This window comes from Lathyrus oleraceus, chromosome 4, assembly GCF_024323335.1.
Source record: "Lathyrus oleraceus cultivar Zhongwan6 chromosome 4, CAAS_Psat_ZW6_1.0, whole genome shotgun sequence".
Taxonomy (NCBI): domain Eukaryota; kingdom Viridiplantae; phylum Streptophyta; class Magnoliopsida; order Fabales; family Fabaceae; genus Lathyrus; species Lathyrus oleraceus.
In genome coordinates, this window is record NC_066582.1 from 8,950,634 (window position 1) to 9,005,032 (window position 54,399).

Consider the following 54,399-nt stretch of genomic DNA (forward strand, 5'->3'; position numbering starts at 1 on the left):
GGGTTGATTATGCGTGCATAGAAAGGTTAGATCGGCAAGGCGGAGCATCCACTCGATACCTTGAAGTAATCCTAATTGTTGTAAACAAGTTGAATCGGGATACCTGGTAGAGGTGACACCTCGTTGTTGGAAACGCTCGAATTGCTCTCTTTGATAGTCACCATCTTCAGATCGGAAGATGATGTTTCCAAAATTTTGATTTCCCGCCATACTGATGAATGAGTTGGAAGAAGTAATTAGGAAAGAAAAGAAATATATTTGATTGTATAGAATAGTTGTGATGTAGGAAGAAAGGTATGGTGGGTATTTATAGGAAAAATTTGAAGTTGGAAAGGGAGTGGTTGAAAAGTAAATAAATGTGGGTAAATGTGAATAAATGGGGAAGGTAAAAAGTTGAAGAGGTGTAACGGTCGTCTCCAACGGCTTTGTAACGTTCACCTAGTCAGAAAGGTGTTACGCTCGTTACAGGGGCATGACGGGCGTCACAAGCACTTGGCGTGACGTCCGTGATAGGTTGTGTGACGCTCGTCACACAGTCTTATTGGCATGGTTTTTGCTTGCGTTCTTCATAATGATTTTGGTAATTTATTTTTATTATTTATTTTGTTTTGCTTCAGATTATTTTATTCTGCTATTTAATTTTCCCCTGCATGCTATTCTACTTTGTATAATAGTGCATAAATATATTATATTTTTAATAATTTATGTAGGCAGCAACAGTAGAGAGCATTTTTGATAGATATTGCATAATTTATAATAAAATAGGATAATTCAATAGCTTCATAGAATAATCATAATGTAACATTGGAAAACAAAAAAAACAAAAATGCGAAAGAGAAACAAATGCGAACATAATTTGAAATAACATTTAATAATAATCTAACTAAAACTAAATAACTAAGAAAAACAACTTCTATCCATCTGCACGATCTCTGGCCGGAGGAGCAAAGGAGTTAACACGGTATAGCAACTCGTGAAACTGATTTGTCATACTGTTCATGTATCCCAGAAATTCGTATCTCATGTTAGCGAACTCTTCTCTGAGGGTGTCTTGTTCTGACATCAAAGCTTCAATGGCGGTGTTATAATCAGTTCCGGGCATATGATGTCTAAGGTCGGGTATTGCCGATTCTTCGGTCTGAACAGGTTGAGGAGGAGGATCAATATCATAATAACCAGATGGTGTCTGAGGGTCTGATTCAGCATAAGGAATCTGGTCATCACAAATCTCATAGTCCTGGATGGATCCAGTGGATCTAGCAGGAGAGGGGGTTTCGTTCAGATTGTAGAGTCAGTTATTGCGGTTATGAACACTAGTCCTAGGATCGGGCATGGTAAATAGGCAAAGAACTTGGTTATTAATTATAAGCTCAAACTCGTCAGATCCTAAGTTTGCTATAAACATAGTGTTGAAGAGGAAGGGTATACTCATAGTAGTAATGCCACAAAAAGGGCTCAAGTCAAGCATAGGCTGACGTAATCCGATAGCATTACCAATCATGGTTATCAAACCGCCTATTCGAATTGGTGCTCGCTCATCTTGGATAAGGTGGTCTAAATTTGTCAACATAAAAGTGGCACCGTTTACTGGACGGTTCTGGGAAGCACAAAACATGATGAAGAGTTCATCACGTGAAACTGTGGTACTGTTTGGCTTCTTCCCAAATAAGGTGTGGGTCAGGATCTTATGGAAATAACGGAAAGTCGGGTTATGTATGTTTCCAGAGAGAAACTCATGTTCCTCGGGATCGCCATTTCCAGTCAAGTTACCCCAAAAGTGTTCAAGTTCTCTATATTCAAAAAGTTCTTCTTGGCTCACTGTGAATGTGTCAAAGGAGGTGGGGAAACCTAAAAGGTTGGTAAACTCTTGAATATTAAATTGGTACTCCATGTTAAACATTCTGAATTGAATAAAACCTCTGCTTATTCCTTTCCCATGGCTGGGTAGATAGATCAGAGAACTAAGGAATTCTAGAGTCAGTCTCCGGTAAGTGACAAATTGTCTACGGATAGGAGCGGTTTCCCACCCTATCTGACTCAACAAATACAGGACACTTTGTCTTAGTCCAAGGGCAGTCATTACCCAGTCATCAGCATACAGACTAGGTAGCATCTCTCTCGTGGCTAGTTCCTCAAACTTTTGTTTCTGAGCTGTTCCTCTGAATTTGATACCCATACGATCAATTTGTCCCATCAGGTTAGTGTTAGCTAGAGAAAAGAAAAACAAGAGTTTTAGTCAGGATTTGGCCAAATGCCGAAAGAAGAAGAGAAAAGTTTTTAATAAATAAAAATAAATTAAGAATGAATACTAAACAAAAATTAAAAGAATAATTAAGGAAGAAATAGAAAAATAATAATAGAAAAAATAAAATATTTGTGGGTTGTCTCCCACTAAGCGCTTTGTTTAATGTCGCAAGCTCGACATAAAAACTATCAATTATAATCTATAAGTTCTGGAGGCATTTCGTCTAAGTGCAAGACTTGCGAATCTTCATTGTTTTCTGCATAGTGATAATGTTTTAGACGTTGCCCGTTTACGGTAAATGGTTCCATAGATTTGCCTTTAATTTCTACTCTTCCACTGGGAAAAACGTTGGTGATTTGGAAAGGACCTGACCATCTAGATCGTAGTTTTCCCGGGAATAACTTTAGCCTAGAGTTAAATAAAAGGACTGTATCGCCTTGTTTGAAGATTTTCCTTGATATGCGCTTGTCATGCCATTGTTTTGTTCTTTCTTTGTAGATTCTGGCATTTTCGTAAGCGTCTCTTCTGAGTTCCTCTAATTCGCTTATATCAAAGATTCTCTTTTCGCCGGCGGCTTTATGCTTTAAATTTAGATTTTTAATAGCCCAATAGGCTTTATGTTCTAATTCTACCGGGAGGTGACAGGATTTTCCATAAATGAGCTTAAATGGGGTTGTCCCTATGGGAGTTTTGTAAGCAGTTCGGTAAGCCCATAAAGCTTCTGGTAATTTCAATGACCAGTCTTTCCTTGAAGTGGCGACTGTTTTCTCTAGTATCTGTTTGATTTCTCTGTTAGACACTTCTACTTGCCCACTGGTTTGAGGGTGGTAAGGTGTCGCTACTCTATGTCTTACGCCATACTTAAGCAGTAGTTTTTCGAGTACCTTGGATATGAAATGTGATCCACCATCACTGACTACTATTCTTGGGACACCAAACCTTGGAAATATTATATTCTTAAAGAGTCTAGTTACTACTCGTGTGTCGTTTGTTGGAGAAGCTATAGCTTCAATCCATTTTGATACGTAGTCAACTGCCACGAGTATGTATTTGTTACCGAAAGAGGATGGAAACGGTCCCATGAAGTCTATTCCCCACACGTCGAAAATCTCTACTTCCAAAACGCCCTTTTGTGGCATCTCGTCACGTCTAGATATGTTTCCTGTGCGTTGACATCTGTCACATTTCTTAATAGCTGCATGTACATCCTTCCATATATTTGGCCAATAGAAACCGACTTGTAGGATTTTAGAGCAGGTCTTGGATGTACTTGCATGTCCACCATAAGGAGCGGAGTGACAGTGTTGGATTATATTTTCTACCTCTTCTTCGGGTATACACCGACGGAAAATACCATCGGGGCCTCTTTTAAAAAGTAAGGGGTCATCCCAGTAATAGTGTTTTATGTCATAGAAGAATCGTTTCTTCTGCTGGTAGGATAAAGTAGGTGGAACTATTCCGGCAGCTAAATAATTGACGAGGTCAGCGTACCACGGTGTAACAGATATAGCTAAGGTGGTTTCTACCTGTTTATCAGCGTTATTTTCTTCCAAAGTAGCTATAAGCTTATCGTACGAGAAATCATCGTTAATTGATGTTCTTTCCGGTTCAAGGTTCTCAAGTCTAGAGAGGTGATCTGCTACTACGTTTTCAGTTCCTTTCTTGTCTTTGATTTCCAAATCGAACTCTTGTAGCAACAGGATCTACCTTAGGAGTCTAGGTTTAACATCCTTTTTTGTTAAGAGGTATTTGATAGCAGCGTGGCCAGTGTAGATGATTATTTTGGCTCCGACCAAGTAAGAACGAAATTTATCTAGCGCAAACACTACTGCTAGAAGTTCTTTCTCGGTTGTGGCGTAATTCATTTGTGCTTCATCCAGAGTTCTACTTGCGTAATATATAACGTGAAGCTTTTTATCTTTTCGTTGTCCTAAAACAGCACCTAAAGCGTAATCACTGGCATCACACATTATTTCGAATGGTTCGTTCCAATCTGGTGTCTGCATTATGGGCGCGGAGATCAGTGCTTGTTTAAGCGTTTAAAATGCTTCTAAACATCTATTGTCGAATATAAATTCAGCATCTTTCATTAATAGCCCGGTTAAAGGTTTAGTTATTTTAGAGAAGTCTTTAATGAATCGTCGGTAAAAACCGGCATGTCCTAAGAAGCTTCGTACTTCTCTCACAGTTTTCGGGGGTTGAAGATTTTCGATTACCTCTATTTTAGCTTTGTCTACTTCAATTCCTCTGTTCGAGATGATGTGTCCTAAAACAATTCCTTCTTGTACCATAAAGTGACATTTTTCCCAATTAAGTACTAGGTTTACTTTTACACATCGCTCTAGAACTCTTTCTAGGTTTTCAAGGCATTCTTCAAAGCTTTGTCCGCATACGGAAAAGTCATCCATAAATACTTCCATGATGTTTTCTAGAAAATCGGCGAATATTGCCATCATGCACCTTTGCAAGGTTGCAGGAGCATTACACAAGCCAAACGGCATTCGTCTATAAGCGAAGGTACCAAAAGGACACGTGAACGTTGTCTTTTCTTGGTCATCAGGGTGAATCGGTATTTGAAAGAAGCCTGAGTAATCGTCTAGATAGCAGAAATGAGAATGTTTTGCTAATCGTTCTAACATCTGGTCAATGAATGGTAAAGGGGAATGATCTTTTCGGGTTGCTTTGTTTAGTTTCCTATAGTCAATGCACATTCTCCATCCCGATTCGATTCGTTTGGTTATAGTTTCTCCTTTTTCATTTTCAATGACTGTTACACCTCCTTTCTTTGGTACTACGTGTACAGGACTAACCCATTCGCTATCAGATATAGGATATATGATACCTGCCTCTAATAACTTGGTTATTTCCTTCTTCACTACCTTACTCAGGATCGGGTTTAGTCTTCTCTGGTGTTCCCCAAAAGTTTTACAGATAGAGGGACTTATTCCTTTAAGATTGGTGATGTTGTATCCTAGTGCGGTTGGATATTTTCTTAAGATATGCAGGAGTTTTTCTGTTTCGAGTTTTCCTAGGTCAGCATTAACTATCACTGGTCGTTCAAGTTCTAAGTCTAGGAATTCATATCTCAGATTTTTGGGAAGTGTTTTCAGGTCTAGGGTTAGTTTCTTAAGGCATTGCGTAGGATCCGGTGTTATTGCTAAACATTGGTTAAGTTTGTCTTCTACAAGATAGTCAGATGATTTGTCTTTTTCTAACTCCGTTTCTTTTATGCATTCATCGATGATATCCATGAAGTAACATGTATCTTCTATTGCAGGTGCTTTCAAAAATTGGGAAAGAATGAACTCAATTTTCTCTTCTCCTACTTCGAAAGTGAGTCGTCCTCGTTTTACGTCTATGATCGCACCGGCAGTTGCTAAGAACGGTCTTCCCAGTATAATGGGTGTAACTTCATCTTCTCTAATATCCATAATTATAAAATCAGTTGGAATGTAGAATTGACCTATGCGCACTGGAACGTTTTCAAGAATTCCTACAGGATATTTAACGGAACGATCTGCTAGTTGCACAGACATTTTAGTTGGTCTTAATTCTCCCATTTCAAGTCTCTTGCATATGGATAAAGGCATAACACTAATATCGGCTCCTAAATCGCATAAGGCTTTGTCAATGACAAATTTTCCTATGTGACAGGGTATAGAGAAACTACCTGGGTCTTTAAGTTTAGGAGGCATATTCTGGATTATAGCGCTACATTCAGCGGTGAGTGTAACGGTTTCGCTATCTTCAAGTTTCCTTTTATTAGAAAGAATTTCTTTTAAGAACTTAGCATATGAGGGCATCTGCATAATAGCTTCTGTAAACGGAATTGTAACGTTTAATTGTTTTAGTAGGTCAACAAATTTTTTAAATTGGCCCGCATCTTTGGTTTTAATAAGCCTTTGGGGGTAAGGGATAGGTGGTTTAGAAGGTGGTGGAGGTACATAAGGTTCCTTCTTTTCTACGGTTTCCTTATTACTCTCTTCCTTTTCCTTAGGTTCACTTTCCTCCTCAGTTGACTTTTTAGAGTTTTGGTTTTCTATCCTTGGGTCAGACGGTCCTTCCACTTCCGTTCCACTTCTCAGTATAATTGCATGAGCGTGGCTTCTCGGGTAAGGTTGGGGTTGGCCAGGAAATGTACCAGTTGGGGCAGCAGTAGGCGCTTGTTGTTGAGCTACTTGTGATATTTGCGTTTCCAGCATTTTGTTATGAGTAGCCAGGGCATCTACTTTACTTGCTAGTTGTTTAATTTGTTCGCCAGTGTGTACATTCTGGTTTAAGAAATATTTATTGGTTTGCTGTTGAGAGGCTATAAAGTTTTCCATCATGATTTCCAAGTTGGATTTCCTAGGGGCGTTATTGTTAGGTGTAGATGGGATCGGCTTTTGATATCCCGGAGGTATAGCTGGGGCTTGATTTGGAGATTGTCCAGGTGCGTATAAAGCATTATTACTCTTATATGAAAAATTGGGATGATTCTTCCAATTTGAGTTATAGGTATGCGAGTAGGGGCTTCCTTGAGCATAGTTTACTTGCTCCGCTTGGATTCCTGTTAGGAGTTGACAGTCCGCAAGAGTGTGACCTTGGATTCCACAGACTTCGCAATTCTGAGTTATGGCAACCACGGTGGCTGGAGGTGATACATTTAAACTTTCAATTTTCTGGACCAGAGCATCCACTTTTGCATTAACATGATTAAGGTTACTTATCTCGTACATGCCAGTTTTCGTTTGAGGTTTTTCTACCATTGTTCGTTCGCTTCCCCACTGATAGTGGTTTTGAGCCATGCTTTCGATAAGTTGGTAAGCATCAGCATAAGGTTTGTTCATCAGTGCACCACCTGCGGCGGCGTCTATTGTTAACCTCGTGTTGTACAGGAGACCATTATATAAGGTATGAATTACTAACCAGTCCTCTAAACCATGGTGTGGACAAAGTCTCATCATGTCTTTGTATCTTTCCCATGCTTCGAAAAGAGACTCGTTATCTTTCTGTTTAAATCCATTTATCTGGGCTCTTAACATAGCTGTTTTGCTCGGCGGAAAATATTGAGCAAGAAAAACTTTCTTCAACTCGTTCCATGTGGTGACTGAGTTGGAAGGAAGAGATTGAAGCCATCTTCTAGCGCTATCTCTTAACGAGAAAGGAAAAAGACGAAGTCAAATTGCCTCTGAAGTGACACCATTAGCTTTAACAGTATCGGCGTATTGGACAAATACGGATAAATGAAGGTTTGGATCCTCGGTAGGATTTCCAGAGAATTGGTTCTGTTGCACTGCCTGCAACAGTGAAGGTTTAAGTTCAAAGTTGTTTGCTTCGATTGCGGGTGGAGCAATACTCGAATGCGGCTCATCTTGCGATGGAGCGGCGTAATCTCGAAGAGCACGAGCTGGTTCTGCCATCTCGGGTATCGAAGGGAAAATATTTTTGAAATCAGGGAGTTCAATAGGAGGGAGATTGTTTGCAGCATGATATTCCCGAATTCGTCGTAAGACTCGGAGATATAGTTCGATATCGTTGATTCGTAAGTAGAGCGGCTCGCCTTGTGAGCGAGTGTGTGGCATACAAATCAATGAAAGAAAGAAAAGAAAAAGAAAAGCCTTAGTCTCTACAGCGTAACAGAAGAGTTACGATATCGACTAAATAAAAGTCCCCGGCAACGGCGCCAAAAACTTGATCGCGACTTGCCCAGTCATCAGCATACAGACTAGGTAGCACCGTCACACGCCACGACGAAACACTCAGAAGAACAAACTTCTTCTCAAGAAGATCTTCTAGTTGCTTCTTCAATTCACCCAAATCTAAAGCAGACATCCTATAAGAAACCATTGACACCAGACTAGTATCAGGTACTCAGTCAATAGTAAACTCAATTTCTTACACTGGTGGTAAATCATTGATGTCTTCAGAAAACACTTCCGGAAATCATGGGCTCTCTCACTTGCTTAGTTGATACAAACATCAACTCTTCACCTCCATCGAACTTAGATTCACTCTCTGGAGACAAGTCACAAATATCTTCATAAAAACATCAGGAATCACACATCACTGGCATAACACTAGCTATCACATTTCTCTCTACTCTTCAAAAAGAAAACATCAACAATACCTGATTTTTTTCCCTAAAGGCATCCCAACTTTACCGACAGACATAAATCTTGAATCCACAACATCTTCAGTGTTGGGAACAACAACTTTGACATTGGCTAAGATCTTGCAATAAGCAGCACGCTGCACCAACTTATCAAAACAATTGGTAAACACTTATTTTAACTCCAACCAATTCATTCCAAGAATAAGGTCAACTTGTCCCAACAAAATACAAACCTTACATATCCTTATGGAACACGTCAGGATACTCAATGCACCATTGGCCCATCTTTAGCCAAAACATCGCATCCCCCTCGCAAGGAAGTGACCAATAAGAACACCTGGCCGTCTTCCTTCAAGGGTCGCGCCATTTTCTAACCGACATCATCCTCGAATATGACGCCTCTTCGGGTTCAGGAAAATCACAACATTCTCAAAACAATTGAACTAGCCAGCACTGTCCTTTTGCATGCAGGAACATGATGTCAAAGCTCTCTACAGTTGGAACGTCTAAAAGAATCATACATTTCCCTCACTTGTTTCATTCCCAACCTACAAATAGAAAACAAAACAAGCATCGATATTGTTTTCACACATATGTCGCATACTAGGGAACAAACATAATTAAACAACCTGGCCGGACAAACCGACCTGCTCTGGTACAACTATGTAACACCCTAAATCCCACATATAATTTTAACGCATAACTTAATAAAATCACAACCACATAGGGTGTCACTCACATCAAACATATCTTGCTCTGTAACACGGGTTACAAAATATCACATAAGACATGTCATCGCGTGCTCACCTTCACTTAGGGTATCCTCGTATCAGAATCATTTTTCAATCAATTTAAACATAATAAATGCAACACATGACGTTAAGTCTCATAACTCCAACTTCCACAACACAATGACCATAGTTATAAAGTTCAACTCATCACAATGTTGAAACCTCATCAAACATAAATAATAATTTCGACAAGATAAAAGAAATTAGAGAAAACTATCCCAACTTGATGTTACATTGACCAAAGCAAGATACTTCTAATTAAACAATAAACTAAGAAGCAACTCCATGAGCTGGCTTCCACTTATTGCAGCAAAGCTACTCCTGAGTATTTGCACAATGCCCATGTAAAGGCAACATTCAAATAGAAGGCGTGATAATTCGTTTCAATAACAAACAGTATAACATGAAGAATATAGTACAACATCAATATAATCATGCATAACAACATATCACATTCTCACACCCAATTCATCATTAACATCGTACACGATAACATCTCAATTATCATCAACATCATATGCAACCACATCTCAATTATCATTAACATCATAAGTAACAATGTCTCAATTATAATTAAAATCATATGCAACAATATCTCATCCAACAACAATCAATATAAATGCAACACTTATGCAATGTACTCGACACCAACTCTAAATGTATGTGGTACCAAATATGAGCACTCAGGTTCATTCCACTCCATGATCCCTACCATAGGATCGATTCCCTCTTGGAACCGGAGCACACCAAAATCACTACCATCACCATAGGTAACGCTTCACTAATTCCCCATAATAGTAATTAACTACTCGCACCCAATCCATCATAACGGGATTGAGGCTCACCAAAACTCGTTACCATCACCATATGTAACGCTTTATTAATCCCCCATAATAGTAATTATCTACTAGCACTCTATCCATCACCATAGGGTTGAGGCTCACCAAAACTATTCCTCAACTTGTACACCATGATACATGACTCTCAAATAACAGGCATTAACATAACAAGGTTTACCAAATGGATTCCCATACACATATCATCATTTATGCATCATATCATTCGTCATGCAACTATCAATTCATGTTACCACGTCAATAATATCAACAAACAACAACAACTCATCAATGCCTTAACATCATTATCATAACAACATCGACATAACAACATCATTATCATACCACGATATTACAACAATGAAACGATTCATTAACCAAACATGTAAACCAGTACATTTACCAACATAGTAGGCACGTGAATAATATCCAAACATCTCAACAATGACTACCATGTTATAGTTCCGATCATTAGCTTTATAATGCTTCAAATGGCATCAAAATCGTACTTACATAATGAAGTTTATGACCAAAATCGTCGGGATATGTCAACAATTCATTAACCGAACATATGAGCAAAAACTTCACCTACAAAGTAGGCATAGGAATAATACTCAAACAATTATCCTATCACCATCATGTTATATATCTTAGTGTTATCTTTCTAACACTTTAAACGACACGTCATTTGGGTATACGGATTAAAAGTTATGGTCAAAATTGTCGAACAATGCAAAACAACATTATGGCAGTTGTATGTCGGCATATGACATCTATAGATTGGCGCATAACATCTATAGGTATGCATATATACTACATTTTTAAATCATGTATGTCATGTCTTATATGCTGACTGCATGTGTCGACTTATGACCTGTATAGGTTGACACATGACCTTCATAGGTCGACACATACTGCGAAATTTCCCCAAAAATCAGTTTTTAAACCATCCAAACACTCCCTCATATGCCAGAAAATTATGCTACGAAAGTCCATCAAATAAAATCCAATTTCTCATGGTTATAGCTTCATAACTCACCCATTAATCCATAATTTTCATGAATCAATATCATATTACAACACATCATGATACTCATCATCTCTAATTCACCAAATAACACAAATCAAGGTTAAAACCTTCAAACATCAATCAATCGCATAACATCATCAACAACATCAAACAAACACATGCATACATAGGATACATGGACTTCACATCAAATTCATCATCCAATCAACAATTATAACATGGAAACTAGAATTTAGATCTATAACACCTAATCCTAAAAAGGTTAAGGGTTCCTCCATTCTACCATTCTACCATACCTTTTACTATTGGAATAAGTTCCCACCTTTACTTGAATTTCTTGCAAAAAAATTTGAAGTGGTTCCTTCACTCTCTTCCTCTATATCACCCTTAGCCTCTTTCCCTAGTCTTCCTTCTCTTTTCTCTAAATTTCTACGTACGATGCAATTCTGATTCCTTTTTCCAAACTCCTTTTTTTTCTTCTAGTAACCCTTTTTCTCCCTATAGACTTTTCCTATTCCACCCTCAACTTAAACTTGTAATTACCACATTGCCCTCAAAATCTCTACACATTCTCTTTTTCTTATTATTTAATTAAATAATCAATTACATCATTACTTTAATTATCTAAAATATTCTAAATTTTTATTCTAGATTAATCATATGGTCATAACCTCTTAAATATTCTCTCATCTCAAGGACATATACCCCACCAACACACAATAACAAAATAATCCTAAAAACACACAATTAAATTAAAATTACTTATATAAAATAAATTACTAAAATTGGGGTGTTACACGACCCGTTAGCTGCTACACCTCTCTGATGTTGGTCGGGATTTCTCATGTCAATGGCAACTTGTCACTTATCTAGATTTGCTTCAATGTACCTATTTGTGAACATGAAGCCTGATAACTTTCATGCCTGCACCCCGAAGGGCACTTGGAAAGATTCAGGCGTATGTTGTACTTCCTGGTCGATTACATGATGCCTTTCAAGACTGCTGCAAGACTATTTCCTACTTTAGTCTTCACTATTATGTCGTCAACTTAGACCTCAAATTTTCGTCATATCCGGTGGGAGAATATGGTGTACATGAGTAGTTGGTAGGTGGCGCCAACATTATTTAGGCCGAAGGGCATGGCATTATAATAGTAGTTACCATAGTTTGACAAGAACATCTTTGGAGAGTTTAGGGATCCATCTTAATATGGTTGTACCTTGAATGAGTGTCCATAAAGCTCAACGTACGGTAGCCAGAGGACCTATCAATCATGCGATCAATATCCAGTAGGGGATAATGGTCCTTGGGGTAGATCGTATTGTGGTAGGTGAAATTCAGGCACATGTGTCACTTGTTATAGGCTTTCTTCACCAAGAATACATTGGCTAACCATGTTAAATATTTTGTTTATGTGACGAAATCGGTGCTTGGTAGCTTGTTTACCTCCTCGTTGATGGAAATTCTCTTCTCCTTGACAACTTTTCGCTTTCTTTTTGACAACGGTCTTAAATGGGGGTTGACGACTAGACGATGGCACACCACTATGGTGTCTATCACTGACATGTAAGATGGGGCCCAGGAGAACAAGCTGACATTTCTAATGAGTTGTTCGACTAGTTTGTGCTTTTCTTCTTCGTAGAGAGAGGTGCTTATCTTTGTCACTTAGTGAGCCAAAGGACCTATCTAAACCTTCTTCAAATCCTCTATGGGTGTGAGTCTATAATTTTCCACGCTCAGTCTGGGGTCTTAACTAGCAGTGTCTATGTCATGTGCTTCAAGAAATGGGCAGTCTTGTGGGCGAGATCCTCTCTCCCCATTGTCAGGCTACTCTAGTAACATTCTTGAACGCTTTGTTGGTCTCCTCGGACCATTCTAACTCGCCTGTTGGGTAACGAGTATTTTAAGACTATGTACTAGGTGGATATAATCGCGCCTAATGAGTTAATGGCTGACCTACCAATGATGACGTTATAGGACGATAAAAGTGTCCACTATGAGGTAGTTTACTTGAATCATCTTGGATTTTGATCCCACGCCATAAGTTGTCTCTAAAATTATGTGACCTGTTACTTGTGTATATTCGCTTGGCAAACCTACAAGCGAACCCTGGAACACCTCAATGTTTTCGGGATCAAGCTAAAGTTTTTGGAAGGTTAACGACAGTTCATCATTGCATATATTTAGTCAAAGAATCAGAGCAAAACAAGTGAAAGTCGAGCAAAAATGGAGAAGAATAACCAAAGAATGAGGGGAAAATAACTAAGTGTGCAAATTGTTGACCTAGTACAAATTTGAGTGAAAAGGGAGCAAAAAAGGATACAACTTCAAAAATAATCACATGCACCATCATGCAGCATCGCGCGCGCGATAAAGTCATTAAAGTTGCATCATGTACAATGCAATATATCACGCGCACGATTGTCACTTTTTTGGGCTTTTTCTGACGCGTTCTAATTCATTTTGACGCCTTTAAAAAAGGATTTTCTGCACTTTCACAAGGGTTACGATTTTGGGAGATTGAAGCACGAATTTGAGAGCACAATTGGAAATTTTTAGAGCATTTGAAGCCATTGGAGGCCATCACTTCAAGGTACTTCTTATGTTATTTTCATCTATCAATTATGGTATTTTTAATTGCACTATGATTAGCTAAACTCTTCTAGGTTAGGTTGTGTTATGATGAACCTATTTCTATATTGTTGGATTCTATGTTGATTTGACCATTGTATGAACCTATTGATCTATAATCTTATTCAACTGCTTCTTGTTCGTAATGCTTTTTATATGAGATACTCTTTTGATCTGATTTTGGGTACATGGGGAATACTAACAATTAGTCTATATGCTAGACCCAGGGCATTGTTGTACTTATGCTGGTTGAATGGGGATAGAATTCTCTGAGTAGTGGCATAGAGAATTAACATTCTATACATCGCCTAACCCTGTTTACGCTGGCGGACTAGGCATAGAAAGCTCAGATTAATAGTTAGTGAGTTATTTTGTGTAGGGGTGGCAAAATGGATGGATTGGATGGATATGGATTGGATCGTTAATGGATGGATCAAAACAATCCATTAGTCCATTAACAATCCACTAAAAGTTTCTTAAAAATATTCAATCCAATTCATCCATTAAGAATAAAATTCATCCAATCCATCCATTATCATATTTTTAGGGGATGGATATCCATCCATCCATTTTTTTTTAAATATATTAATTTTTGTATTTTTGAAAATTTCAATTTTTTTACTTTTAAAAAAAATCACTTACTTTTTTGAAAAAAATATATTTTTCAGAAGAAAATTTTTTTTTTTTTGTATTTTAATGAAAAAATCCAGTTTTTTTTCTAAAAAAATCAATTCTTTGGGGGAAATTTTTTTATCGGGAAAAAAAATTAAAAAATCATTTTTTTTTGAAAAAAATTATATTCGTACAAAAATAACTTTTTCGAAAGTAAAATCGAATTTCGGTATTTTTCAAAAAAATGATTTTAAAATTTTTGGAAAAAATCAATTTTTTGTATTTAAAAAAAAATAGTTTTTTTTTCGAAAATAAAATTAATTTTGTATTTTTCAAAAAAATAATTTTTAATATTTGAAAAAATTCAGTATTTTAAAATTAGATTAAAAAAATTCATTAGATCATTAAAATGTGTTGGATGGATTGGATCAATCCATACTTATAAATGGATGGTTTTAATCCAATCCATTAACTTGACTTTTATGTAAAGGATGGATTGGATGGATTTTTGGGTGGATGGATTGGATGGATTTTGTCTTAATGGATCCAATTGTCACCCCTAATTTTGTGAGGGGTAGGTTATAACGATTTTGTTAATTCAACATGGGATTATAGTGATCAGATCATTCATACATGACATCAAACATCAACAATAGAGGAATATGGGATTCTACATCACAATTTGGCCGCTTTCGTGACATTGTTTACTCATTTATTTACTTTTTGCATTGAAACTCAAAACCCCCCTTTTTTATTAGTTTTATATATTGAACATATTTTGTCTTGCTTGGAGGCAGTCCCTGTAGATACAATCTTTTTATTACTTCGACATTATCAGAATACTTGCCAATAAGTCATCAAGTTTTTGGTGTCGTTGTCAGAGACTATTAATTTTTCAACAAGGTGACGTTTGTGCAATTTTTTATTCTTTTTATTATTTTTAATTTATTTTTATTGTTTATCATAGTGCTATTGAGATATTTTCTGTTTGTGTATGCGTAGTTCATGATCAACATTAATTCCATTGGATCCAGAAATTGAAAGAATCATACATGCTCTCAGAAAAGTAGTTAGAGAAACAGTTTTGAACAAAAGAATACTAGAAGAAGAGCAACTATCAAGTTCTTCTGACTCTGAAGAAGAAGTCACGACAGCTGCAAAACCCCTAACTATGGGGGATTATTGTAAATGCACCGACGAGTTACAGGTTTCAAGAGGGTTTGTACCGGCAGACCCTGCTAAGTTTGATATTAAAAATTCTATACTTTCTGGCTTAAGAGAAAATTTGTTCGATGGGAACGCGATTAGATACTCATGGGCACATCTTGCACACTTCCATGAAACTGCCTCAATGTGCAAACCAACTGATGTCACTGAAAACTAGGTTAAAAATTGAGGTTGTTTGGGTTCTCACTAATTGGAAGGACGAAAGTTTGGTTGCTTTGCCGTCCAAATGGAAAAATCCGAACATGGAAGGAATTGTACGATAAATTCATTTAAATATTTGTTACTACCACCCAGTTTACCGAGCACCAAGCAAAAACTGTCAATTTTGAGTAACAGGAAATTGAGTCACTTTATGACGCTTGGGAAAGATTCAAACTTTTGTTGCACAAATGTCTGAATCACAACATGAATAATATGGAGAATATGCAAAACTTCATCAAAGGTCTTAAGAGTCAAACTTGCATGTTATTGGACGCTTATGCGCGAGGTATTATCCTCTAAATGATCGAACCACGAGAAAAATACCTCATTGAGAAGATGTATATGAATATGTACCATTTGAAAAGTGAAAGGTTTGTCAAGCTTGAAACTGTGGACACACCTAAAGGTATGTTACCTTTTAATACACACACTGCTCTTTTAGCTCAAATTGAATTGTTAAATAAAAAAATAGCTGAAAGCAACTTAGGTAGAGCTAATGTGATCCAGGTACAAACACTTAGGTGTGATTTCTGTGGAGGAAAACATGCGAATGAAAGGTGCTCATTGGAAGGGACACGTGAGAAGGTTCAATTTGCTAATTTTCAAAAGAATAACCCGTATTCTAACACATACAATCCGGGTTGGAAAGATCACCAAATTTTTCGTTGGAGTAATAATCAAAATTCAAATGCTAGTCAAGGGATGCGACAAAGTCAACAAACTTTTTTTCAAAGGAATCCATCACGATTGGAAGAGACCTTGCAAAATTTCATTAAAGTCACTCGAAGTAGTTTTGATCAGGTAACTAAGAACCATGAGGAAATAAGTAGAAACCAGGACGCGTCTATAAAAAATATGGAGATGAAGATTGATCAATTATCTAGACAAATAACTGCTTTACCTAGCTCAAGTGCAGGGTTCACGGGTAACACCGTAGACAATCCTAAGAATGAAACATGCAAGGTTGTTGATACATATTTATGGGTGGTTATTGAAAAGGGTAAATATGAGATAGAAGAAGAAGATAATAACAATCAAGGTGACCAAGAGGAAATATGAGTCACCCTTGATTAACTCATTGATAAAAACTCTCATTGGATAAGAATGAAGAAATAGATTTTGACTGAGCCAAACCCTCATTTACTGGATTACGTAACACCACAATTCTTGATAATTAAAAAGAAACCGATTCAGGATGATGAAGTATGGATGTTTGCAAAGTTCAAGAAAATGCTAGCTACTATTCAGGTAAGTTTTTCGTTCCATGAAATTTTAGAACTAATGCCTAAATTTGCTAAATTTATGAAGGCATTCCTAAAGGGAACGAAATAAAAAGTGGTCAAGAAACATGTAAACATGACCGAAAATGATGATGTGGTGATACCTCAAGCTTTGCCACCAAAATTAAAAGATCCCCGTAAGTTTATTATTTCTTGCAATATCTATGAGGTGAATATTTCGCATGCTTTATGTGATCTTGGGTCTAGCATAAATGTCATGCCATTGAAAATGGTGAAAGAATTGAAAGTGGGTGAGATCACACCGAGTAACATGACTCTCATTCTAGCTGACTCATTTGTTACTCAACCGATTGGTATTGTAAGTGACATGTCGACGAATTAGTGTTTCCTGTAGATTTTGTAGTGCTTGATACAAAAAGAGATTCAGGAGGATCTATTATTCTCTTACGGTCATTCTTGGCAACTGGGAAAGCAAAGATTGATGTAGAAACAGATGACTTTATCTTAAAGTTCAATAAAAAGAAAGTTGTTTTCAAGGTGTATGACTGGACATCATATGTTGAGAATTTGGATACCTACTACCATCTGGAGGGAAAAGGTAGCAAGGTAGACAACGGACAAAGAAGAGGTAAAGTGATCGGCGTGAGGGTATCCCTTGCGCCTGACGTACCTTAGACATAACCGTCAAGCTAATGACGTAAAAAAATGCTTGATGGGAGGTAATCCATCAAAAATAATTTTTTTTATGTCATTCTGAATTTTTTTTAACATTATCAATTTTGGTGTTATGTTGTTGAAGAAAAAATAGGTTAAGAAGAAAAGAAAGAAAAAGAAAAAGTAAAGAAAAGAAAAAAAGAAAAGAGATAGAGGAAAGTTTTAGCCCCTAGGATCATCACGCAACCTATCACGTGCGTGATAGGGCTCCATCACGCACATGATATAGGCATCACGCACGCGATAAAGACGTTGGGGAGATTCAGGGTATCATTATCATCGCATGCATGATAGGTCTATGACACACACGATATGACCGTTGGAGGTAGTTGTTAGCATCGCGAGCGCGATGCATGTATAATGCGTGCGTTGGGTGATGACTTCTCGGCAAGTGTACTGATATTGTCGAAGTAACAAAAAAGATCAAATCCACAAAGACTGCCTCCAAGCAAGACAAAATGTGTGCAGTTTATAAAAACTAGTTAAAAGGGGGGTTTCGAGTTTTAGTGCGAAAAATAAATAAACGAGTAAACAATGTCACGAAAGCGGCCAAATTGTGTTGTAGAATCCTCTATTCTTCTCATGTTGATGTTTAATGCCCTGTATGAATTATCTAATCATTATAACCTCACGATGAATCAACAAAACCGTTATAGCCGATCTCTCACAAAATAACTCACTAACCATTACTCAGAGCTTTCTATTCCTAGTCCTCCAGTGTAAGCAAATTTATGTGCCCAAAATCAGATTAAAAGAGTATCTCACATAAAAAGCATTACAAGCAAGAAGCAATTGAATAAGATTATAAATCAATATGTTCATACAGTTGTCAAATCAACACAAAATCCAACAATTGAGAAACATGTTCATCATAACACAACTTAACCTAGAAGAGTTTAACTACTTATAATGTAATTAAAAATACCACAATTGATAAACAAAAATAACATAAGAAGTCCCTCGAAGATATGACCTCCAATGACTTCAAATGCTCCAAAAAATCACCACTTGTGCTCTCAAATTTGTGCTTAAATCTCCAATTTTTCGTAACCCTTGTGAAAGTGTAGAAAAAACCCTTTTAAAGGCGTCAGAATGGACCAGAACGCGTCAGAAAAGACCTAGAAAAGTGATCATCGCGCGTGTGATGCAATTTTTAATGCCATATCGCATGCGCGATGGTGGATGTAATTATTTTCGAAGCTTCACTTTTTTCTCCTTTTTTCACTCAAATTTTCACTAAGTCCACAATTTGTACACTTAGCTATTTTTCCTTTGTTCTTTGGTAATCCTTCATCATATATGCTCGATTTCACTTGCTTTGCTCCGACTCTTCGACTAAATATATGCAATGAAGGATTGTCATCACAACTCCAAACTTGAATCATTAATTATGCTACAAAAACTCGTCTGCAACTGCATATTTCAACAGACAACAAGTCGCAAAATAACAATCGAATATCACCAAATTAAATATTTCTTTTACCTGACCATTGTTCTAGCTCTCAACTTCTATCCGGCGAATTCAGAAAAATATCCTCAACATTAACGACATTAACGAGTACTCAACCTATCTCTCAACTCACTATAACTCACTCAATGGATATGGTGATCTCTCAATCAACATGCAAAATCAATTAAACTTAGTTTGATCATGTTCTAATAGAGTCAATCATAAAAATCACAACACACACATTAGAAGACTTTTCAGATTGTAACTTGACTTATGTTAGGATAAAACATTTTAAAAAAAATAGGATTAAACATTTGATGTTAGATTCCTAGCTCTCCTTCTATTGTCATATTTCTTTATTTCTTTTTACTAATACTAGAGAGTTTTGATCCTAACTTTCTTTTATTTATTTGTTTATTTTTTAAGTGTTTTTCTCCACTTCTTTTCATAAATCATAATATATATATATATATATATATATATATATATATATATATATATATATATATATATATATATATCAAAATAAAATCATATGTAACCGATTAATTTTATATAGAGAATAAAACTATATATAACCGATTATTGTTTTTTTAACAAAATGGCCGGACACGATACGTGTGTTGGTCTACATGCTCTTTCACACAAAAGAAACACATTCCACACACGGGATACGCGCGTCGCTTTTCTCTATCTGTCATTCTCTCCCACTCTCTGCCTCTTTCCATTCATCGAATCCGATTCCTCCTCACTTCCCACCTCAGCGCGTGAATCCAACTCTTCAAAAACACTAATGAGAAATAGCCGTTACCACACGCCACGTGTCATTTTGCCGACAATCGGCTTCTACTTCACACAATCAATGCTCACCTGTTTATTTGCTGTTCTTCTCGAATTCTCCTCACAACAACAACAATATTATCCGCATTTTTTCATTTTATTTTTTATTTCAATAATAACAATTTATTTTAATTAATTAATTAATTGATAATAAGGAAAAATCAGTGTTTTATAATGGTAGCTTAAGCTTGTTCTAAGTACTCACTGGTACAAAGAACGATCTTCTAAGATATTCTCATATTCACCAATAACGTAACAACTAAGAATCATCACCACTTTCTTTTTTTTCCACCTTTTTCTCTTTCTTCAATCTAACCTAATCTCAACGATAATCCACACTACTAGTTGGTGTGTACAACAGGAAAACCTCCAATTCATGTAGTTTCATTTCACTCCTCAACGGTGTTGGAATCTTCTTGCTTTCTTTCGTTTTCAAGATATCCTTTGATTCGCCTTTGGATCTTCGATTTATACATGCTTTGAGGGTTTCATCCTTGGCGACAACTACAAAGTATCAACTTTTTCATCTTTTTCCTTTCAATTTTGTTGTTGTTTTGTTAAGCTTAACTGTTTAGGATAGAATTACATACTAATTCATGTGAGTTTTTATTTCTATAATGAGAAAAAAGCTTTCTATTTGTGATTCTGTTGTAGTTCAACCAAAATAAGGGAATTTATGAGCTATGATAAATTACTTTCCTTTTTGGATGTTTGAAATTTAGGGTAGATGAGAAATGAGTTATATATTGTTGCTGTAAATAGTATGGAAAGAAATGTTATGCTTATGTTTATTAAAGTATGTATGAAATTAGTTGTGTGTTAGTTAATCTATAATTTTGTTTATTCAATTGGTTTAATTGGTTCTCAGGAGAGTTGTGATTTGTTCTAGAGGAAGAAAAGATGGCCTCACTGAAAGATATTGGGGTTGCAGCTGGGATTAATATTTTGAGTGCATTTATCTTCTTTGTGGCATTTGCTATTTTGAGGCTTCAGCCATTGAATGATAGGGTATACTTTCCGAAATGGTATCTCAAGGGTTTAAGAACGGATCCTGTGCATGGAGGAGCCTTTGTGAGAAAGGTTGTTAATTTGGATTGGAGATCATATATTAGGTTTTTGAATTGGATGCCAGCTGCACTTAGAATGCCAGAGCCTGAGCTTATTGATCATGCTGGATTGGATTCTGTTGTTTACTTGAGGATTTACTTGTTGGGGTATGGTCATCATCATGGACAATGTTTGAATTGAATACCACATTGGTGAATATGATCCCTGATTTTTTGTTTGTTTCTTTTTGTTCAGACTTAAAATCTTTGTTCCTATAGCATTTCTGGCGTGGGCGATGCTGGTTCCTGTCAACTGGACAAGCACTGGGCTAGAAATAGCTGGGGTAAAAAACATTACTTCCAGTGACATTGATAAGCTCTCAATTTCAAATGTCCAGCGTGGATCCGAAAGGTTTGAAAACTAGTATCATTCAGTGCAATTACAGTTTTGTTTCTTCTTCTTGATATTGTTTGGTGAATTGTCTTCATATCCAAAGTACTTGCATGTCAAGATGTATTCTTGACCAAATATATATGGATTAACTAAGTCGAGACATTAGCTGGGTGTGCAACTAGAAGTACATTTGTTAACTGTAAAAAATCTTGATTGTTTTGCATCTTTTCTCAAGATACCGTTATTATATCTTAGTTATATTTGTTCTCATCAGTATCCTATAACTTCTCCATTCCAATTATCAATTTTTTGTTTTCAATTTTGTATTATTTCATTGGTTAGAGCTGTATAGTTGCTTTTATGGTGCATTCATGTTAGTATTTGATTGTGTAAACTATTTTCAAGTATTGGCTTTTCTGAAATTTTTGCTAAATCTTGTGATTTTCTAAAGTTTTACTCTCTATCCTAGGTTTTGGTCACATATAATAGCTGCTTATGCATTTACCTTCTGGACATGCTATATTTTGATGAAGGAGTATGGAAAAGTTGCCGCAATGAGATTGCAGTTTCTTGCAGCAGAAAAACGTCGTCCTGATCAATTTTCGGTAAAAAAAAATTGTTCTCCATTTAAGAACTATTTTTATCTTTTTTTGGAAGCTTTGGATGAAGCGTCAAATTCTGGTTTTATGTTTCTTGTGTTAGAGTGGGTATCCTTTTTATTTTAGGTGTGTAATGGTGACAAAAATGTTGAACCTAACACTTCATACATACCAAATCCCCTCACCACCAACCTAATCATAGTATTTAGAGGCAGTACTGAGTCATTATTTCTAGGTAGACACAATTGTTACTTTCTACATTTAAAATAGGTCGATTACCGGTGTGGATTCGCTAGAAATTTGGCATTCATAATAAGAACCCAGCTATTCATATAAGTGAGTAATTAAGCAAAACAATATAGTGATGACAGCTGTGCAGTATTTAGACATATCAAAGACATAAGAAACGACAAAGAGACTAACGGAAAGTTTTGTAAAAAAATAATAAAACGAGGTAGAAAAAAGATAATTTAAACACCAAAGAGCTCTCCAATCTGTCAGTATCTTACTATAACCCAGTTTGGGGAAATTAAAATCACGGGCAGAATTGTCACGCGTTGAAATTGAGATATTCCTTCATGCATATTTTGCTTATAGAATATATATTATTTTGAAGGTGCTCGTTAGAAACATTCCACCAGATCCTGACGAATCTGTTAGTGAGCTTGTGGAGCACTTCTTTCTGGTCAACCATTCGAATACCTATCTGACTCACCAGGTTGGTTCCTACTATATACACTATGCTACCAGAATATTGTGTTCATTAATCATCTTGTTGATTTTGATATTTAAAATTTAAGAAACTTTGGGTGGTAAACATTTTGAAAGTTGTTATTTGTCAAATTAGTTCTGAGATAATATTAAACCTGTTGTTTGTCAAATTGATTCTGAGATAATGTTTATGAAACATGGAGTAGATTATTAACTAGATCTAGTGCAACAGATTAATTTTGCCCATTTATTTGGGAAAGTAAAAAATAGTGTGTGACAGCATCTTTATTGCGACACTTGTATAGGTTGTTTATAATGCAAACCGGTTGGCAAAATTGGTTAAAAAGAAGAGCAAGATGCAGAATTGGCTCATCTATTATCAAAATAAGCTGGACAGAACTTCAATAAGACCAGAAATGAAGGTATTTAAGTTTTAATCTCACGTGCATTCAAATGTTGGTATAATGATATTCAGATTTACCACAATCTTTCTTTTATATTTTACCAGACTGGTTTCCTTGGTTGTTGTGGAACGAAAGTAGATTCTATTGATCATTACACCACTGAAATTGACAAGCTGTCAAAAGAAGTAAGTACCATAATCTTTTTCTGTTATAAATTTCACCCCACACTGCATGCAGTTTTTTTTGTAATATAAGTTCATTATGCTAATAAAAAAAATTATTCCAACACAGTAATTAAATATAAATTTTGCAGAATTAATGTCACAGACTATGATGATATGCTAAACTTTAACTAGTGTATCTAGTGTGTGCATTAATATTATTCTGCTTTTGACGAGTTATCTCACTAACTAGCTGCTTTGCAACTGTTGATGTAATAAATAGTTTTCTGATGGGTCGCCTGAACTAAAACTGAAATTTGAAAGACTTCAAGAGATAGTGAAAGAACTTGTTTACCATAATAAAATTTTAAATGGGATAACATATGCGGAAACTTTGGGCCTTATTGTTGTTTCATAATCATATTTGTTCTTTCAGAAATTTTCATGATACTTACTGTGATTCAAGTTTATCACCTTTTGCAGATAGCTTTAGAGAGGGATAAGGTCACCAATGATCCCAAGTCTACCATGCCTGCTGCATTTGTTTCTTTTAAAAGTCGATGGGGTGCTGCAGTTTGTGCTCAAACCCAACAAACCAGAAATCCAACACTTTGGTTGACTGAGTGGGCTCCAGAGCCACGGGACGTCTATTGGCCAAACTTAGCGATTCCATATGTTTCCCTAACTGTTAGAAGGTTGATCGTAGCTGTTGCGTTCTTTTTTCTCACTTTCTTTTTCATGATCCCCATTGCAATAGTACAAGCTCTTGCGAGTCTTGACGGAATAGAGAAAGCAGCACCATGGTTGAAGCCGCTTGTTAGTGTGTAAGTCTAATCTCAAAATTGGATCTCTGGAGATATGATTATGTCCACATTACTCACTGGATTTTATTTATTTGAATTAACTTCATTGTGCAGCCCTTTCATTAAGTCATTCATTCAGGGTTTTCTACCTGGTATTGCATTGAAGCTTTTTCTTATCTTCTTACCGTCAATATTGATGATGATGTCAAAATTTGAAGGCTTTGGATCTATATCTTCTCTTGAGAGAAGATCGGCTTCTAGATTCTACCTTTTTAGTTTTGTGAATATATTTCTTGGGAACATACTTACCGGGACAGCATTTCAACAGCTCGACTCTTTCATTCACCAACCAGCCAATCAGTAAGTCATTCAATTTAAGACAGTAGCTTCTTCTTTCCTTTTCCTTTGATAATTATATTTTCATTTTTAATTGGCATTATATTTCCTGTGTTTGGAGTGCATCCATTTGCTCTCCTGCACTGAAAAGTTTGCATGGATATGAAACTTTTTGGTAATGTTGATTTTATCTGTGGTCAACTTATTAGCTTATGTAAATTATACTAGTACATACATAAGGGATTTTTTCCACTATTGGTTATGCTTTTTAGCTGTTTAAGAACCATGATGTTATTTTTGTTTACAGTTAAAGTTGTTAGACACTATGCTACAAGCATGTCTTATTTATACTGTGTTAGTATGATTAAGATTCCTTGTATATTATTCTCAGATATCCCATAACAATTGGCACTGCAATTCCTTTAAAAGCAAGTTTCTTCATCACCTATATAATGGTTGATGGATGGTCCGGTATAGCTGCTGAGGTTTTGATGTTGAAACCACTAATTATATATCACTTGAAGAACTTCTTCTTGGTTAAGACTGAAAAGGACAGGGAAGAGGCCATGGATCCTGGAAGTATAGGTTTCAACACTGGAGAACCCCGCATACAATTGTACTTTCTGCTGGGCCTAGTCTATGCTGCAGTGACACCTACTGTTCTTCCTTTCATAATAATTTTCTTTGGGTTGGCATATGTTGTGTTCCGCCATCAGGTAATGAGATGCTTGAGTTATGCTGTGGCCTATTTGGGTCCCCTATTTGTGTTGCCATATACAAGATGAAAACTCTTAACTTCTAATTGCAGATAATCAATGTTTATAATCAAGAATACGAGAGTGGTGCTGCATTCTGGCCTGATGTCCATTTCCGTGTCATAATTGCACTGATAGTCTCACAGCTCGTTCTTATGGGACTCTTAACCACCAAAAGAGCTGCTTCATCAACTCCTTTTCTCATTGCACTCCCGGTACTGACGATATGGTTCCATATATACTGCAAAGGCCGTTTCGAATCTGCATTTTCTAAATATCCCTTACAGGTATGTCAACTAGTCATTTGGATGCTTGTTTCAAATTTGAAGAAGCTATGATGTGTTCATTGATGGTGGAGTTTGTTGTTTCAGTTATCATCTGTTCGATTGTTAGATATCCCTAAAACCATTGAGCTATAACAATTTAAATGGCTAGAATTTACGACTGTACACCTGATTGTTGAAACACAACTAATTCTTATGCTTGAATACATAACTTTACCGCTGGCCAAATCTGCAACTCAGTTTCCTCTATCATGTAATTTTTATGTTGCTTTTGTAAATCTGTACACAGGAAGCAATGATGAAAGATACATTAGAACGAGCTACAGACCCAAACCTGAACATAAAAGGTTACCTTCAACATGCTTATATTCATCCAGTTTTTAAGGCTAGCCTTGAGGATGCTGATGAGGAGGAAGATGTAATGAGTCTAAAGTGGGAAACTGAGAGTGCTACTGTACCTACAAAACGCCATTCACGAAGGAATACACCATTGCCCAGCAGAGTTAGCGGCGCATCGTCTCCATCTATGCTTGATGGCATTAAAAATGATCTAGAGTCATAGATCATTCACGGACCAAGAAATGATGTCATATTATTGAAATGAGACAAACCAGGACGTATGTGAATGTGAGTCTACATCAATGGACATGTGGTAGTGGTTGAAGCATATAAGCTGAGAAAGTTGAGTGGTCGTGCAAAAGCATTTTGGACTTTCTGGTCAGCAGATGAAATATACCACAACATGCGGAGACTGTGAGGCAGAGATTTTTTTTCATTATGTTTCAGATTTTGTTAATAGTGAGTTTGTTCCCTTAGTAGATAGATAAACATGTTTTTCTATTTTTATCACCTAGCTTATAGAGATTTGCATAACATTACACTATGGATACTGTAAATTATCATCCTAAATTGATTATGATTCTAGATTGTGTGTATAATTTTTCTCTTTTTTATAACATTTGAATTCAAGAGGTTTTCTGTTAAATATTATCCCCAAGTTACTTGTGTCAAAATACTCACACCTCACTCATTTGTTTGTGAACTTTAATCTATTTTATTCTCTATTGACACTATTATTATGATAATTTGTTAAGCTCTTATTTTCCCTTGTTGAGTTGTGTTTACTATATTTTTGGTCCCCAACACTTCCACTAAAGAAAGCCTGATGTGAAGGGATATCTGTTATTTTTCTGCCACATTTCTTTGTTGTGTTGGATGTTGACACCTAAGTTTATTATGGATAATATTAACTTGTGCTTTTAAAAATTAAATAAATTGGGTATTGAATTATCCATTTATTATCTTTTCTTTTTTTAATTTTAGAATTAATTAAATTAAATTTTTTTTTGAATTTATTTTAATTAGTAACTGATATTTTGGGGGTTTTAAAAATCTTTAAATATTTTTATATTTTTTAGAGATTAAACTGTCTGTCTAAACTAGTTTTACACTAGAATAGAATTATAACATTCTATTGACATATTCTTTTTTTTTTTCATTTTTAAGAATATTTTATTCAATTGTTGGTATGTGTCGATTATAAGACTAAGATATTCTAGTTGAGTGAAATGAGAACAAGTTGTTATTTGAGGCATGATTACTCGTTAAGTGACACATGTGCCACTTTGGAATGTGATATCATGGTTAAACTTTTGGATAAGAAGTTACAAACTCATGAAAAACCGTCTCCAAAGAGGAAGATTCGAGATGAGATTACATAGGTAATGAGTTTTATAACAAGAGAAGGTTGTTTCAAAAGAATCTTTGAGAAACTGTGTTACAGGAATTAAATATTAGATTATTAATTTATTTTAAATAATAGTTTATATAAAACTAAGTAGTAGATTATTAGTTTATTTTAAATAATGGTTTATGTATTTCACTCTTTTAGCATTGATAGTTGTATTTAAAGGTATTGTGTCTCATTTGAAAATCAATCAATCAATATTTTATAAATTATTTTTCCCCTCAAATTCTGATTACTTAATCTCTCATTTGTATTAGATTTTATTCTAAATTATTAGAATACCTATTTTGAGATTTAGATTTTATCGGTTCGTTCTTAAAATTTATTTTTCGGTCTTAATTAGTATCTCGAGTCTTCGATTTGGCGCGCAAGATGACTGCGAAATATAAATTAGTGAAAACTTGGGATGCTATGGAAGTGGAAGAGAAGATGGAAATATGTTTATGTTTCTTATGTCATGAAACTTTAGAATATCAATAGTTGCATCATAAAAATATTCATATAATAGTGTCGGATGAAGAAGAAATTGAACCAGAAATTGAAGGTCTTATAGAGCATAAGCAGAACGAGGGACCTCAGTATTAACTCCTCGAAAACTTATACCCCTAAAATGAGGTCTATCAAGAAGAGTTATTAAGCATCATTAAATAGAAGATTTGAAGTCTCAATTGAAGTATTGAATAAATGTTGAATCAAGCAAGGATTTCTAAATCTTTAGAGTTGTGAAAGAAAGAAAGTATAAAAGCTCATCATGTCAATGTCGAGTGATCGATGTCCGTAAAGATATAAGATTATCTCTTAAAATTATAAGGCAAATCACATCCATATTTTTGAATGATAAAAAAAATATATCTAATTTTATTGAACAATTGGAAAATGTTTTTAGGCCTAACTCATTCAAATCAATTACAAGGTTTTTTTTACATGGCATAACAGATTAGCCCATTTGGGATAGTCAATCATCACTTTTGTAACCTTAATAATCAATTATTAAATCTTATAATTGATTAATGACGACACCATTTAAAAATCTTTCATATTTGAAGTACATAATCGATTATGCGATATGCATAGTCGGTTATCAGCATTAAAAATTCATGAATTCTTTCCATATTTGAGACACACTTTGTCCTATAAATATATGGCTATTTTTTGTTTCATTGGCACCAGAAAAACATATTTTGAATCTCTCTCTCTCTCTCTCTCTCTCTCTCTCTCTCTCTCTCTCTCTCCTCTCTCTCTCTCTCTCTCTCTCTCTCTCTCTCTCTCTCTCTCTCTCTCTCTCTCTCTCTCTCTCTCTCTCTCTCTCTCTCTCTCTCTCTCTCTCTCTCTCTCTCTCTCTCTCTCTCTCTCTCTCTCTCTCTCTCTCTCTCTCTCTCTTATATATCTTCACTTTTACATTAGTGCTTTTGAGAGTGATTTTTTTATCTGTGAGATGTTTGGTCTTGGTGTGAGGGCATTGTTATAATATCTATATTGTGAGAAGTTTGTTATAGGTTGTGAGTTAAACCAATTGAAAAGCTCTTATTTGGTTGTTGAGGTGAATTTGGTAAAACCTATGTTTGATTTAGAGGTCTTTGTAATTAAAACTCTTGTTTGGTTCATAATTTTAGCTTGGTGTTAAAAGATCTCGCTTGGTTCGAGATTATCCTGGTGGTAAAATCTCATATTTGTTGAGAGGTCTCCGTAGTTAAAACTCTAGTTTGGTTTGAGGGATCAACTTATTAAAATATCCCAGTCTCTTGTAAGGAAACTATCAAAAAGAAATTTTTGAAAAAACTAACATCATAGTGAAAACTACAAGAAGAAATTCTTTGGGAGAGGATTAGGTCAAGTGGTTAGATCGAATCTCTATAAATCTCTAGTGCATCTTTTTCTTCCCTTAACTTTTTATATTTTAGTCATTTATTTACTTCCGCTATATTTCTTTCTTTTCACTCTGATTTTCCTTATTCTGCTGCTTACTGATTGTTTGTTTTATAAACTATTTTTAAACTCTGTTTTTATCAAATATTTTTATTTGGTCATCATTTTTAAAATCCACACAATTCATCCTCTCTTGTGTTTGGAGTCATTTGTCTAACAATTGGCATTAGATCCTAACTCCTATTCAAAGACTAATCCTTTAATGAGGAAGATGATGATTGTAAACACTTCTAGTTTTAACAAAGGTCTTTTCATAAATACACCTCCACTATTTGATGGTTAAAGGTTTGAATCGTGAAAAACTAGATTTGAAAGTTTTATAAAAGAAAATAATTTTGAAATGTGAGATGTTTTAATCAATGGTTTGTTTATGCCTACTTTTTTCTTTAATGATAAAATAGTAAATAAAGTTGATTTTCATTGGACAGAAGAGGACATGAGAAAAATTAAACTTGGTTTTAAAGTTAAACATCTTTTTATAAATGCTTTAAATTCTAAGGAATTTTGTTACATCTTTAACTGTGATTCCGTCAAGGAAGTGTGAGACACTCTTGAGATGATTCAGGGAGTTTCTCTGAGTATTGAGTAAGAGAGAATGAACACACATATTTAGGAAGTTGAAATGCCAAATGAATATGAGAGTCATTCTTATAGATGGTACTCAACCATTGAAACCCTTGGAGGTTATATTAGAATTTTGTATCTAACAACTATTTAAGAATTAAAAGTTGGAATTAGAGATCTGATCCAATCCTCAATTCAAAATATAGTAGTGTGTTTGTTGAGTTTTATGAAGAATCTATAAAGGAGAAGATCATCAATAAACTCATGAAGTTAATCCAGCTTTGCAAGGAAGAAAAAAGATGTTCTCGAAATATCTTCCTCATATCAAGTTAACTTCATGAATAATTTTCAAATATCCCTCATATCAAGTCTCCCGTGAAGAAGAGGCAACAACGAACGATGAATCAATGAAGGAAACACCGAGAGATTCATACAAATATGTTTTCAAGAATATAACTGACAATACCTTTGAGGAATCTTATGAAGAATCTCCAAAGGACGAGAACATGTTTGTCTTAAAGCCACATACGATAAATAAGATTATATTGAGGTAACTTCTTTAACTCGCCAACAACTCTTTAAATTCAGTACTAAGCTTGTTAAAGAAAATGAGAAATTAGAGAAGAACATTATTGATATTAAGAATTATATTGAATTTATAGAAAATATAAATAAGATTCTTGGTAAAGAAATTGTTAGTATTAGAAGTGAATCGTTAAAATCAAATAATCGTGAATCTTGTCGATCTCTGAAAAATGAAATAACCAACTTGCATGAAAACTTAGAAAAATTAACTAAGAGTAAAGATAAGTTTGATTTAATCATTTCTAATCAAAAGCCTTCATTTAATAAAAATGGTATAGGTTATACATCTAATAGATTGCCTAAAAATATTTTCCATGATAGAAAGAAATCTAATCGTCTGATCTATAAATACAACTTATAATAAGTTAGGTCATTTAGAGCCTCCTTGTTATGCCAAGATAAATGATCTAAAATGGTCCAAGGAAATTTGAACTTATCTATTGTTCTTGTGGAAACATAATTGGTGGTGTAAGCCTTTGAGATGATGTGACATGTTTATTTGATGTGGTGGTGAATGTGGACTTGCAATATTAACACTTCAACGTTCAAGTTAGTTTGTGGAATATTGTAAATGGAGTGAATTTTGAATAAATAAATTGTTAGAATTAATTCATTTTTGGTAACTTGTTGACAAAGTTTATTAGAGGGTATTTTAGTATTTCTCCTAAAGTACCACTTGTATTTAAGCAAGTGAGTGGTGTGAACAAACTGTACCTTTATTTCTTTTGCAGTGTGTGTGGGCATTTTCTATGTAACCATTTTGAGTAGTGGAAGTTTGTTATTATTTTCTCTTCTCTCGCTTATTTCCATTGTTCATCTGTATCACCTTGTGCACCAACAATTGGTATCTAGAGCTTCGGTTCAGATCCATAGGGAAACACTATGGGAAACACGAGTGAAACGGTGAGGCGTTGTGTGATTGATTTCTGTTCGGAGAAATCGTGTTGAATTTTTGTTAAGAATTGTAACAGAATCACACATCTTGATTCTCCAGGATTGGGAAACATTGTGTTTAGGTGAGATCTGAGTGTATTGCACAAGGTTGAAGATGAATGGAAATGACAATCTGAGTACCAAGCTTCCAATTTTGATGGCAAGAACTGGAATCGTTGGATAATTCAGATGCGTGTATTGTTTAGAGCTTAAGATGTTCTTGATCTCATCAATGAAGGTTACGTTCAGGCTGCACTTTCAGAAAATGCAACATATACACAAGAAATGCTCAGTGTGATCTAACAAAGAAGGATAAGAAGGCTTTGTTTTACATCCATTAGTGTGTGAATGTGAACGTGTTTGAGAAAATCGATGATTCGACGACGATGAAAGCTTGTAGGGACACACTAGTGCGGTGCTACAACAGTGATGCATCACTGAAGAACGTGAAGCTTCAGTCACTATGCAAACACTATGAGAATCTCAGCATGAAGAACAATGAGAAGGAACCTAATTATATCTCCAGAGTGATTCTGATCACAAATGAGATAAATTCGTGTGGAGAAATACTTTCTGAAGAAAGTATCATTGAGAAGGTACTTAGACCTCTTACTCCTCATTTTGATTACATCGTTGTAGAAACTAAACATTCTAAGGATCTGAGCACCATGAGAATAGAAGAGCTGCAAAGCAGTCTAGAGGCGCAAGAGTTGCGTCTGACTGAAAGAACCTCTGAGAGAGAGGTAGAGTAGGCTCTGAAATATTTTTTTTGTCAAGAAAGACCAGAAGAAGACTTGGTCAGAAGCCAAGAAAAGACATGGTAGGTCTCAGGAGTCAGAAGTCTCCAACTCTGATGAGAAGAAACATTAGAAGGGAAAGGAGAAGCTTGATAAGATAATGGTTTAATGTTACTATTGTAATAGGTTTAGCCACTTTGCTAAGGACTGTTGGTCAAACATGGAAAGAAAGTCAGAAGAAGAAAACATAGTCAGAAGGGATTCTGATGATGAACCTATGCTATTGATGGCTTACGAATATGATGATGATGAACCTGTGCGATTGGTAATTTCTGATTCTGAAGGAGACTTTGAATATGAGTCAGAGTCAGAAGATGACTCTGAATTTGAAGTCGAGTCTGATTCTCAATACGAGTCTGAATCTGAAGATGAGTCGGAATATGAAGGTTCTGAAGATGAGTCAGAATCTAAAGGTTCTAAAGAAAAGTCAGAATTTGAGGGTTTTGGAGCTGAAGTTGAGTTAGAAGATGACTCTGAAGCTGAAGGAGAAGTTGTCTCTAAAGAGGATTTTGCCTCGGAAGGTGAGTCAAAATCAGAAAATAAGTATGAAGGTGACTCTGAAGATGAATAAGACTCTAAAGGTGAGTCTGACTCTGAAGGTGAATCTAATTCTGATCTAGATTATGATGATGATCTAGAATCTGGAGGTAATCCAATATCTAGAAATGGAGCTTCTGGAGGTGGAGCTTTTGAAGGAAGAACTTCTGAAGATATTGATTCTGATTTTGAAGATGAGTCATAGCCTGGAAATGATTCTGAGAGTTAGTCAGAATCAGAAGGCAAGATTGATTCGGAGGAAGAATATGATTCTGATCCAGATTCTGATAGTGATTCAAACATTGGTGGTAGTCTAAATTATGGGAATATTCCAGATTCTGAAGGTGGTCATGCTTCTGAAGTCGGTATTTCTGAAGTTTCAGAATCTGATACTGTTCTAGAATCATGAGGTTCTGAACAAGTTCAGAGGCCATAAAGAATCAGAAACACTCCGAGAAGGTTTGTAGAGTTTGACATGTTGCAAGACACTGAAACAGATTCTGAAGAGGGAGTTATTCAGTGTTCCATGTTAGTATACTCTGAACCCGTAAGTACACAAGAAGCTCTCAAGCAGAATGTCTGGTTGAAGGCCATGAAAGAATAACTTGAGCTTCTAAGAGATTTGAGTTGTTGAATTGTAAATTTGTTGTCACACCTGCTGATATAAATCAGAAATTGGATTCTGATTCTGATGGTGATGGTGTAGATGCAACAATGTTCAAGTGATTGGTAGAGTCTCTGATGTATTTGTGTAATATCATGCCTGATATTTGCTATATAGTTGGAATTGTGAGTAGGTTTATGAGTAAATCGAAGTGATCTCATTACCAAGTTGCTGTCAGAGTTCTGAGGTATATAAAGGGAAATCTGAAGTATGAAGTTTTGTTCCTTTCTGGTGCTGAAAATGACTCAAAACTTCTGAGTTACTCAGATTCTAATTGGTGTGGAGACAAAGTTGATAGAAGAAGTATTTTTGGATGTTTTTTTAAGGTTCTGGGAAGTCCTATTTGTTGGTGTTCTAAGAAGTAACCAGTTCTTGCTTTGTCAACCTATGAAGCAAAATATATTGCAAGTATTGTGACTGCATGTCAAGCTGTGTGACTTCTGAATTTACTGCAGGATCTGAAGATCAAAGTAAACAAGCCTCTGAAGTTGATCATTGATAACAAGTTTGCAATCAATCTTGCTAATAACCCAGTGCTGCTTGGGAGAAACAATCATATTGAGACTAAGTATCACTTTCTAAAAAATTAGGTTCAAATGGGGTGCTATAAGTTGTGCACTGTAGCACCCAAAAGCAGTTGGTAGATGTACTAACGAAGGCGGTCAAAACTGATCAATTTCTCCGCTTGAGGGATGTAGTTGGTGTTTTTAGTTTTGGTTAAGCTGAATATGAATTAAGGGATGGTGTTAGAATTAATTCATTTTCAATAACTTGTAGACAAAGTTTGTTAGAGGATATTTTAGTATTTCTCCTAAGTCCCACTTGTATTTAAGCGAGTGGTGTGAACAAACTACACCTTTATTCTTTTTGCAGTGTGTGTGTGTGCATTTTCTGTGTAACCAATTTTTTTAGTAGTGAAAATTTGTTATTATTTTCTCTTCTCTCTCTTGTTTCCATTATTCATCTTTATCACCTTGTGCACCAACATAAATCATACATATTTTAGCCCTAGAGTGAGTATTTATATGATAGTTTGAATTAGACTTTTGGAGTTTTTTTTCTTTTCGACCTTGGTTGATCCTGAACAACTGCAGTTACAAGTTGGTTTACAATGATCAATCTCTTCTTCGAGTGTAATCGTGATATATATATATATATATATATATATATATATATATATATATATATATATATATATATATATATATATTATGAAAGAAAAATTATAACTAATATAAAAAATAGCCATACGTTTTCATTCATAAAAATACTATATCTTAAATAATAATTATAGAAATTATTTTGTATTAATAATAAAAAAATATAAACTGAAAGAATTAAAAAGTTGATAATAAATATTTAGAGGTATGCTATAATGATATAACAAACAGCAATACAATTTCATTTATATTATAAAATGATTTATAATTTAAAATATTTTTTTAATGTATTTAAACTGATTTATAATTTTCAATTTTTAAAAATTTACTAACGCATTGAATACACTAATTATTTTAAAATTTTACTCTATTTATAAAAATTTATACTTTATTTAAAAAATATTATTTTTCAATATGAATTTAATTTATATATAAAGTAAACATTTTTTATTTTGCATTTTTAATCAATTATAACTATTAAATGATAAATTTTTGTTGACTTTAATCATAATTAGATTTTTTGGAGCAATACATATTTTATTAAAATCCAAAAAATAATTTACAGTGCAAGTAAGGCGATCAAAGATCTAGCCAAAACCAACAAAACAACAACAATCAAACTTAAGGAAACATAAATCGACTAATGTGGTGTCTTAGGTTGGGCTAGTCCAACATCTATAAATTAAAGCATCAATGATTGTAGGACCAATATTGTTTGCACCAATTTTGTTGCCAAAACAATGTTGATTTATGAATTTCAAGTCTCATAAACCATCTCCGCGAACGCACATTTGAGGACCTTGGATCTCCAAGTTTTACCCTTACAATGGGTCATCAACCAATTCAATTCCTCATTCCATTCTAAAGGGTTATGCCAAACTTGAATCCAATTCAACACATAGACCCTAGATATTCTTCATGATAGGGCAAGAAAATAACAGATGTTGGAGTGTGTTAGGTATGATATGTAGTGATTGGCTGCATTTTAGAAAAAACAAGTATTATTGTCAGATGTTGAATTAGATGTCCTGCCATGTTGGTTCAATAGTGGAGTGTGACCTATTTTAGTATCGTGTGAGATTTGTTTCCTTTTATGGTTTATCTGAAGATACTCTGAAGATTTAGTTCACGAATTATGTATAACGTTTTCTAAAAAACAAAAGACTATTTTGCCTTGACTTGTTTACGAAGTAAAGATCTCAAAACATTTTAGGAAATATCTGATCTGATTGAAACCAAATCTGCAGAAGATTGTGCAGAGTCCTTGGATTTGCTATGAATCAAGCCCGAAGCCCATGTCTTTCCACTACTATTTATAGATCGTTTCTAAACCTAATAAGGTATCAAAGCAGTGCAGGATATTGTCTAAATTAGGGTTTTGTGTCTTTGTATTGCGTGAGCCATTCGAGTATCTCCTCGATACTTGAATTGGACCTGAGTTATTAAGTTGTAACTGTCAATCCCTCATAAGCTTTTAAGCAAGAGTGGATTGTATTTTTGTGTTATAAGTTGTTGTATGGTTGAAGGGAAATGAGAGGGGTCTCATATCTAGGAGAGTCTTAGATAGAAACATCCACGGGTAGAGATTAGGTGAGAAGTTTGTAAAATCTGAGGTTGTTCATAACTTCAAACTAATTTTGTGATAGTGGATTTCCTTCCTGGCTTGGTAGCCCCCAGATGTAGGTGATGTTGCACCGAAATGGGTTAACAACTACTTGTGTTATTTCCTATTGTACTGTTTTTTAAATCCTAACATTGTTTGTGGTGTGATAATGTGCTGACCCTGGTGTCTTGACATCATGTACGACATCCAGGATCTACATACTAGAATTTCAATTGGTATCAGAGCAGGCACCCTGCTCTATTTCTGGGTGAGATCCGGGGAATATACTTTCTAGTACCATGGACAAGGAACGAGGATTTATTAACAGATACCCCCCCTAATCTTTGATGGCTCCAACTATGACTATTGGAAATCAAGGATGATGGCATTCCTAAAATCTATGGATAGCAAGACATGTAAAGTTGTCATCAAGGGATGGGAATATCCTGTCGTGAATGACAAAGATGGTATCTGCTTTCTTTTTCTTATGGTATCTACCAATTTTGGTTTTTTCGGCTTTCAAGCATTCGATCTGTCAAACCCTATCAACTAATTGTGCCATATCCCTAACATATTGTGTGTCTAATTTCTTCCTGATAGAATAGTATATATCACATGCGGCTATTTCGACTAATTTGTGCTCAGGGACTTGAGTAAAGCATTTATCCTTTAAAAGTTTAAACCTGTTGAGATATTAACTGGCTGACTCAGCAGTCTTTTATTTGACGCTGGCCAATTTTTTCAAGATTATTTTTTACTGTCCCATGTAGAACTACTCATGGAACAACCTCTCTAACTGCGTCCACACATGGACGGATTGTGGAGGTAGCATTGTAAACCAAGTGAACGCATTCTTTCTAAGAGAACTTGGGAAGTATTTCAAATTTAAATCCTCATTGTTTGCTATATCGCCAGCTTCATATTGATATCTGGAAACATGTTCGACGGTATACTCTTCAGTGTCTTCGGCGAATTTGGTGAATTTAGGAACCTTCCATCCCTTAGGTAATTCTGTTTGTAAAACAAAATCTGATAAGGGAAAAGAATACGTTGGCCTTTGTAGGCCTGAGTTTATCCCGTTTCGAACTATGATCCGTTCGACAATAGCCTCTAAATTTTGCTCCTTAGCCCTTGCCTCTTGTCGAACCTGTCTGACCACATGGTTAGGATCTTGATTTCTATTTACTAACATAACGGGAGGCCTTTGGGCCACCCTAGGTATTGGTTCGACCACCTGGTATTCTTGATCAATCATTTTGTTGACCATATCCTCATGTCGGATTGGGGTTTCTGGTCGAGGTGGAGGTGGGGGAGTCTGTCGAACTTACGCTCTAAGAGCCCCTAGGAAATCCCCTATTCGGTTCATTTGAGTTGCTAGTTGTTGGTAACTCTGAGTCGAATTTAGAATCAATGGTCTCAGTATGGTACCCATTTGCTGAGTCAGTATATGAACCATTTCGTAATTGCTTTCATCCATCTGCTGTCTCATGATTGCAACAGAACTTGATGTGAAAGTTGGGATCGACTGAGATGAAAAACCTAAACCTGGGAGTCGACCGAATTGGTTTACCAAAGGTCCTAACCCCTTGTAGGGTGGGAATGGCGACGATGTATTTTTGCCAAATGTCGAACTACTATTATGCATACTTGCCATAAATTTAGTTGGCATTCCTAAGATTCGATACACGAGCACTGTGAAAACTGGGAATATGTTACCCTGAAGTCCCCATCGTCGTCGGTCTTGGAGTCTCAAGCTGAAGCGGTGTTAATATTGGTCCACTATATGTAGTCGAAACTACAGATATAGTTCCAAAACCAACATCAGTTGCTTGTGACACAACTGTATCTCCTCCCGAAGATGGTTCTTCATTTGGATTTGGACATGCTGATACCATTTTAGCACTACGTAGTTGCATATACTGAACACAACGGGTCCCATCGGGTGTGCCAATTTGTTCGCACGTGGTTTTCGCACGAACAATCTCTAGCTTTTCTATCGAGGTTTACTTGCAGGACCGACTACAAAGTCTTAGACTAATATGTTGAGTATATGGTGTGTTTTTTGTGAAGTGTTTGGATTATGAAAAATGATATGTAAAAATGATTGTAAGAAAAGGTGCAATGAAAATAATCGGACAAAAACAAGATAAGGACGCAAATAAACAAAGCAAATGAAATGATTTGATAAGTTAACTTGTTGAAAAATAAATGTGGAAGCAAGTGTATATTTTTGCAGGAAGTTAACTCTTTTTTCTTAGACACTTGATACTTCGAGTGTTTTCCTTTTGCAATGTTACAAATGCCACCCCTAAAATTGGAAACCAAATCTACTTAAATAGTAATAAAAAAATAATTGTTATACGGTTGTTGTCCATTCACGATGTGCCACGCGTCTGAGCCTGTAAATCAACGTCCTTTGCAATTTTCCTCACGTTCTACTTAACTGATTTGTATCAATCCTTGCATGTTTCGCTTCAACTTCAACAAGATCACCCTCATCGACCTTCTTTTGACCTGGCTTAGGTCCCTCTTGACTGTCGAACTGCTTCAACTGCATTCCTTCTGCTTCAATTTTTCTTCTTCGACATAGTTGAAATTTATTGGCTAACTCTGATAATTAAATATTCTTTCTCATAAAAAATTGGACATATTTCTCTCCATTACTTAATAATAATTATAATATTAAATATTATTTTTTATGCAAATTCAAAAATACTTGTTCTTAATAGTTAACTGATCTTTTCCAGATTATTATAATTAACTATTCATTCTAATTGTCAAAATAAAATAAAAATTTGAGTAAATAATTTTTTTTGCAAAAAAGAATCTTTCCTAATTCAATAATAAAATAATAAAAACATTTCAAACTTCACTACTAACTATCCATTCTAATAAAATAAAATAAAACTTGACTAAAAAAAAAGTTTAAAAAAAAATCTTTCCTAAATTTAATGATAAAATAATCATGTTTTTCTTTTCAAATCCACTAACAATTATAACAATACGGGAACATTCTAATCCTCAAAATAGGAAAAGGACATTAGGGATATAACATGGAAATATAATGAACCCTAATTTAGTGAACCACAAATCTAGGTTAAAAAATTGATTGGTCAAATTGTAGGCGAGTTTAGAATCCCAATTTTGGAAAAACAAAAGGACAAATCATTTTAATAATATATTCTTTCTCAATTTGATAAGCTTTTTGTCTTCTCAGGCTTAGACTTTAAAGCAACAAATTTACCTCGCTTCTGAGGTTCATCTTCCTCGAGCTCAATCTCGTGGCCTCTTAAAGAACTAATAAGTTATTCAAGACTGATAATGTTTAAATACTTTGCCAACTTCAAAGCAGTTATCATAGGTCTCTGTTTTTTAGGAAGACTTCTGATAGTCTTCTTGATATGGTCAGTTGTAAAGTATCCTTTGTCTAGAACTTTAAGTCCTGCAACAAGCATCTGAAACCTTGAGAACATAGTCTCAATTGTTTCATCATCTTCCATTTTAAATGTCTCGTACTTATAGATTAAGATCAAGTCCTTTGTCTCCTTTACTTAAGCATTCCCCTCAGAGAGTCAAATATGGATTTTGCAGAATCTTTATTTGTTATCTTCTCATACTCAGTATCAAAGATAATAGTTAGCAATATAGTTATGGCCTTATGATGATTTTTAAAATCTTTATTCTATTGAGCAGTCATAACCCTTCTTTCTATATTATTTCCTTTAGAATTAACTGGGTGAACGTAGCCATCGACTACAAGATCCCAGAGATTAACATCGTAACCAAGAAAGAAACTTTTGATTCTATCTTTCCAATAATCAAATTTATCACCATCAAAGATTGGTGGTTTTTCATTGTAGTGATCTCTTTCATTATTATGAACAACGTTAGCAGCATTAGCAGCAACCATTATTTCTCACACAAAATTGGATTGTTACTGAATACGATGAAGTGTTGATAAAACAATTATTACAATCAAAACCAGAGCTCTGATGCCGATTGAAGGTGTGAAAACACAATAAATGAGGGGTTTGAATTGGGTTTTACGAAACAAAAGTTTTTTACCAACTCAAGAACATCACTTAAAAGTTAATAACAAAGAGATAAAAACACAAGTATTTTTGTCCTGGTTCACTTGAAACTCAAAGCTACTTCAGTCCACCCGCCAATGTGATTTTGCCTTATACACAAGGAATTAATCCACTATAATCAACTGTCGCTACCGGGATTTCACGATAACGAAACGAGAAATGTCGTCATGTTTAAAGAGAAAACAGGAGAGTCACCACCGAATGTTATTGTATTTCGTCTATGGGAGAGGAAATGGAAAATAGTCGATAAAACCCTCGAAAAGAGATGCGCCCGGGAAGCGTAAAAAAAAGGAGATAAGGATTCGATCTCGCAACCAAGATTTTGGTTTGGAAGTCGAATATGCAAGGGGAATGTATTATCACCTCTTACGTCCATGGTACTCCATGGGAACCATTTGGGTTGTTTACGTATGCGGGTATTTATCACGTTTATTTCTGTTTATTTTCTAAAGAGTGTAAAAGAATTGGATTTTGAGTTTTTATTATTGTGCTCTCCAAAGATTGTGGCCCTTGTGCTTACGTATCACTCATCGAGGATGAGGAATCAGAGCTCCATAGTTCAAAGTAGAAAATGTTTATGGGTTGGTTGATTTTACATTGAAAAATGGTTTTTGAAGTGGTGCCATATAGCCCAAAAATGAGTTTGATGGGTTGTATTGTTTTTACTGATCGCGACTTTATGAGTCGAATTTGGGGTACAAACTGCAAGTGCACAGTTCTATTGCGTAGTTTTAAAAGATATCGATCCCACAGGGACTTATGAATCGATATACCGTTATCTAAGGTTACTTCGTAAAGCTAAGGCGGGTAATACTTTGATTGTTTAAGGAAAAGTTAAACTAATAATAGGATTTAAATTAAATATCAACTAAACGGATATCGGTATGTAGTTCGTCGTAATTAGGGAATCAATTCTTCGTTGGTTTCTTGGTTTTAAAATAAATCTTTTCAGTTGACACTATTGATTAAAAGTCTTATCTCAAACTCTCGCTCTGTTGAATAAACTATGATTTTATATTAACGTAGCTGTCACTTATTAGTTAAGTCAAAAACCACTTTTTGAAAACAATAGAATCCGTAGAAACTCTTTTTAAGAAAATACTAATCGTTTAAACACCCTTATCTCAAACTCTCGCTCTGTTGACTTAGGTTATATAATCAAATTCAAATGCTTAACTCTCGTCCTCACATTCAATCTTTAAAAATACTTTTTGAAAAAGATTAGAATTTAATTAACTCTAAAAATTGCTCTCGCCCTGATCTAGAATTAATGTCCAATTTACACTGTCCAGTCAAAAACTCAAACTCTCGTTCTATTGCTTTTAACTTCTTTATGTCTTTTACTTTCGTACAAAAACCTTGTTATTAAACCTGTAAATTGAGACCGTGAAAAGAGTGATTTTAATTTTAAACTTAATTAAACCAACTTGGTTTTGATTCCTTCATTCCGCTTACTCTACATACCGATACCTAAATAAATTAGCCAGACATGCTAAACAAACTTAAATAATTATCATGCATAAACAAATTCATCTCAGACAAATAATATAAATAAACAGTAAGGCAAGGCATATATAAAGTCAAACAATAATTAAAGAACATGAGTAATTAACAGCAGTTTTGAACACTCCACCACAGACCGGTTGGATTTGTTCTTGAATTCTTCAATCAAACAGAAAAATAAAAGCGAAGGAATAAAAAAACTAGATTCTAACGTAAGGTTAGATCCGGTGAAAGGTACACAATAGTTTCCGGTGTAGAAACTATTGTGCGAAAAAGAATTAATTAAGTGCTGAAAAAGAAAATAGAAATTGCAAAGGAAACAATATAAAAGTTGTAAAAATAATGCTGTAAAATATGCTTATGCTGCTGGAAGAGAAAAAGTGCAAAAAGAGAAAACGGCGAAGAAGCCAAACGTGGAACCTCTAGGGTTTTCCGTAAGGTTACTATTTATATTGGTCACTTGTTGTAACTGTTTCCAAAGGTATTCCGCGTCAAAGGTCTTCACGTGGCAAATGGTCAGGCGTGCAAATAGGCCTCAACGTTTCTGAAGCCAAAAATATAGGAGAATGGTGAGACGTCCGTCACACCATGTGTTACGCTCGTAACACAAGTGGGCAAAGCGTGACGCTCGTCACAGCCTTTGTGACGCTCGTCACAGGTGCAGCGCCTGTGCTTTTTGGGCTGGGCTTTGGCTTTTGATATTTGCTTCTTTTCATTCCTTTTTTCACCTCTTTTTCTTCCTTTTTCACTTGTGCTTCAAATAAACTACTTGGGATAAATAGAAAGAAAATACCGAGTAATATCGAATAAAATGAAATGAATTAAAGTAAATAATAATATAATTTAATTAAATTGAGTCCTAGAATGTTATATCATTTCATGTTATCAAACTCCCCCATACTTAGATTTTTGCTTGTCCTCAAGCAAAATACAGTATAGAACTTGTTTTTAAAAATTTAGCCAGATGAAATTTCAAAACACACATCAATTCGTACTAGGTTGCATGTAAACCTTGTTTAGAAGTAACTTGAGTTTAATCTTGACATCAACAACCACCGTTACAACCTCAGATAACCCCACCTTATGCAAACCAGTTCGAGTAATGCTATTATAGCTATCCTAGTTCCTTTACTCTTATTTCACCCGTTTTCATTCTAGCGAAATCACATTAAGCCCTTTATCTTTTCGCGCACATAGTAGAGTAACCGGTTAGTGATTCTGATCCCCTTTTAGCTAGAAGTTCTGGTACATAAGTCGGATAACTTCGTTATTCAGTCCATTGCAGATTGCGGGGGATCGGACCGTAGTCCGCCCTACCAAGTTCAGCACCAGATACCTGCTGAACCAACTCATAATGGATCTTTCATATTATGCTTTTGTATGATCTGCAACCTTTAGATTAAATGATCTGGTAAGGATCACCTAACTTAATTAGTGCATTTCCTGATATATATATATTTTATGTTACTTTGGGAATCATTCACTTATATTCATCGGCTCTCCACGTAGTTTGCTATTAAGATGGTGTTGACTTCTCGTATAAACTACTCGGGGTTACTATAAAACTAAAAGTTCAAGGGATTGGTATAATAGGTACTTATCCTGATCTAACATGTTGAGGTTCTTAGAGCGTTGTTATGGTAATAATTTTTGTTTTGATTTCACTCAAGTTTTATAAAATAAGCGACCTTTATACTTATTGGGTGTGTTAAATTTTTGTTCTGGCTCATGAAAATTTTGAGGGAATAGATAATAGAAAGTTTTCACACTTGGGACTTAACTTAAAATAAATCTATATTATAAGAAATATTTTTTTATAAGGGAAATAACAATGAAAAGAAAGGTACATACTTGAAGAAGGGAAGATAGAAAGAACACGGTTTTCCCCCCCATACTTGAATGAAACATTGTCCCCAATGTTTTAAGGAAAAGAAATGAATTACAAAAAGAAAGGAAAAGGAAACTAAAGTTAATGCTGCCTGCCGCCTCTTGTTCTTGCACCTGGTGATCGTTGATGTACTTCTAAGTTATCAAACCTGCTAAGCAAATCAGTGAACCGCTGGTCGGTTATTGCATTCCTCGCTTCCTGTTGTTGTTGCATTTGGCGCATCATTTGCATCATTTCGAGATTCTGTGCTTGCATACCATCAATAGCATCCATGATGTCATCATTGGTTGCAGGCCTTCTTCATCGACGACGTCGTGAGGATGGGCCAGCTGCACTATCGGAAGGGTTGAGCGGGACTGATTGTTGTGCAGGAGCATGATCACCTTGCTCCATTTCTTCGAACTCGTCTGTAGACGGGTTTGCATGTGAAGGCTCGGTAGCTTCGGGAGCATTAAGATCATAGATATGGCGGTTGGGATTGGTGACATCGGTTAAGGCAATGTTGGGTAGAACAACGCTTGGGACCTCTTGGTTGTTCACCATAAGATAATACCCTCCACCTATCTTGTTCTTGATTAGGCGGCTGGACCGACAGTAGCCTATGTCCATAAATAGGGGAGGTAAAGATTCTAAAGTTTGGAGTCGGTCCCCTAGGTTTAAGCCAAGTGATATGGTGGTGATTAATCCACCAATTACAAAAGGTTGACGGCCTCTAGCACATAAGGTGCGGATATGATGAAATAGGAAGGAGGCGGCGTTTACCTTAGCATTCGGTTCGAAGACGCATTCGAGGAAGAATAGTTCCTTTGCGTTGACCTTGCTGTTGTTCGGTCTTCCAAAAACTGTGTTTTGTAGGATGCGGATAAAGTACCGGATAGTTGGGTTATGTATATGGGAAACAAGGAGCTCTTCCCAATTGTTGGCATCTACACCTGATATTTTCCTAAAGAGGTCGAAAGCGGCAACTGTGTTCCAGTTTAAGGGTGTTACGCTCGTAACAGGGGCATGACGGGCGTCACAAGCACTTGGCGTGACGTCCGTGATAGATTGTGTGACGCCCGTCACACAGTCATATTGGCATGGTTTCTGCTTGCGTTCTTCATAATGATTTTGGTAATTTATTTTTATTATTTATTTTGTTTTGCTTCAGATTATTTTATTCTGCTATTTAAATTTCTCTGCATGCTATTCTACTTTGTATAATAGTGCATAATTATATTTTTTCTTTAATAAGTTACGTAGGCAGCAACAGTAGAGAGCATTATTGATAGATATCACATAATTCATAATAAAATAGGATAAATCAATAGCTTCATAAAATAATCATAATGTAACATTGAAAAAAAAAACAAAAATGCGAAAGAGAAACAAATACGAACATAATTTGAAATAACATTTAATAATAATCTAACTAAAACTAGATAACTAAGGAAAACGACTTCTATCTATCTGCATGATCTCTGGCCGGAGGAACAAAGGAGTTAACACGGTATAGCAACTCGTGAAACTGATTTGTCATACTGTTCATGTATCCCAGAAATTCGTGTCTCATGTTAGCGAACTCTTCTCTGAGGGTGTCTTGTTCTGACATCAAAGCTTCAATGGCGGTGTTATAATCAGTTCCGGGCATATGATGTCTAAGGTCGGGTATTGCCGATTCTTCGGTCTGAACAGGTTGAGGAGGAGGATCAATATCATAATAACCAGATGGTGTGTGAGGGTCTGATTCAGCATAAGGAATCTGGTCATCACAAATTTCATAGTCCTGGATGGATTCAGTGGATCTAGCAGGAGAGGGGGTTTCGTTCAGATTGTAGAGCCAGTTATTACGGTTATGAACACTAGTCCTAGGATCGGGCATGGTGAATAGGCAAAGAACTTGGTTATTAATTATAAGCTCAAACTCGTCAGACCCTAGGTTTGCTATAAACATAGTGTTGAAGAGGAAGGGTATACTCATAATAGTAATGCCACAAAAAGGGCTTAAGTCAAGCATAGGCTGGCGTAATCCGATAACATTACCAATCATGGTTATCAAACCGCCTATTCGAATTGGTGCTCGTTCATCTTGGATAAGGTGGTCTAAATTTGCTAGCATAAAAGTTGCACCATTTACTGGACGGTTCTGGGAGGCACAAAATATGATGAAGAGTTCATCACGTGAAACTGTGGTACTGTTTTGCTTCTTCCCAAATAAGGTGTGGGTCAGGATCTTATGGAAATAACGAAAGGTCGGGTTATGTATGTTTCCGGAGAGAAACTCATGTTCCTCGGGATCGTCATTTCCAGTCAAGCTTCCCCAAAAGTGTTCAAGTTCTCTATATTCAAAAAGTTCTTCTTGGCTCACTGTGAATGTGTCAAAGGAGGTAGGGAAACCTAAAAGGTTGGTAAAGTCTTGAATATTAAATTGGTACTCCATGTTAAACATTCTGAACTGGATGAAACCTCTGCTTATTCCTTTTCCATGGTTGGGTAGGTAGATCAGGGAGCTAAGGAATTCTAGTGTTAGTCTCCGGTAAGTGACGAAATGTCTACGGATAGGAGAGGTTTCCCACCCAATCTGATTCAACAAATACAGGACACTTTGTCTTAGTCCAAGGGCAGTCATTGCCCAGTCATCAGCATACAAACTAGGTAGCATCTCTCTCGTGGCTAGTTCCTCAAACTTTTGTTTCTGAGCTGTTCCTCTGAATTTGATACCCATACGATCAATTTGTCCCATCAGGTTAGTGTTAGCTAGAGAAAAGAAAAACAAGAGTTTTAGTCAGGATTTGGCCAAATGCCGAAAGAAGAAGAGAAAAGTTTTTAATAAATTAAAATAAATTAAGAATGAATACTAAATAAAAATTAAAAGAATAATTAAGGAAGAAATAAAAAATAAATAAATATTTGTGGGTTGTCTCCCACTAAGCGCTTTGTTTAATGTCGCAAGCTCGACATAAAAACTATCAATTATAATCTATAAGTTCTGGAGGCATTTCATCTAAGTGCAAGACTTGCGAATCTTCATTGTTTTCTGCATAGTGATAATGTTTTAGACGTTGCCCGTTTACGGTAAATGGTTCCATAGATTTGCCTTTAATTTCTACTGCTCCACTGGGAAAGACATTGGTGATTTGAAAAGGACCTGACCATCTAGATCGTAGTTTTCCCGGGAATAACTTTAGCCTAGAGTTAAATAAAAGGACTGTATCGCCTTGTTTGAAGATTTTCCTTGATATGCGCTTGTCATGCCATTGTTTTGTTCTTTCTTTGTAGATTCTGGCATTTTCGTAAGCGTCTCTTCTGAGTTCCTCTAATTCGCTTATATCAAGGATTCTCTTTTCGCCGGCGGCTTTATAGTTTAAATTTAGATTTTTAATAGCCCAATAGGCTTTATGTTCTAATTCTACCGGGAGGTGACAGGATTTTCCATAAATGAGCTTAAATGGGGTTGTCCCTATGGGAGTTTTGTAAGCAGTTCGGTAAGCCCACAAAGCTTCTGGTAATTTCAATGACCAATCTTTCCTTGAAGTGGCGACTGTTTTCTCTAGTATCTGTTTGATTTCTCTGTTAGACACTTCCACTTGCCCACTGGTTTGAGGGTGGTAAGGTGTCGCTACTCTATGTCTTACGCCATACTTAAGTAGTAGTTTTTCGAGTACCTTGGATATGAAATGCGATCCACCATCACTGACTACTATTCTTGGGACACCAAACCTTGGAAATATTATATTCTTAAAGAGTCTAGTTACTACTCATGTGTCGTTTGTTGGAGAAGCTATAGCTTCAATCCATTTTGATACGTAGTCAACTGCCACGAGTATGTATTTGTTACCGAAAGAGGATGGAAAAGGTCCCATGAAGTCTATTCCCCACACGTCGAAAATCTCTACTTCCAAAACGCCCTTTTGTGGCATCTCGTCACGTCTAGATATGTTTCCTGTGCGTTAACATCTGTCACATTTCTTAATAGCTGCATGTACATCCTTCCATATATTTGGCCAATAAAAACCGGCTTGTAGGATTTTAGAGCAGGTCTTGGATGTACTTGCATGTTCACCATAAGGAGCGGAGTGACAGTGTTGGATTATATTTTCTACCTCTTCCTCGGGTATACACCGACGGAAAATACCGTCGGGGCCTCTTTTGAAAAGTAAGGGATCATCCCAGTAATAGTGTTTTATGTCATAGAAGAATCGTTTCTTCTGCTGGTAGGATAAAGTAGGTGGAACTATTCCGGCAGCTAAATAATTGACGAGGTCAGCGTACCACGATGTAACAGATATAGCTAAGGTGGTTTCTACTTGTTTATCAGCGTTATTTTCTTCCAAAGTAGCTATAAGCTTATCGTACGAGAAATCATCGTTAATTGATGTTCTTTCCGGTTCAAGGTTCTCAAGTCTAGAGAGGTGATCTGCTACTACGTTTTCAGTTCCTTTCTTGTCTTTGATTTCCAAATCGAACTCTTGTAGCAACAGGATCCACCTTAGGAGTCTAGGTTAGCATCCTTTTTTGTTAAGAGGTATTTGATAGCAGCGTGGTCAGTGTAGATGATTATTTTGGCTCCGACCAAGTAAGAACGAAATTTATCTAGCGCAAACACTACTGTTAGAAGTTCTTTCTCGGTTGTGGCGTAATTCATTTGTGCTTCATCCAGAGTTCTACTTGCGTAATATATAACGTGAAGCTTTTTATCCTTTCGTTGTCCTAAAACAGCACCTACAGCGTAATCACTGGCATCACACATTATTTCGAATGGTTCGTTCCAATCTGGTGTCTGCATTATGGGTGCGGAGATCAGTGCTTGTTTAAGCGTTTGAAATGCTTCTAAACATTTATTGTCGAATATGAATTCAGCATCCTTCATCAATAGCCCGGTTAAAGGTTTAGTTATTTTAGAGAAGTCTTTAATGAATCGTCGGTAAAAACCGGCATGTCCTAAGAAGCTTCGTACTTCTCTCACAGTTTTCGGAGGTTGAAGGTTTTCGATTACCTCTATTTTGGCTTTGTCTACTTCAATTCCTCTGTTCGAGATGATGTGTCCTAAAACAATTCCTTCTTGTACCATAAAGTGACATTTTTCCCAATTAAGTACTAGGTTTACTTTTACACATCGCTCTAGAACTCTTTCTAGGTTTTCTAGGCATTCTTCAAAGCTTTGTCCGCATACGGAAAAGTCATCCATAAATACTTCCATGATGTTTTCTAGAAAATCGACGAATATTGCCATCATGCACCTTTGGAAGGTTGCAGGAGCATTACACAAGCCAAACAGCATTCGTCTATAAGCGAAGGTACCAAAAGGACACGTGAACGTTGTCTTTTCTTGGTCATCAGGGTGAATCGGTATTTGAAAGAAATCTGAGTAACCGTCTAGATAGCAGAAATGAGAATGTTTTGCTAATCGTTCTAACATCTGGTCAATGAATGGTAAAGGGAAATGATCTTTTCGGGTTGCTTTGTTTAGTTTCCTATAGTCAATGCACATTCTCCATCCCGATTCGATTCGTTTGGTTATAGTTTCTCCTTTTTCATTTTCAATGACTGTTACACCTCCTTTCTTTGGTACTACGTGTACAGGACTAACCCATTTGCTATCAGATATAGGATATATGATACCTGCCTCTAATAACTTGGTTATTTCCTTCTTCACTACCTCACTCAGGATCGGGTTTAGTCTCCTCTGGTGTTCCCTAGAAGTTTTACAGTCTTCTTCTAGCATGATGCGGTGCATACAAATAGAAGGACTTATTCCTTTAAGATCGGTGATGTTGTAACCTAGTGCGGTTGGATATTTTCTTAAGATATGCAGGAGTTTTTCTATTTCGAGTCTTCCTAGGTCAGCATTAACTATCACTGGTCGTTCAAGTTCTAAGTCTAGGAATTCATATCTCAGATTTTTGGGAAGTGTTTTCAGGTCTAGGGTTGGTTTCTTAAGGCATTGCGTAGGATCCGGTGTTATTGCTAAACATTGGTTGAGTTTGTCTTCTACAAGATAGTCAGATGATTTTTCTTTTTCTAACTCCGTTTCTTTTATGCATTCATCGATGATATCCATGAAGTAACATGTATCTTCTATTGCAGGTGCTTTCAAAAATTGGGAAAGAATGAACTCAATTTTCTCTTCTCCTACTTCAAAAGTGAGTCGTCCTCGTTTTACGTCTATGATTGCACCGGCCGTTGCTAAGAACAGTCTTCCCAGTATAATGGGTGTAACTTCATCTTCTCTAATATCCATAATTATAAAATCAGTTGGAATGTAGAATTGACCTATGCGCACTGGAACGTTTTCAAGAATTCCTACAGGATATTTAACGGAACGATCTGCTAGTTGCACAGACATTTTAGTTGGTCTTAATTCTCCCATTTCAAGTCTCTTGCATATGGATAAAGGCATAACACTAATACCGGCTCCTAAATCGCATAAGGCTTTGTCAATGACAAACTTTCCTATGTGACAGGGTATAGAGAAACTACCTGGGTCTTTAAGTTTAGGAGGCATATTCTGGATTATAGCGCTACATTCAGCGGTGAGTGTAACGGTTTCGCTATCTTCAAGTTTCCTTTTATTAGAAAGAATTTATTTTAAGAACTTGGCATATGAGGGCATCTGCGTAATAGCTTCTGTAAACGGAATTGTGACGTTTAATTGTTTTAGTAGGTCAACAAATTTTTTAAATTGGCCCGCATCTTTGGTTTTAATAAGCCTTTGAGGGTAAGGGATAGGTGGTTTATAAGGTGGTGGAGGTACATAAGGTTCCTTCTTTTCTACGGTTTCCTTATTACTCTCTTCCTTTTCCTTAGGTTTATTTTCCTCCTCAGTTGACTTTTTAGAGTTTTGGTTTTCTATCCTTGGGTCAGACGGTCCTTCCACTTCCGTTCCACTTCTCAGTATAATTGCATGAGCGTGGCTTCTTGGGTTAGGTTGGGGTTGGCCAGGAAATGTACCAGTTGGGGCAGCAGTAGGCGCTTGTTGTTGAGCTACTTGTGATATTTGCGTTTCCAGCATTTTGTTATGGGTAGCCAGGGCATCTACTTTACTTGCTAGTTGTTTAATTTGTTCGCCAGTGTGTACATTCTGGTTTAGGAAATCTTTATTGGTTTGCTGTTGAGAAGCTATAAAGTTTTCCATCATGATTTCCAAGTTGGATTTCCTAGGGGCGTTATTGTTAGGTATAGATGGGATCGGCTTCTGATATCCCGGAGGTATAGCTGGGGCTTGATTCAGAGATTGTCCAGGTGCATATAAAGCATTATTACTCTTATATGAAAAATAGGGATGATTCTTCCAATTTGAGTTATAGGTATGCGAGTAGGGGCTTCCTTGAGCATAGTTTACTTGCTCCGCTTGGATTCTTGTTAGGAGTTGACAATCTGCAGGAGTGTGACCTTGGATTCCACAGACTTCGCAATTCTGAGTTATGGCTACCACGGTGGCTGGAGGTGATACATTTAAACTTTCAATTTTCTGGACCAGAGCATCCACTTTTGCATTAACATGATCAAGGTTACTTATCTCGTACATGCCAGTTTTCGTTTGAGGTTTTTCTACCATTGTTCGTTCGCTTCCCCACTGATAGTGGTTTTGAGCCATGCTTTCGATAAGTTGGTAAGCATCAGCATAAGGTTTGTTCATTAGTGCCCCACCTGCGGCGACGTCTATTGTTAACCTCGTGTTGTACAGGAGACCATTATAGAAGGTATAAATTACTAACCAGTCCTCTAAACCATGGTGTGGACAAAGTCTCATCATATCTTTGTATCTTTCCCATGCTTCGAAGAGAGACTCGTTATCTTTCTGTTTAAATCCATTTATCTGGGCTCTTAACATAGCTGTTTTGCTCGGCGGAAAATATCGGGCAAGAAAAACTTTCTTCAACTCGTTCCATGTGGTGACTGAGTTGGAAGGAAGAGATTGAAGCCATCTTCTAGCGCTATCTCTTAACGAGAAAGGAAAAAGACGAAGTCGAATAGCCTCTGAAGTGACACCATTAGCTTTAACAATATTAGCGTATTAGACAAATACGGATAAATAAAGGTTTGGATCCTCGGTAGGATTTCCAGAGAATTGGTTCTGTTGCACTGCCTGCAACAGTGAAGGTTTAAGTTCAAAGTTGTTTGCTTCGATTGCGGGTGGAGCAATACTCGAATACGGCTCATCTTGCGATGGAGCGGCATAATCTCGAAGAGCACAAGCTGGTTCTGCCATCTCGGGTATCGAAGGGAAAATATTTTTGAAATCAGGAAGTTCAACAGGAGGGAGATTGTTTGCAGCACGATATTCCCGAATTCGTCGTAAGACTCGGAGATATAGTTCGATATCGTTGATTCGTAAGTGGAACGACTCGCCTTGTGAGCGAGTGTGTGGCATACAAATCAACGAAAGAAAGAAAAGAAAGGGAAAAATAAGCCTTAGTCTCTACAGCATAACAGAAGAGTTACGATATCGACTAAATAAAAGTCCCCGGCAACGGTGCCAAAAACTTGATCGCGACTTTATGAGTCGAATTTGGGGTACAAACTGCAAGTGCACAGTTCTATCGCGTAGTTTTAAAAGATATCGATCCCACAGGGACTTATGAATCGATATACCGTTATCTAAGGTTACTTCGTAAAGCTAAGGCGGGTAATACTTTGATTGTTTGGGGAAAAGTTAAACTAATAATAGGATCTAAATTAAATATCAACTAAACGGATATCGGTATGTAGTTCGTCGTAATTAGGGAATCAATTCTTCGTTGGTTTCTTGGTTTTAAAATAAATCTTTTCAGTTGACACTATTGATTAAACGTCTTATCTCAAACTCTCGCTCTGTTGAATAAACTATGATTTTATATTAACGTAGCTGTCACTTATTAGTTAAGTCAAAAACCACTTTTTGAAAACAATAGAATCCGTAGAAACTCTTTTTAAGAAAACACTAATCGTTTAAACACCCTTATCTCAAACTCTCGCTCTGTTGACTTAGGTTATATAATCAAATTCAAATGCTTAACTCTCGTCCTCACATTCAATCTTTAAAAATACTTTTTGAAAAAGATTAGAATTTAATTAACTCTAAAAATTGCTCTCGCCCTGATCTAGAATTAATGTCCAATTTACACTGTCCAGTCAAAAACTCAAACTATCGTTCTATTGCTTTTAACTTCTTTATGTCTTTTACTTTCGTACAAAAACCTTGTTATTAAACCTGTAAATTGAGACCGTGAAAAGAGTGATTTTAATTTTAAACTTAATTAAACCAACTTGGTTTTGATTCCTTCATTCCGCTTACTCTACATACCGATACCTAAATAAATTAGCCAGACATGCTAAACAGACTTAAATAATTATCATGCATAAACAAATTCATCTCAGGAAAATAATATAAATAAATAGTAAGGCAGGGAATATATAAATTCAAACAATAATTAAAGAACCTGAGTAATTAACAGCAGTCTTGAACACTCCACCACAGACCGGTTGGATTTGTTCTTGAATTCTTCAATCAAACAGAAAAATAAAAGCGAAGGAATAAAAAAACTAGATTCTAACGTAAGGTTAGATCCGGTGAAAGGTACACAATAGTTTCCGGTGTAGAAACTATTGTGCGAAAAAGAATTAATTAAGTGCTGAAAAAGAAAATAGAAATTGCAAAGGAAACAATATAAAAGTTGTAAAAATAATGCTGTAAAATATGCTTATGCTGCTGGAAGAGAAAAAATGCAAAAAGAGAAAACGGCGAAGAAGCCAAACGTGGAACCTCTAGGGTTTTCCGTAAGGTTACTATTTATATTGGTCACTTGTTGTAACTGTTTCCAAAGGTATTCCGCGTCAAAGGTCTTCACGTGGCAAATGGTCAGGCGTGCAAATAGGTCTCAACGTTTCTGAAGCCAAAAATATAGGAGAATGGTGTGACGTCCGTCACACCATGTGTTACGCTCGTAACACAAGTGGGCAAAGCGTGACGCTCGTCACAGCCTTTGTGACGCTCGTCACAGGTGCAGCGCCTGTGCTTTTTGGGCTGGGCTTTGGCTTTTGATATTTGCTTCTTTTCATTCCTTTTTTCACCTCCTTTTCTTCCTTTTTCACTTGTGCTTCAAATAAACTACCTGGGATAAATAGAAAGAAAATACCGAGTAATATCGAATAAAATGAAATAAATTGAAGTAAATAATAATATAATTTAATTAAATTGAGTCCTAGAATGTTATATCATTTCATGTTATCATTTACCTTGAGTAAGGGTTTATGAAAATATTTATTTGTGATTAGATTATACTAAATTCTATGGGTGGAGGTGATTATTCTAGACAACCAAGTTAAGCGTCTTACGTCCAAAATAATTAGAGTAAGGGTAGGAATGCCTCATTCTTACTCATTCTAAACCACTTAAGGCTCGTGACGCACAATAATAATCGTAATTTTATTGTATTTTGAATTTGATTATGAAAATGCCGCTTGACGTTGGATCAATGGTTTATTTATTTGATTATGAAATTAAGTAATGTAAGAGATATATAAAGCAACCAAATAAGAAAGGTAAAGGGTCTCATTGTAAGGTAGCCCAAAGAAAGTCTTGTGTGTGCAAAATGATATAAGCTAAACAAATGATAATGGTCTTATAAGCATGTCTCCCTAAGATGGTGTCATGATGTCATTCTTATAACATGAATGTAAGTTACAGATGAAATCCAACATTAAGGCAAAGTGTTAAAAGATTAAGGACAAGGTCTCCAAGCAATGGTCCTACATGGGATCCTTTAAGTCCAAGTTGATTACAAGTGGAAAGAATCTTTTTTTGGTCTTTATTGTTCTATCATGTTTTTGTTGTTTCTAACGTATGAAGACAATAAAATAAATAATAATAAATAAACATGCATGATGAGTTTATACAATGATAATGAGTACCTGAATGTAAATTACAAGGTAATGATATAAAAGTAAATCATAAGATAATAATAATAATAATAATAATAATAATAATAATAATAATAATAATATCACAATAACAATGGTTAGTGAGTATAAATG

At 35.8% G+C, this 54,399-nt stretch overlaps 2 protein-coding genes and 2 non-coding genes across 4 annotated transcripts; all 4 read left to right on the forward strand.

Moving 5' to 3' along the window:
- The first annotated feature begins 7,162 nt into the window (after positions 1-7,162).
- On the forward strand, positions 7,163-7,269 carry LOC127077945 (small nucleolar RNA R71). The gene has a single exon (XR_007787704.1). It is a non-coding gene; the product is annotated as a small nucleolar RNA R71 (small nucleolar RNA).
- Positions 7,270-19,975: 12,706 nt separating this feature from the next.
- Positions 19,976-26,391, forward strand: LOC127138339 (protein OSCA1). Its single transcript, XM_051064763.1, has 12 exons — positions 19,976-20,424; positions 20,782-21,127; positions 21,216-21,371; positions 21,823-21,958; positions 22,569-22,670; positions 22,969-23,085; positions 23,172-23,252; positions 23,712-24,052; positions 24,146-24,391; positions 24,759-25,083; positions 25,176-25,409; positions 25,696-26,391. The coding sequence occupies exons 2-12, from the start codon at positions 20,814-20,816 to the stop codon at positions 25,966-25,968; spliced, it is 2,325 nt and encodes a 774-aa protein (XP_050920720.1). The 5' UTR covers positions 19,976-20,424; positions 20,782-20,813; the 3' UTR covers positions 25,969-26,391.
- Positions 26,392-32,118: 5,727 nt separating this feature from the next.
- Positions 32,119-32,700, forward strand: LOC127135728 (lisH domain-containing protein C1711.05-like). The gene is made up of 2 exons (XM_051062370.1): positions 32,119-32,479; positions 32,579-32,700. Exons 1-2 carry the CDS (start codon positions 32,119-32,121, stop codon positions 32,698-32,700), a joined length of 483 nt encoding a protein of 160 aa, XP_050918327.1.
- Positions 32,701-51,110: 18,410 nt separating this feature from the next.
- On the forward strand, positions 51,111-51,217 carry LOC127077745 (small nucleolar RNA R71). The gene has a single exon (XR_007787521.1). It is a non-coding gene; the product is annotated as a small nucleolar RNA R71 (small nucleolar RNA).
- Positions 51,218-54,399: the final 3,182 nt, after the last annotated feature.

Coding starts and splice junctions, on each gene's coding strand:
- LOC127138339 (XM_051064763.1), top strand. CDS start 20,814: ATGGCCTCACTGAAAGATATTGGGGTTGCAGCTGGGATTAATATTTTG. Junction 21,959..22,568: donor GTCGTCCTGATCAATTTTCG/GTAAAAAAAAAT, acceptor ATTATTTTGAAG/GTGCTCGTTAGAAACATTCC. Junction 25,410..25,695: donor TTTCTAAATATCCCTTACAG/GTATGTCAACTA, acceptor ATCTGTACACAG/GAAGCAATGATGAAAGATAC.
- LOC127135728 (XM_051062370.1), top strand. CDS start 32,119: ATGGAAAGAAAGTCAGAAGAAGAAAACATAGTCAGAAGGGATTCTGAT. Junction 32,480..32,578: donor AGAGGATTTTGCCTCGGAAG/GTGAGTCAAAAT, acceptor ATTCTGATCTAG/ATTATGATGATGATCTAGAA.